The following is a 72089-nucleotide window of genomic DNA, read 5'->3' as shown; positions in this document are numbered from 1 at the left end:
ACATCAGACTCTATTCTTACAGAAATGTAATTTAAATAATGAATAAGTTATATTTTGGAAAACTGTAAAACGTACATAAAAACTGACATCAACGAAGTAATTTAGTAGACACTACTGCATATGAAAATAAAAACCAAAAGAGTATACATGATAATTTTACTCAGAAAACTTTGGAAATCTAAAGAAAAGATTCAACATTTTAAAGTCTAAAACACAGGATGAGTTAACAATGGAAAACAATAGACTCTCTTAAAAAAGAAAATTCCCTTAAAAAGTCAAACTCTCGAGGGCTTGTGTGAAGCTAAAGAAAAACACTTTCATGCCTTACAAGGGACATAGTTCTCAGAAAAAAAATTGTAAACAAAAATCAGACTCATGGAAACTTCTAGCCAAATTCACTCTCCTCTAGAGGTCTGAAAAACTTCAAACCAACATCAAGGTAAAGAGTTATTCATATTGGTAAGATTCCTGGCACTAAACTCCTTAGGCTTGAGGCAAATCTATCCTAGAACGTGGTACCAAGATTTCAAAGAATTCTCAGAGAAGCATATAATGTTCCAAAATAATGATCAACACTAAACATTAAACATTAAACAAACAAACAAACAAAACACACCCTCAAACATACAGGAAACAACAACACACCATCTAGAAGAACAAGAATTAAACAAGCCTAGAACATGTTTAGAAAAAGACTTAATGCTAGGATTCTACTGAATAGTCTTGTTTTATATGTCTCAAGCAAATTAAAACCCAACTTGAAATTTTTTAAGAAATAGCACACTACAAATAATCACCCGGCACATTTTAAAAGGGACCGAGCAGAATTTCTAAATTGTGAAAACATAATTATTTGATGAATGGAATTCCAGCTATGATGAGGTAGCTTGTGATAGAACAATGCTCCAAGTACAAATGAGTAGAAACACACACATCTGTATGAAGGCACCAGAGACCCGCTGAAGTCATCAGGATGAGACAATATGAGAATACAGAGCAGGAAACTGTAAAGGAAATTGGGAATGTGGTTAGCTGCTTCTCTACGTGAGCCATTTGCTTATGAGGATGGAACAAGAAGCAAAGCTTTGCGGGGAAAGAGTAGGATGACTAATGGGAGAAGGGAACTAGCAGAATGTTGACCATTTTATTATATTGAATAGATGAAGCATGACACTTACAGTTAGTGCCAATGAAATCCCAACAAACAGGGAGGGAGATGTCTAACCTAGTACACAGTCACACTTTCTGTGAAGAGCCCTGAAGAGCCATGAGGGATAGCATAAGAAGCTGAAGCTTGAGAGCTGGCCAACAGGATACAGGTTATAGGAATCTGGAGACAGAAACATGGAGAAGGAACTCCCACTGGAGAGAGTAGAGGAAGGGCAATGCAGAAGACAAAGAGAGAAGGGACAAATAATGTCAAGCTTATTGGTTAAAGCCTAAAGGAAACTTTTTATTTTGTGTTTAATTAAAGTCATATACAACAAATAAGAATGTGTGTGTATGTGTGTGTGTGTACATTAAGACTTATAAACTGATGATAACCCCCATAAAAATCATAGACAACAAAAGCAATCAGTAGCAGGCATGAGGAAATTCTTCAAGAATATTTGGTCAGCTTAATCTATTTGACTATCAAAACAATATAGACTAAGGAAATTGCTCTCAATTATCTCCTAGAGGATGATGGTAAGCCCCTATTGCTAAAGATACCATATAATCATATATCTAGAATACAAGACTCAGATTATTTGAACTGGATGTACTCCAAAAACCTTCGTCCTGTAGTCTACCATCCATGGCACCAGAATTCTATGCATGCTGACAAGACAGGATAACAGTTAGTAGTCCTAGCCAGCTGCTATACCTATGAACCACAACAATGAGCAGTATTGCAAGATACCCACAAAAATGCAATAAATGGTGTTCACACATTGGTTGCATCCAATAGCCATCAAATTGATCTTAAGGTCCACTCAACAGGAGGAAAACATGCCTGGTACAGGAAACATAGCCAGCTTCCTGGGGCTAGTGAAGTCATTGATCTTAAAAGAGAATATACTTTGTTAGGCCTGTATAATTCTAAACATATATATATTTTTTTTATATATATATATGTTTGGTTTTTTGAGACAGGGTTTCTCTGTGTAGCCCTGGCTGTCCTGGAATTCACTCTGTAGACCAGGCTAACCTCGAACTTTCGAACTCAGAAATCCACCTGCCTCTGCCTCCCAAGTGCTAGGATTAAAGGCGTGCGCCACCACTGCCCGGCTCTTAACTATAGGTTTAATCTTATCTTTATACCCACACATAAGTGTAGATACCACCCCTCATCAAAGAAACTTCTCTTTACAGCAAATGATGATACCACAGAAAATAGCAAATGAATGCAAATGAGAGATTAATAGATTATGGGGCTCTTGCACCAGAGAATACATCTTTACCACAGCTCCTGATTCTATGGGTCATAAAATAACAGGGAAGAAGGGATGGAAAGATTACTAAAGTCAGAATAATAGAATATCTGCTATGAAACAGTCTCTCTTAAAAATGACTACACAAATAAGACCCAACAGTGGTAATATCAATAGACATGCTAAGGCAAAAAGGGAGAGGAGGCTCATCAGGGCCCTACTCTTAGACAAAAAAAAAGATTAGAAGCAATTAATGATTTCTGAGAGAGGAAGAATTAGCTTCTCTCAGTGATAAGTCTTTTAATTGGTTACCTAACACAAATTGGTCATCCTAAAATTATATAGACACAGGCAAAAATGAATTTAGTGGGCTGTATCTGTATATCTCTGCAGTCATATACATGTATATTAAAAATAGTAATCAAAGAAATACCGACTATCAAATTAGAGAGAGATTGGCACATGGAAGTGAAAGATCTAAAAACCTTAGAAAATTTTCAACTCGCCAGTAAGCATACTGGACTCCAGAGAAGGAACCACTGATCATGGGCCATTGATCAGTGATGGCCCTGACTTAGGGAGGATAAGTCTGGACCTGAATCAACTCCTGGGACACTTGGCCAGAGGAGATAACAAGGCCAGAACTGAGTTGGTTTCCAGAACTCTTCAAGGTCTCATCAAATATAGAGAAACTAACATAGCAGCCAATCAAAATTGTACTATTGTCACTGCTTTGCCCTCCCACCCATCATATTAGAGATTACCTTCTAAAGAACTCCCCTATACCTGTATAAAAGGGAGCCTATGACTCCTTCAACTTGTCACCATTTTGATGAGTTCTTTACCCTTGCATGCTGGTAATTTCTGCTGAATTAAAAGCTTTTTGCCTTTGCATACTATTTGAGTCTGGGATTTTCCTTCAGAGATTCTTGGAACGCCAAGTGAAGATGTTGGGAGGACAGAATTTGGGAGAGGATGAAGGAAGGGAGGGAGAAAGTGAAATAATTTTATTTTAATCTGTCTATTCAAATTCAGTTGAGCTTTCTCTAGAAGCGACTCTTAGCTAAAGTTTGAGGTTGAAAGGAATGTATTTGGGAGGTGATTTCAGAAATCCATAGCAGAGAGGTAGAAAGGAAGAAAAGAAAGATGGAAGTTAGGAGCCAACACAGAACAATATTTTTGTTGGAAAATCCAACTGGCAAGTTCTTATATATAGTATAAAATCTACGTTTTTATTGTCCCATCGAAGCTGTGAGGGAAGTGGATTATTTATGTACTACTTACTGCTGGTCATTGACCAGGGGGCATTAATTCCTTTTCTCTCTGGAGTTCTACACATACCAGTGACTAGAAAAAAATCAAAAAGAGAAGATATTCAAATGCTAGCATTGGGGGACTGGATGAGTGGATAGCATGATGGTCAGACTGGTACTGGGTAAGCTTGGCAAAAATAGTTCCTGCTATAGATAATATCTTGCAACCTGCTTAGGCAGCCATACTCCAGGCAGTGTTCACTCTGTCCTGTGAATAGTTCTTTGAGGTGATAAGTGTTTCCAGTTTAAAAAAAAAATAATGGAAGGGCTGTGTACAAAAAATGGATAGATCCCAGTCCCCACAGCTGTAATTGTCCCTGATACAGTATTGATTTTTTTTCTTCCCTCGCTGTAGGTTACCTTCCTCCTTGGCAACCCACATAGCTCAAGAGATCACACTTTATTCCTGGTGAGTCTGTGTCCTGAGCATTTGTTAGCCTGGGTTTACCTCAAGTTCTTGGTGTGGCTATGAGCCAGTAGTCAATGATCCAGAAAACGCCAAGCCAATCTAAATGCTGCAGATATTCCTCCCAGTCGATGACATGAGCTGTTAATCATATCTTAGCATCAAATTCAGTTACTGTTGATAAGGTAGTAATTTCAAAATTTCATTGCTAATATATAGGACTAAAGTATCCCAAGTGACCATTTGGCAGATGTAGTGTCAGATCTAATAATTTTTTTTTTTTTTACTGTGGATCCAATGTCACCCCAGAATATTTTTTTAACTTTAGTTTTGTTATTGTTAAAAGGCTAAAATTGATATTTGAAGAACACATAGGGGATACTAACTGGAGAATTTATTATAGTTTGATTTGAATACCATAAATTCAACGAGATACCCCTGTTCAAAAAAAATATGTCATTTTAGTTACTGGAGTTTCAAAATTGCATTTTCTAAATTGAAACAATGAATTTGCATAGCACTGGCCTCACCATGAAAGAATACATACATCAAAAGAGCCAGATCATTAATGCTATAGTATTTTACAGTATCCCCCATCCCAGGGAGGGCATCCAATAGGTGGCATTTCCCAACTGGAAGCTAACATTATAAGAAGAAGATACTGCTTGCTTACTTACTCTCTTGCATAGATATGTGAGTATCCTTAAAACATATGAATATTTTATATTTAAACAAAAATAAGAGAAAAAAGAATTAAAAAGAAAAATCCTACAAACAAACACATTGTTAATTGCCTTCCACTCCCTTATTGCAATGTCAAGAAGAGTATCCTTATTCACCCCCATTGAGCATAATTTCTCACAAAGAAAGGCTTTTTTCATCTGGAGCCCTTCAGCATCTAAATTTACTCTCTGTGGATCACTGCTATTTTGATTATGAACCATATGATGCTCAAGAAGAAACCAACACATCACAGAAAATGTTGCATCCTGCCTTAGACAAAAATTTCACATTCCTTCATTCAAATGCCTCATATGCCTTTAGAAATAAAAATAAACAAAAAATGTATTTCCTTAGATGGAATATTACTCAGTTATTAAAAACAAAGACTTCATGAGCTTTGTAGGCAAATGTATAGAACTAGAAAACATCATCCTGAGTGAGGTAACCCAGACCCAAAAGAACATTCATGGTATGTACTCACAGATAAGTGGATATTAGCTCAAAAGCTCAGAATACCAACAATACAACTCAGAGCATATGAAGCTTAACAAAAAGGAAGGCCAAAGTGTACATGCTTCAAACCCACTTAGAAGGAGGAACAAAATAATCACAGGAGGCAGAAGGAGGGACCTGTGTGGGAAGGGGAAAGGGGGGAAAGACCAGGTATGGGAAGAGACAGGAGAGAAGTCTAGAGGGCCAGAAGAACCGATAGAAATAAGTAGCAGTATGTGTTTGTGTGTGTGGGTGGGTGGGGGTGGGGGTGGAGGGGTTGGGGAACGACTAGAAAGTCCCAGACAACAGGAATAAGAGAGGTTTCCAGAACCTAATGGGGATGAAATTAGCCGAGATACACAACAGTGGGGATATAGAACCTGAAGAGACAACCTCCAGTTGGTAGATATGGCCCGCAGTGAGGGATGGGGCCACCTACCCATCTCAAAAAATTTAACCCAGAATTTCCCTGTCTAAAGGAAATTCAGGGACAAATCTGGAGCAGAGGCTGAAGGAAAGGCCATCCAGAGACACACACACACCTCGGGATCCATCCCTTCTACAGACATCAAACCCCTACACTATTGCTGATGCCAAGATGTGCTTGCAGACAGAAGCCTGGTATACCCATATAGTCCACTGAGAGGCTCTGCCAGCACCTCACAAAGATAGATGCAGATACTCACAGCCAACCATTGGCCTGAGCCAGGGAACTCCAATTGAAGAGCTAGGGGAAGGGCTGAAGGAGCTGAAAGAGAGTGCAACGCCATAGAGAGAACAATAGTATCAACTAAACCGACCCCTCAGAGCTCCCAGGACTAAACCACCAACTAAAGAGTATACATGGGTCAGTCCATGGCTCCTGCTACATATGTAGCAGAGGACTACCTTATCTGGAATCAGTGGGAAGGGAGGTGCTTGGTCCTGTGGAGGCTTGATGCCCCAGAGAAGGAGGATGCTGGAGGGGTGAGATGGGAGTTGGTGCGTGAGTGGGAGAGCACCTTCTTAGAGGCAAGGGGAGAGAGATAGGATGGGGATTCATGGAGGGGAAATCGGGAAGAGGGATAACATTTGAAATGTAAACAAATAAAATGATTAATAAAATTTTAAATAAACAAAAAGAGAATTTGGGTTCCTGTAGCTTAATAGGCACTCACTGAAGGTGATTTACAAGCAGGACAGGTGCCATTATAAACTTCTCACCATACTGAAGCTGTCTTTGAGAAAGAAACACTTCACAGGTTTCCTGATTTAACTAATAAAATGATGTGTGAAGAGAACCATCAAGGTGAATCAGGACCAATTCTACCTTGGTATTTACTCTGGCCATCAATTGGATGCCCACTGTACTAGGGTATGTGTTGTAACTGGGAAAAGCAAAATTAAAACTAAGAAGAAGTAAAACAGTTCACCACCACCTCTTTTTAGCTGTACTATCCCACTTAGCAAGGAAATGTGATGAATCAATAGAAGGCAGTTTTAAAAGTTGTTTAAGTAGAAAAGGACCCAAAACACTTTGGAAAATAGGAAACGTAATTGTATCCGGAGGAAAATGAAAAGATTCAAGAAAATTTTATATTAGAATTACGCTTCATCTCATCTCATCCTCAAAAATAATGGACCCTGAGATCAGGCCACTACAGATTTGAGCCCCACCCTGTTTAATTTTTAATATATTCCAACTCTAAGCATTATACTATGTGTAGTCTCGCATAAGGGAGAGAACACTTAGCTGAGACTACCTTAAATCATTGTAGAGAGTCTCTAATGTCAACACTGCACAAGGATGTTGTTTGCCTTTTTTCCCATGCTGCTGTTTATCCTGATGATGCAGAAGGACAGTTGGGTAAGCCAGTGACAACTTCATATGAATCCTGGAAAGCAGGGAGACGAAACTCAACCAGATGCTGTATTCTTTAATGTCACATTTATAACAAAAAGTGAAAGCCAGGTCTACTTTAAAAGGTCCATGGAAAAGCAGTATATGCTGTTCATTTTATTAAACCCGGACCTTTGAGTTCATGTCGTTTTATTACACTGTGTGTTACAATATAAGAACCACCCTTGCAGACTTATTTATGGTTGAAGCAAAAATGACACTCTGATAGAACAGGACTTGGGAGATTATTGAATTGTGAATTGAGCTAGCCACCACTTCTATTTGAAAGTGACCAACAAAATGTTATTTTTTTTAGACCTAAGATATTAGATATTTTCTCAAAAATAAATGAAAATCTACTAACACAGCTTGAGAGATTCCTAGCAGCTGAAATGCTTGTAATAGCCTCTATTAGAATATTAACTGAGATTTTTTTTAAATTAGAAGACTTACACACATAGAAAAATCATGTTTTCCCAAATGACCAATGCATGATACTACAAAAATTATGCTTTTACCTAAGACCCCTTCTGACTGAAAGACAAACAATTTATTCATGAGAAATTAATTGATAGAGCTTCCAGATTGTACATTATAAATAATTTTTAAGAACTATGTTTCAAAGTTTGGTGTAGGATTAATGACTATCCACAATAATTTGCAAAGGCTATTAAGATAAATCTTACTCTTTCCACTCTATATCTGTGTGGAATAAATTTTCTTCATTTGGCCCAAGGAAAACAACATACTGCAACCAACAGGAAGAATCTGGATATAATAATACACTTTTTTAAAAAATCATTAACTGGTTATTAAATTTTTTAATAAATTTATAACAATGAAATACTTATTAAATTTTTTTAGAAACTGGTTACTTTTACATAAAATAAATGAACACATAATGGATTTATTATTGCTATTGTTATAATATGAATTATAGATTGTTTTAAATGACTCCAGTTTAATTTCAATACTCGAAATTTTATAGTTTTATAATACAAGGCTCTTTGGAATGTTCAATAATTTTTAAGAATACAAGGACATCCTCAGACCAAAATTTTAAGATCTGCTGCTGTGTCAGACATAAAACCACACTATTATGCTAGATTAACTGAAACACTGTGTTATTGATGCAAGAACATTTAAGCACGCCAATGAAGAGAATAGAGTCCAGAAATAGACTCATATATATGATAATTAAATACTATGATAAAGTTTGCATGTTAAATTAGAAATTATATCAAGCAAGGTCTTGACAGGAAGCAGATGGCACTGCCAAATGAGGTAATTGAAGACATTCTAATAAAGGGACTTTTTCAAGGATATTAGCAGGAATAAGGAGGGCCACTCAGGATAGAGAAGCAAGCATTTGTCAGAAACAGAGATCCTTGTATAACTTACAACAGAAGAGGAAGAAAAGCAGAGAAAGAAACAGTCTTTTATCAGTGCAAGGAAACCAAGCCAGATAGACTACAGCTTCCAGAAGAGGAACAGCCATTGCCAGTCCATAGGCCAACAGGGAGCTAGATGAACAACTGAACATTCCTCTCCTCTTACGCTTCTCTGACTCACTGCTATTTTCTCCTGTTAGTCCAAACCAACTGACATCCAGATCATCTCAGGACACAGGAGTCAGTACTGGTGCAAAGACTGGGATGCTGTTAAGTTTTCTGAGAATAGTGCCTCTACAATGAGTGTAGCATCCTCAGAAAAATAGAGGCTAAAGTTGTGAGATCTCAGTGGATACTAAGCAAGAAGGGACCATCACGCAAGAGGTCTTCACCAAGAATTTGAACCTGCTGGTCACTCACTTTATTCTTCCCATTTCCCAAATAAATAACAAAAAAAGCTGCATGTGGGATATTTCCATTTTAATTCACTGGTCCTGCTTCTTAGCATCTGCCTTGAGTTTTTGTCTACACTTTTTGTGGCCTGAGTTTCCTTCCTTCTCCACTGAGGATGCATCCATGATATCAGATAACACACATATCAGTATGGGAAATTTTCACGAAGAAGTACTTTAGTGTCCTAAATCTCTGATCAGGATAAGGCTTTTATCTAGGATATTCTTGGGATCTTCACAATTATGGACTATGTTTGGTGCTCTTTCTCATATCTATGTGGTGCAACTTTAACTACCAATGGGAGAATATTAGGAGGCTGAACTTTTGGGATGCTATTAAGTTTCCTGAGAATAATGCCTCTACAATGAGTGTAGCATCCTCAGAAAAATAAAGGCTAAAGTTACGAGATCTCAGGGGACACTCAGCAAGAAGGGACCATCAAGGAAGAGGTCTTCACCAAGAATTTGAACCTGCTGGTCACTCACTTTATTCTTCCCATTTCCCAAATAAATAACAGTTTGTCTGAACTACCCATTCCACTCCTGTGACATATGATTAAAGAAAAGAAAAATATGTTACCAAAATCAAACCTCTATTTGACATGAAGCTAATTTTCTTGACAAGGGGACCTTCAACATACATCAGGGACATTAATTTCACATGTAGTGACTCAAGCCCTCTCTCTGATTACTCAAGCTAAAGTGGTTTTGCTTAATATTTCATAAGACTTTGATAGGTCCAGTATTGAATTCATGAAAGCACTATGAGCAACTGGCCAATGCTGAGACCTCTGCACTCTGAAATACCGAATTTCCAGGATTTACTGTAGCAAATATCCCCTTATCATCTTGGGTAGTAACATCAACATTTGTTTGTCTCCTCCACTCAAGAAAACTACTGAATGTGCGAACTTGTTGATGCACCAGATTTGATACAGGAGTAAAACAATAATGAAGCATCAAGCTCACAATACACTATGTTACTTCTCTGTGCCCTTCCACACTGCCCTCCTCAGCATACCTGAACCTCCTCAGTGGTTGCCTTTTCTCAGTTCAGCAGTTCCCTTTCTAATTTCATGTCAAATGTACCTTATTATCCTATTAACCTCTCTCTTTTCCTACTCCTCCCCTTAAGAGCTATTCTTCCTTTCTTATTATCCCCATTCTATTTTCATGAACTCTATGCACATGCATGCATGTGTGCACACACACACACACACACACACACACTCTTTATGTGACAGAAAATATGCAGTATTTATTGTTCAGAGTCTAGCCTATCTTGCTTGACACAACAATCCTATCTATCCTGTTACACTTGTCATTATTTTGTTATTCTTCCTGTCCTAATAATATACATATACATCATATATATATGACTTCTTTATTGGTCCATCTGTTCATTAACATGGAGGCTGATTTTATCTCCTAGCTATTATAAAGAGTACAGTAATAAACATACACAAACACACAAGTGCAAGTATTTGTGTGATAGGACTAAGTCCTCTGGGATATGACCAGTGACAGTATAGCTGGCTCATACAATAGTTTTTAAGTTTGTAGAAGTCTCCACACTGATTTCCATAGCCCTGTACTAATTTATATTCTGTCAGCAATGGATACAAATTCCCTTATCTTACAGGTATTTGTTGCGTCTTTTCTTGATGGAAGCCATCAGTCTGGGATAAGATGTAACAAGAAACTAGTTCTGACTGACATTTCCCTCATGGCTAAGGATGCTGAACATTTAAAAAATATATTTACTGGCTATGTGAGGAGTTTTTTGCTGTTGCTATTGCTGCTGTTGTATGCATCATCGCAACTGCTTTCTTCACTAAAGTCATGCTAGTCTTTTAATTTTAATGTGTTAAGGAGACTTCCTTTTTCCCTCAGTTTTAGGGTGTTGATTCTGTCTTTGCTAATAGTTAGCAAAAAATTAAGTAATATCACTTTTCTGTTCAATTTAAAGAGATACCTTAATATTCCACATCCTTGTCTCTGTTTCCCAGGATAGCATATGCTTTGAGGGAAGCTGCTTATATCCAGCATGGTGTGTTTAATAGAACACTAGACACACACTCAAGTTAGGCGGACATTTTTATTTATTCACTTTGATCTTGATTGACATAATTAAAAATCACTTATTAAATATGGTTGTCCTTTTTTGAATATACTAATTGATTGTAAAATCTAGGTTATCCTAAATAATGTGTACTCTCAGATACATAAAAAATGTTCAAGGACTTAACTTTCCTTCTTGTGATGTCCCTCAACTGACATGCTCAGCGCTATAGTTTGATCTGCATCTACACAGCTTCTCTCCCGATCTGTGCCAAATAAATGAAGATGACCTTCTTGTGGCTGAAGAAAATAAATTATTAATCCCTGGGGCCACAGAGAGTAAGTAGAGTGGCTTTGTTCACACTAAAGAAATAAATTTAACACAAAAGATGTTTCAGGGACAAAGATTTGTCACTTTTAACAGTGGTTGAGGGTTAGACTGATACTGTAAAGTTTCACAGAGTCGCTCCATGAAAAACTCATTATTAACCTCTGAATTGCAAACAGAAGCTATGAAGTAGCCTGGAAGTTTGTCCTTCTTCTTTAAGCCATAAATTGCAACCCTTCTCTATAGAAGATTATGCTTCTGTTTTATTTCTATTCTAAGATGTTTTAAGTATAAGTAGTAAATTGTCCTGCTTCTGCTTGGAGATGACTTGTCAGAGGACTATTTCAAAGTCATCTGTCTGAGGCTCACATAGTCTCTTCCACAGAGGGTTTAGAGCATGCGTGCACAAGTAACTTCTCACATGTGGTTTGCTATTCTTTCAGACCCTGCCTGGTGCCAAAGAACTGATGTTTAAATATTTATTTAACACAGCTGTACTTCATGTGGTGCTTATATCAACAATGGAATAACCAAGTCTGAAAGACTGCAGCGAGTGTGAATTTGAGAAAGGATTGGCTTTGTTATTGTGCACCATTGAAGATTTCTCCTTTATTCTGTAGCTTGAGGAACAGATGTCAACCCTGAAATTTAAGGAGCATTAAACAGGAACAAAATGACAGGAGCAAAGCACAGGTTAGTAACACATCTGACTTTAGAGGGTAATACATTGCTCATGTGGGAGGCTTTGGTTAATGCACTTTTTAAATTTAAAGCTGAAATATACAGAGATTTTCTTATATATCATGTTCAGTTGTATATATGGGGAATGATCCAGGACTTAAATATAATAACTTCTAAGAACATAGCACCTCAGGGGAACAGCAGCAGTTGACTGAGCTCTGAATGTTACTATGATCATCGAGAAAGCTATGCTTTGTTTTGTTTAGTTATCATTATATTAGTATTGATTATTTGGGAATTTCACATCATGAACCCCTAAGGACACTCCCTTCCCAGTCCTCCCAGGTTTTCCCCTCTACTCTTGGGACCTTCACCCTTCCCTACCCTTACCTCCACTCCCCAAAAACAAAAGAAGGAAAGGGGAAAAATAGTACAGTTTGTTTTGCCCATATACTCACTAGATCATAATGAAAATTCTTGTGGCCAGCTCCTTAAAGAAAACTGAGTCCTTCTCCATCTACACCCCTGCCAGAAGCCATCAGTTGTAGGGAGCTACAGCATCATTATCAGTTTTAAGAGTCTTCTGTGATGGCTTTCTGTTTAGGCTGTTACTTTTGGGGATAGGGTTTAAGGTGTAGGTAGAGGGTGTCCCAGAAGCCTTCTATGTTCCTTAGACCAACCCCCCACCCTCTTCTTTCTTTCTTTTTTTTTTTCCTGAGAAAGGGTTTTTCTGTGTAGCCCTGCAACTCATTATGTAGATCAGGCTGGTGTTGAACTCAGAGATCTGTCTGCCTTTGCCTTCCTAGTGCTGGGATCTAAGGTGTGCCCCTCTACCAAAAGCCATATTTGACAGCATTGGTTTCCCATATTCATTGTATATTATATGGTAAGTCCAGGCTCCCAGAGCTCTATGTCTCAGTGCCTGGGCCACCCAGATGCTTCTTTTATGTATCAACATTTGGGAAATGGCTATTCTGAAGACTGTAGGAACTTTTAAAAGTCCAAAACCGCACTCTTGCCACATCAGAACCTGTAGACAAATCTTGCGATATTTATAATGTTCACATTGCACTGGCCACATTGCACTGCTTCAAAGGCAAACAATTCTTGCCATACATTTTGTAGTCCAATTTTTGCTTTTCTCACAGGAACTTTAATCAAAGATGTCATAGACAGTGCCCATAGAGCAAAACTGTTTTTCTGGATGGTATTCCTGATCCATCCTTGATATTTTGAATGAGAATAGCCCAAGTAGGCTCGTATGTTTGGACACTTGGTTCCCGTTTGGTAGAATTGTTTGGGAAGAAATAAAAGATATGGCTTTTTTTTTTTTTTTTGAGGGAAAGACCACTGGAGTTGGACTTTGAGGTTTCAAAAGACTTGCATGCCATTCCCAGGATGCTCTCAGCTTCCTGCATGTGGTTTGAGATCTGAGCTCTCAGCTGTTCCTTCTTCCATATCTCCACACTGTCATCAAAGATTCTAGCCCTCTGGACACCTAAGCTCAGTTAAACACTTTGTAAGTTGCCCTGGTGATGGTGTTTTATCATAGCAATGAAGGCTGGATGCCCCAGGGGGTTGGAATTTTGAGGGTGGGGAGGTGGGAGTGGGGGGGTAGATAGAGGTTACATCCACAGAGAAGAAGGAGGAGGGGTGAGGGGATTGGGGGTTCCTGGGTGGGTGGGGGATGGGGTAAGGGGACAACATAGGAAATGTAAATAAAACATCCAATAAAAATTTAAAAAAAAAAAAGAAAAGTTACTAATACTGGTTCTCTGCTATCAGACTTCTGGCCCAAGTAAACCATTTGCAACAGAGGGAAAATGTAGATGTGAACCCAAGATGGAATTACAGCCCTCCTTCACAACAAGACTTGGGGCAAGTTAGCAGAACTTTCAGAGCTTAGTTTGCCTTGGTGGTATGAAGAAGGGAATATACCTGGCTTGCAGCATTTATGTGAGAATAAATGCATTCATTATAGAATCATAAAGTGAGATGAGGCAATAGTGAAAACTGAAGATCACCTTCTGTTCTTTAAACATACATTACAAATAATGTCAGTTATAGGTATTACCAGAACGCCGTGTCGTCAGGAGATACCCAGGGGCAGGGGAAAATACTTCGTAGAAATTGAATTTGGAAGGTTTAATTGAAACTGGCCACTTCAAAGGCATGCTGAGTTACACACAAAGGTGATATTTATCAGCCAAAAATCACTTTGAACCCAAATATTCTCACATTTCCTGTCTCTGTCACTGTTAGTGTAGCATCCAAGTTTCCCTCCTTGATTGTCTTGTTTGTTTAGTCTTGTGATGTACCTCAAAGAACTGGCACTACTCATAATATCTATAAACGAAGAAGTAGGGATTTATCACCTTCTGGTTCCTAGAGGCAAATAAATAAATAAATAAATAATAACCAAATGAGAGAAGGACCTTGCATGTTAGTGTGTTTCTATGTGTGCATAGTTATATGTGACTGATCATGTTGAAGTTACAACATTCATTAGTGTATTATAAATATATTTTACTGTTGTCAAACCCCTCTTTAAACTTTAAAATATTATTCTCCTTAAATATGCATTTAATAAAGTGCCATTTTATTAGAAGCTCATATTACTGAATAATCTCGTCTAACTGGAACAAATCCAAGAACCAGATATTAGACACGTATGCACACACGCTCATGCACACATATGCAAATACATACACACACACACTCACACGTTCTAAGGGGTTTCATGATTCACACACATTTAACTTCATGCAGTAAGCTATACGAAATATAACACTCTTCATTCAGAACCCAATTACTTTCACCTCATGTTCCTCAGCCATCAGCAGATTAACAGGGGTAGAGATAATATGAGATAAATTATGAACAGAAATTGCTGCTAACAGTATACGTTAGTGATGAGGCAGAAGGATACTAAGAATTCAGACACAAATACTACATAGACTGCTCGAGAGGTTGTCCCAAAGAGTAGCAAGTACTTCAAAATTTCCTGTAACGCTGACGTGGTTAGTTTGTCATGGTATCGAGAAATTTCTGTATCACTTGGGCATCATCTGTAAGGGCAGTGTCACATTTAATACTCTTTTTGTGTGCACAGGTATGTGCAGGCTTACATACTTGCATGTGCAGGCTCATGTGGAGATCAGAGGTCAACATCAGGGTTCTCCTCTATTTCTCTCCACTGTATTTTTTGAGATAAACTCACTTACTGAACTTCGAGCTTGTTGACCAGGCAAGATTAGTTCACTAGCAAGTCCCAGGGGGCCCAGAGACAGGATTACAACCCATACAATCATGCTGGGCTTTTTACATGGGTGCTGGAAACCGGTATTCAGATTTTCTCGCTTGCACAGCAGCACTTTGCCAAACAAGCCATCTTCTCAGCCCCTTATTCACTAAAGCAGGAGCTTGGTAATATGCAAATCATAAATATTTAAATTAAAAAAATAAAAAATTCAGTACCTGGATGGTGAACATTTCTTACAGTAATAAATAACCTCACATATACTAGATAATGGTTTTTGAAAAACAAGATACAGTATCTGCATTTCATCAACAATATAAGCAATGTGTGTCTTCATTCTATGGCTTCCTTGAAACCCTGGACTTCATGAAGACTGAGTGCTGACCTCTGACTCTGAATCCTAAACTCTCTGTGATATGTCCCCATAGCTCCTAAACATCTGGTGGGGACACTTCTGTAAAAACGGAACAGTATATTCATATACATTGTTTGAATACACACACACACACACACACAATATAAATCTGCTCATATAATTTGTGTGAATATTATAAACCAGAAGCTTAAATGTTATATCTGCATAGAAAGTTTCCGAGAAACTCCCGTATTTGTTAATTTCTTGTCAATGAAAACTTCTGTCTGTACAAAAGTGAACAAGTCTGAAAACTGGCCAGAGGAATTCTTTGCTCAGGGTGTAGGGTAAGACTGGAATCACACAGAGTCTGAAGCTATTCTTTAGATTCATGGATTTTCATGTGACCTAATTCTGGGTGTCCCCAAACCTGAAGGTATTATGCTGTTATAAAACTCTTAAGGGATATTTAAAAAGCCTGGTTTAGCTAAAGATCAATAAATTTAATCAGCGTTTCCTCTGCAATTAGGCAGTGGTAGGAGACTGTTATCCATTACATTTTTAAAAGAAATCATTATAATTTCACATAGTCTATTTGCTTCCTGAAAACCTCATTAAAATAGTTTTTTTTCTACTGGTTATAAACTTGCATGTGTGTGCATATGTATAAAGAAGAATTAATCATGAGAGTCCCTACACTGAGAATTAATAACTTTGAATGTAGCAGTATAATTTAAATTAGTTCAGATCATATCATGCATAAAAAAATTGTGTCCTGAGTGCTTTTTTATTCTGCCCCATCACTGGAAATACTACCCATCATATTTTTCCCTGTGTATCAATCAGGGCTTGGCTAATATCACTTTAAATGCCATACTTCATTCTTTCTAAAGTCCACTTACTGATATGTCTATTGTTTTTAAATGGACTACAGATTTCATAGCTCCTATGAGAAGGACCGTTTTAAATGAGGTAGTAGTGATGGTTTATTGGTGCCGAGGAGTCATTAGCTGTTCAATCAATCAACATGTACATATTTAGCATCTTTGTAATGCCTCACGATGAACCATGAGCTGCAAAGAATAACAGCTCAGGAGAGGAGAGTTGGATGCTAGGATGAGGGAGCACTACTGTGGTAATGAGAAGAGCCTGATGGATCCCTGCATCCTAGCTTCCTGTCCCAGTCATGCTGTTCTGCATAGCAGTGAACATTTGGCATAGACCCAAAACATTGTAAGATAATTTCTGAAGTAATTCACCGTTTCATATTTAGATCCCTGACTCAGGAAATGCTTTCTAGTTGTTATTATAACAGTCACTTGCTGAGTGACTTTGTGCAAACACTGAGATCCACAGAGTGTGGGTTTCATTAATTTACAAACTAATAAGTTATCTTAGGGCACACAAACACATTCCAGATAGGGGCTATGCTATCAATGATGCTGAAGTTAACAATGTAACAATAATAATAGTTATATGATGCTAGAATGATATGCTAGACGTGACATGATATGCTAGAGTGATATGCTAGAATGGACATATATGAACACATTTAATCGCCAACAGCTTTATAGATAAATACTTGATGGATATACACTATTTTTCTCACAATTAAAAAAAACAACCCTACCTACAGAAAGATGAATGAACTTTCCTAATGCCATACAGCTTTTAAGAGGCTGGAAAAGCTAGGCCTCCTGTGATAGGGTCAAAAGTCCCTCATCAGGACCAGTTTTCCACATTCCTCAGGGAGATGATTCATAAATAAAGATTAAGACTAATTCATTGAGATTCAGCTAAGAAAGAGACCATCCTATGTCAGATCAGCTGGCTGGGCTGAAGTATGACTTTTTCTGGGGAGACATTAGCAAAAGTCTCTTCACTCCAGATAGGACACCAACAACAGACCAAAGAAAAATGATTTTATCAAACACTAACTTTGTCCATCAATGAATTAAGTACAGATGGGGGCATTATTTATAGGATCATGGGTAACTCAAAAACAGCTGCATTGCAGAAGAGCACTCCACAGCATGGAAAGTGATATGCCACAGAGTTTGGGATATCTCTAGTAGTCATATTGCATAGATCTGACAAGCCTGAACTCTACATTTTTGAGAATTAACTACATTTGGTCATTTTATGGTCATATGTATATGCGTGCATATATATGCTTGTGTGTGTGTGTGTGTGTGTGTGTATAACTACAGGAAAGTCAAATGTGTTATATGTCAATAGAGTAGACAATGCCTGTGATGCCTTTCTGCTGACCAACTCACCTGATGGACCCCTGCATTCAAATCTTTCTTTAAAGTCTTCTAATAAAGGCTCATTACACCAGAATTCGTAGTGTCACAGATTAAGTGGTTCTCAAACAGTGAACTGTGACCCCTCTGGGAGATAAAATGACCCTTTCATAGGAGTCACTTAAGACTATTTTGTATGTCAGATATCTATGCTACAACTCATAACAGTAGCAAAATTACAGGTATGAAGTAGCAACAAAAATAATTTTGTGGTTTGGAGTCACCATGACATGAGGAACTGTATTAAAGGTTTATGGCATTAGAAAGATTGATAACCACTCTTCTAGAAACTCTCTAGCATGTCTATGTGCTTCTGCAATATATCCAGCTGCAAAAAAATGGCAAAAAGCCCTACAGAGTTTTCTCACTCTGTAAAAAGTCAAATTTAAGGTAAGCTTAATATACTAACAGAAGTCTTTTAATTTATTTTTAATGTTGTGAGAATGTATCTGTGTCTGTGTATAGGCATGCACATGGAGTTCACGGAGAACAGAGGCATCAGCTTCCCTGGAGCTCGAGACACAGGTAGTTTAAACCACTTGACATAGGTGCTGAGAATTAAACCTTTGGTTTTCCACAAGAAGATGGGCCCTTAACTCCTGAGTCATCTCTCCAGCCCCAAGTAGGTCCTTCGAAAAGGGGAGGCTAGCATGACGCCTTTGTGAGATAGACTCAGCTGATTATCGCTGGCTTGGTGATGAATGGGTCTATAAGCCAGAAGACTGTAGGCAGCCTTGAGAAACAGGAAGCTCTATGAAACACAAGTTTGGTCTTTGAGCCTCCAGAAAGAACCATAACTATGCTGATGCTTGGGTTTCAGCCCATTGAGATAATTTTCAGACTTCTGGTGCTCCCGAAGTAGAACATTGACTCGCATCTATCTAAGTCATTAAGTTTGTGATAATTTACATCAGCAACTGAAAACCAAACAGCCTTAAAACTGTTGAATAAAAACAGGAAGGAAGCTATAAAATATTTTTGGAGGAAACTATGAACATCGAGAAGCATTCTGCACCCAGATTACTTTCTATGTGTGCTTAAATTCTCAATCCCCATTCAAAGATATTAAAATTATACATTATAAAATATATTGCTATTCTTTAGATCAAAAAAGAAAAAGAGAGAGAGAGGGAGAGAGAGAGAGAGAGAGAGAGAGAGAGAGAGAGAGAGAGAGAGAGAGAGAGAGAAAATGGGGAATCTTGGGCACAGCTTAGACAAAGGTACCTGAACTCTTGTTAGAAATAAATTTTTAAAAAAGTAAAGAACATATGATTTTAATTGAGATTTTTAAAACTTAAATGTTGTATAGGGGTTTACCTGGTTCTCTGTTTTACATGCTTTTGGGCTAATCCACTCAATATGCATTCACGCATGTACACTCACAGTGGCTACCATTCTGTTTCAGCAAGTCCAGAGTCCCCCACAAATAATCAAGCATAGCTCCTTTATGGAGGGCACATGAAAACAATGATTGAGAAGCTTAAAATGAAAATAAAACCCATTGATGGAAGCAGTAAGTCAGACAGAACACTTAACTTTCTAGCAAGAATGAAAGTACATATACAAAATCCAAAGATGCAACCCTGGTTCTTGGGATGGAGCAATGAGGACACTTATTAATAGCCATCATAGAAAAAAAGTGAGACAGAGCCTATTTTCACATTTTCCTTCAGAAGACATTACCTGAATTGCTTAAAATACATGTCATCACATTTGAAACATAGATGTCACATGACAACTGCAACAAGAATGTCAAAGTGTTTCACTGGATTTAGCACTCCAAATCTCTAGCAGTTTTATCCTCATTGTAAAAACAAGCAAACCAACAAACAAAAACACTGCAGGGAGAAACGAATATCAGGAATGTCTAGAATCCTGTGGGAAATTCATTTGCTCTCCTGTTTGGCAAGATAATATTTAGCAAGCTTTATTCATACCCTGTGATGCTGAAGTCTGAATGTTTGGCCAGATCAATTTTCACTTCCTTGGCTTCCCCCTCTTCAGCCAGGCCAATTTACTATGCTGGTCCAGCCTCCAGGCTCAGCTTACATTTTTAATGAGGCAGTTGCCTCCCTCCTCCCTGCCTCTGAGGTATCTTCGATATGCTTGATTGGCTTCAAGATCTTGTGTGGATGGAGTGGAATTAGGCTGCTGGCTCAGCTATGCTTAATGTATTTTAGTTCGCTTTTGTTTGAAGGATTCATCTTTCTTAAATTCTTGGTGTTCTTCAGCACCTCAGAACAGAATGACATCAGCCTGCACTTGTCAGTATAACACCCGCTAGACATATCCTTCTTTTGGGAGAAAAACGCAGAGCAATCGCACTCATTAGCTCCTTACATTAAAGGCTTGACAAAAGCCAGGTTGGAGTGTGAAAACTCATTTACACCTGCTGGAAGGGGATCATTAGCCAGCTGAATGATGAGAAGAAGTACAAGTCCCTGCAAAGGTTGAGAGAAGCTCAGACTTCCAAGTTATGAAGCTTTTAATGCCAACAGTGTTGAGCACTTAAGGATTCTGATCCACAGATTTGTTCTGTGACAAGACAGAAGTGACACCGTCCTGAGTTACTTCGGGGATTTGTCTTTGCACTAAGAAGGGTAAGGTCAAGAGCATGCTGCTGATTACAAACGGCCCAGGATAAGATCACTGATCCTATACTAATCTTACTATGCCTTGCTCACAGTTTCCGCTACTATACAGTGATTTTTAAACATTTCTCCTCTAATTTTTTTCCAGAGGAGTAGAAGACTGTGTGGTACAATGTTTGCTTTATAGATTATTTATTTATATATTATGGTGTATATGGATGAAAGGGGTATGTATGTGGATATATATATATATACATATATATATATATATATGTATGTATATATGCCATGGCACACATGCACACATGTGGAAGTCAGATGACAGCTCTGTGGAGTCCAGTATTCTTTTCATGTGTATGGGTTCCAGGGATGGAACTCAGCTCCTCAGGCTAGCACAGCAAGCCTTTTATCTGCTGAGCCATCTCACTGGCCACAGTCGGATTTTAATGAAACTAAAGATACATGGGTAAGTACGAAGAAAACAGTTAACTGTGGTCTCTGTAGAAAAGAAGCCTATTTAGTCCAACACTGTGGGAAGATAGCAGAAGAACCAGGATTACACCCTAATCTGTAGGAACCCGACTCACTTAAGTTTGTGGAGAAATAGAACAAGAAATACAAGGCCACCAGGGGAAGAGAAGATGAATATTTGAAAAAGGAGAGCTGTGAACAACAAAGAAAACCCCAACTCACAGATGGTTTTTGCCAGGAGTCTCTCTCTCCATGTTTATGGATGTGCCCTCCTTGAGTTCCTGGAGTCTCTATTGGGGTGACAAACTTCTACAACTCTAGGTCAATGCTTCAAAGGCAAACTTCCCCAGAGATAATCTGGTTCTTCTCCACACTCTACACCATTCTCACAAGTCTTTCTTTTCACCACAAGCACATTCTTGTTATCTTGTATTTTTCAGAATTAACCTTCTTTCTCTAAAGACATCATTTTACATCAACAGACAAGCAAGCAACCTCTATTGTCACGTGATGATCAGCACTACATTTTGCCTTTCTTTGCATTTTGTATTTTTCAGTACATTCTGAACTATTAGAAGTCTCTCCCAGTTTGTCATATATAACCACAACAAGTGTGTTCATTTTACTCTGGCATTTTAGAGATAACATTTTATTTATCTCTTACTCAGCCTTGGGAGTGACCATGATTCTAATTTTCAAGCTGATAGATTTTGGGAGGCTTGGACCATGAAAGGTTAATTGGGGTGCTATTTTTTTTTTTTTTTACTAATAGAGACTACAGCACAGTGTGCACTAATCATGCCATGACACATGCTTATCTTACTCACACAACAACCAGCAAAGATGCCAACCTCAGTCTCTTCACAGATGCTAAAAGGAGAAAGAAGACCTTGGAGAGCAGTTCCCCAGGTGTGCGTCAGTGACAAATTCCTCTATCCCCAAGACTCCTTTAGGATTCCTGGGGGCTAAAATCACATTGGCAACATGCTGATATGGCTTTCCTTGAAATTGTAAAGATGTGATGATATGGCTGTTCTAAAAGCTAATCTGCAAGTCTACTTTTGTGATATAGCAGATCTTGAGCTCGTTCTGTATATAACAGACATTGACAGATTTATCTCATACTCAAAGAAGTCGTTTATGTCTCTTAATGAATCTTGTGATTATAAAGGGTTCTTTATTATTATTATTATTATTATCATCATCATCATCTCATGTAATAATTCAAACAACAGCCTTCCCTCTCTCCACTTCTCCTAGTCCCCCCCAACCTCTTTTCTCCCCCACTGTTCTTCTGTTTCCCTTCAGAAAGAGCAGGTCTCCCAGGGATATTTACTGAACAACATAGCATCAAGGATGCAATAAAACTAGGCACAAACCCTTATATCAAGGCCAGATACAGCAACCCAGTAAATGGAAAAAGAGTCCCAAAAGCAGGAAAAGATTCAGAAATGCCTCTACTACCACCAAACCTAAGAATAATAGGAATAAAAGAATAAGAATCTCAGCTCAAAGGCCTAGAAAACATTTTCAACAAAATGTTTCCCTAACCTAAAGAAGAAAATTTCCCTAACCTAAAGAAGTGCATGCCTATAAATGTACAGGAAACTTTCAGAGAACCAAATAGATTGAAGCAGAAAAGAAAATGCCCTCACCAAATAATAATCAAAACAATAGACATACATAATATAGAAAGAGTATTAAAAAGCTGCAAAGGAAAAAGGCCAAATAACATATAAAGGCAGGTCTATCAGAATTATACTGGACTGTTGGGCTGTAGAGCACACATATGAGCATGGGTCCTGTGGGTTGAATTGTTGGTCCCTTGTCTGCCCCTGCCCCCAAGGGGCTGGGACCGCAACTCAGAGAGGCAGAGGCACGGGAATTTGACTGTGTTCACTTCAGGCTGGTGCTGGGCAGACATTGGGCTGTGAGAAGCCACAGGACTCCACTCCAGGGGTGAGAGAACACAGTCTAGGGTCCCGTGAGGGGGGAGTGGAGCTCTTGGGTTGGGGGTCCCCAGGACAAGGCGCCTGGGAACCAACCTGTTCTCTAGCCCTTGGGCTCTCAGGCCCTGCTGTGAGGCTGCAGAAGGACCAAGACACTGGGGGCATGGGGCTGGATCGACCCACAGCAAAGGGGTAAGGGGAACAAGCTCTGGCGGCGTCCCATGGGGATGAGACTCTTGGTCACAGTGACTTGCTTGGCTGAGTCAAGGCTGCTTGGATTGCTTGCTTGAGTTGGTGGCCTCTGTGGCTGGAAGCATAGAGAGGTCATCAGCGGGAGATTAGAAGGTGCCTCAGTAGTTGAGGACCTTCTCCACAGTTCCTCACGGAGATCCCCAAAGAAAAGAGGTAGTCCATGGTCTTAAGACATGGTCTTAAGATATTTACTGTCATGGAAGAAAATGGATTAAGCTATACCCCTATTCTCAGGGTGGGCCTGAGGTTAAATACTTTTTTCAAGGATGAGGACCTGGGAAGGAATGCTTAATTGGCCTTTAGGTATCTCGTGAATATGGAGATTGTCTTGAGGCTCTGTGACCTGTAGTCATGCCCTCTACCTGTGCTATGTGTCCAATGGCCACAAACCTTTCTGTGGGAGGCTGTAGCTATGTGATAGGAACCATGGGCCCGGGAGCAAGGCCAAAGTCCCACCATCCCTGAGGGTCTTCAGGGTTCAAGGCCTGTTCGACCAGGTACTCAGCTGTCTCTCACAACCCCACACTGGACTTGTCAATGGAGACCCTAAAAGCCAGAAGGGCCTGATCAGATGTCCTATAGATGCTATGAGACCACAGATGCCAGTCCAGACTACTATAAAGGGTTCTTATTACCAAAAGGTTTGGGAATTTTAGTGTAGATCAAACAAAACTGTGTCATGTTTCATTAAACACATGCTACTATAGTACCAAACATTTGGATTATATAACATAGGTGGCTTCTACACAAGAGAAGTCTATTTCTCAGAACTTTGCATGCTGGGGATTCCAAAGTCATTGCCACAGCTTTCCTTGTGGTTTACAGATAATACCCAGCTATATTCTCACATAGTAGAAGTGAGTGCATCATTGGGGGGTATATGTACATGATGACAACTCTACTCACATGAATTGATGTCACTTCCCCCCACAAAGACCTCAATTCTTAATGCTATAACCTTGAAAATTAAGATTGCAGTATATGAATGGGAGATGGTCACAGTCAAAGCATAGCAGCTGAAGAGTAATCAAAAGCAGCCCTTATAGAGAGGCCTCAGTGTAGGCTTAGATGTTTCAAAACCTACTTTTAAAAAGTTCTTAAATGCTTCTACCTCTCTTCTAGTCCACTGACCAAAGTTAGGGGGAATATACAGTTAATAGATCAAGGTGGATGTGGACCTGTTCAGAAACAGTTCTTTGGAGCAATAGCAATCTTCATTGTCAGAATATCAGCAGTCTAGTCCAAAACATCAAACACAAATCAGGAGCAGTAGACCAGAACAATCTGCAAACACTAAACTATGAATCAGTAGCAGTGGCTGGAGCCAGAAGAAATTGCAAGGCTCTGTCAAATTGGCAAGTGTCTGGAAATGGCAAGAAGCAGCCAGAATACCACGAGAAGCTCTCTGATGCATTTCTCTCAACAAAGTCATCATAAGTGAAGATAAGTGCAGACTAGACCAGCGAAATGTTGCAAGGTGAACCAATGCAATAGCATCCTCTCACTGTCTGTGGGTTGTATTTATATTCTCTTAAAACATCATGTGCTCTCTCAAGTGTTTGTTCCAGTTAAACATCATATGTCCCCTCACAAGACAGCTTCCAGAAAAACACCACATGTCTGTTTTCAGCAAAAGATCCTCTCACATGTCTGCTTTAGCAAAACATTCTCTCATTAGACAGTTTCAAAAAACAGCACATGACACAACTGCGTCTCCAAAGAAACTTTGAGAAGCTTTTTTTTTAACTTTCCACTTCACCTCAGAAGCCTGAAATACGCTTGGAGTCACAGGGTTCTCAAATTTTATTCCTAAAAGAGACACAGATATAATATGTACCAGCTTTGCAGGCTTACATCTGTAAGTTGTGTGTTTTATATCCTGATTTATATGCTATAAACTATCATGTTTTAATGATGTACACTTATTTTACTGATAAAAGCAAAAGGCAAAAACATGAGAAATTAAAACGTTAAACTATCACTGATTTCAAGGACATATGGATTCATAACCATTAAAATACCAGCTTTAACTTTCAGGATGAATGGAATGAAGCATACAAAGTTTATAGTCTCTTCTGTACTCAGTAACTAGTTGGTCTTCTCCTTTTCTTTCATCACAGGGGTAAGGGAAATGGTCCTAAAGATAAACTGTATATAACTGCTTTAGTTACGTGAATTATGTGCACACATATACAAATATGGCTGAGTTTGTTTCTGGTTTGAGTTTGGCAACTGTGATCTGTCTAACCTCCTCTTCCTGTTTTATCATGGCATCCATCACAGGCAGATACAATGGATTTCTAGTTATTTTCAACTAAAAAAGTTTACCAGTGTGCATTTTAAAACTCCAGTTTTCATCCTCATGATTAACCCACTGCATACAAACTGGCAGTCCAACTTCTTCAGAGACTTCTGAAATCTCAAAGGTATTTTGATCTAGCCAAGACTGTGATCACATTCTTGTCATAATTTCTCTTGATTGGTCTAAGGCATACGTGCTGTGATTCCCACTCACTTTTACTTTACTTTACCATCTGCTATCAAAGTTACCTGCAACAAATCTTTCAAGTTAGAAGAATTTGACCTCTGGATTGTCTTCTTGGATGGAACCTCTACAAGAAATCTGAAGCCCCATTACTTAACGTTTCCCTGTCCCATAAAACCATATAGTTATGCACAGTGGTGTTCAGGTTTACTATTTCCTATCTGTCCCTTTCACTTACCCAGAAATCCCTGCATACATATGCATTTTACCCCCAGTCTGTCCCACTACTTGGAATGACCTAATATCAAAATAGATAAGAGTAATTTTTAGCTCATTTGTGTTTGACATTTGTTTTTGAGACAGAGTTTCTCTGTGTAGCCCTGTTCTCAAACTTGTTCTGTAAACCAGGCTAGCCTGGAACTCACAGAGATCCACCTGCCTCTGCCTCCTGAATGCTGAGATTAAAGGCATGAGTCACCACAGCCAGGCTTAGTTAGTTTTTAAAAATTCCTGTGGTGCATCCATGGCCACAGTCTTTGTAGCACCTTTTCCACTCCTTCCTTCTAAGGTTGGCTTTTTAATGCATCTATGTAGCAAGTCTTAGATTCCTGTGGACCACTGAGAGAAGTGACGTCTCATTTAATGCTTCTTCTATGACACCAACCTAATGAAAGCTAGCCCTGCCCTCCTTGTTACTGAGTTAATGACACAATTTTCTTCCTGAACCAGCAATCACTCAGCTCAAACACAGACCCAGCAGAGATGCTGAGGGCAGTAGAAGGGCCACCCAGAAGTCTTCAGGAGACCAGTTTTTACCACAAGGTAGCAAGCATCTGCTGCAGACAGCATGTTTCACATATCACAACAATCTCAGGAAAAATTGTACAGGAGGGGGAGTCTGACAAGTCTGTGTTTCTTTTGGTTGAATAACCACTCCTGTCATGGTTAATTGGAGAACAAAGGAAAAAGGCTGCTTTCCAGATGAACAATGAAGAAAAATTACCTAGCAGGAAAAATATGTCTTTTATTTCTTCTCCCAGGGCTCTTGATTGTCAGCCCAGGCACCAACCTTACTTCTTCCGAGTTGATGGAAGGGAAACTGAGAATTGGAACTAGAAGACAATACAGTTTACTGACAAAATTTCTCTTAAAGGAGTTTTGGGTAAGTGTTACTTATGACAGCAAGGATGGATGTGTTCCAGAAAAATAAGAGAAAGAGGGGCTTGGAAATTTTTTGTAAGCTTTCAATATGCCTTCACTAGAGAAGTATGCTATTTACGTCCCATAAAGAGAACAAAACATCTGAACCAGGCTTAAATTGTTAAGAGGTCTCAACAAAGACTTGCTTCCCTGGAACTGAGCCTTATGGCTGCACGCATGTCACACACACAAATTTCATATGCTCATACATGTGTGCATTTCACACATACAAATATCATATATTAACACATGTACATGTGCAAATTTAAGTTGAATCTAAATGTTTTTAATTTCTTGTACAAAACAGAAGGAATAGAACTAAAAAAAACTGCAAATGTGACAAGTCATGGGATTTCTTTTTTTTTTTTTTAAAGACAAAACTTAGGAGCTCTAATACCCTTGCTGTTTGCTTAGACTATGGGTAAGCAATAAAATCAATATGACTTAAGTCCTTATATTAGCGCTCTCAATGACGTTGGGCATTCCCTTGGCTCTTTACCATTTAAAAAGGACTTTATCACAAGTGACCTCATTAGCGCCTCAAAACAATGCTGCAAAATTGTTCTTCACTATCTCAAATTTTATAGAGTAAGAGTTGAACTCATAAAGAAACATAAGTGACCCACCAACAGTTAGGTAGCCAGTCACAGGCAAAGTGCACACTAGGATTACTAATTCACCATATGTTTTATCCTCATTAAATTGCCCAACATGCTTCCAGTCTAGGCAACTTTACTTTGTGATTATTAACACATTTAAGGTAGAGGACTTATTACATTAATCCCCCTTCAAGAATAAGCAACATAGTAGTAAACAGCAAATAAATGTTTGTTAAGATAATCAATGTATTTGGCATTTATTGAGAAGTATCTTAATATTTTTTATATGCATTTTTTGTGTCCTCCAAGACTTCCATGAGTATGATTTTCATTTTATAGGAGAAAAATATAAGGTTCAGGGACAGTAGGATGCTTTCTCTATCGTTTAATAAGAATACATAGTTGATATTGCAGACAGAGTTTAATCCACATTTCTCTCATCCCTACACCTCCTTGTCCAATCTTTAAACCCACATTGTCCAGTACAATAGCTGCTAGCAACATGTAGCTGCTGGTTACTTAAACTGAGACTAGTCTAAATTGCTAAGTTCTAGTTAGTTAAAGATATGGACCAGACTTCACACAATATGAATGACTTATGTGAACTCTATTTTAATAATTTTATTTCATTACAGATGAAGCTTTAGCTTTAGATTAGAATTTTAAGTAATATATCATTAAAAATCAATTGTGTTTTTACTTCTTAATTTAAAAACTTAAAATCACTTGTGTGTTTAACATCCGTATGATACATTGTATTTCTGAAAATGTTCAACCTTATCCGATATCCTAGAACACAGACTATTCTTCAGTGTTTAAGTCACTTGAAATATACATCACAAAAGTTATTAATTACTTCCTTACATTTGCTCCAGATATGTCTCTGAAGGACTTTAGATGTAAATATATTCTATTTGTTTTGGAGGTTTTTTTTACTCAATTTAGGGATCAGTCCTCATTCTCATTTTCTTTGGAACTGCCTCTATGTAGTTTTTCCAAGTTTAACTGATTATTACAAACATGGTTTTTTTATATCTACTGTTACATTAACCACACAACAGGCTAGAGTTTGTTACAATGAAAAAGCACTCCAAAATTTGTCAGAAGTTTATGGTTCATAGGCATATATCCTCTGCTGAATAGTGCTTGGCCAAATGTTGGCTCCCTCTGCCAAGCTAGCATTTCCATATTAACACAGTTTTCCCCAATTACCATTAAAAAGGAATCATGCCATATTAAATATTTCCACTTAAAAGTGATATTTGTCTATCCCAGACTCCTGGTTACAGAGATTCCATAGCTGGACTTAGATCTCAAGCAATGAGGAAGAATAATGCTAAGGATCTAGGGTAGATGATGATGGACTGTCGCTGAATGCTTATAATGGGAGGTAGCCTTATGTGAAATAGTTTTAATTCTCAGCACTGCCTCTTAAAGTTGAGTGTGAATGCTCTATAAACAGAGGTAAGGGAACAAAATAAGTTGCTCAAATTCACAGTGAACCAACTGCATCAAGGCTTGGTGAATAACCAGATGTCTCTATTTTCAAAACTTGCAAATTTCTAGAATTCTCCATCATTATTTGTCTGACAATATTAGTTGTTCCTTCTGTAAGACACTCATTGACATTTGGAGCAAATTCATCTCATGTAGGATTAAGGTCTCACTATTAATTGCCTGTGTTGTTTGCACTCCATTTATACTCTGCCGTGCTAAAGCAAATGATCCTCTTTTTATGTTGTGCTTTGAAGAATGCATACTGCAGATTTGAGGCTTATAAAATAGTATTTCATCAAATGAGAGGGTTGACACACTTTCCAAGGAAAACCAAAGATACTATTCAAATGGATGAAGACTTATATTCTGAATGCTTTATATGACTCAGTGTTCTTGTCACACAAGAGAACATTTTATATGACAATTATAAAAGGAGAAGTCTTTAGAGTAATCATGTTTTCATTAAGAAAATAAAAACATTGAAGGAGAAACTGCATGCAAAAAGAGTCAATGACTCTAACCATTGATTCTCCATCAAATTTGTCGAGCTCACGAGTCCCAAACTCCCCTGCACAACCAAATTTAGCTTTGCTTCTTAGCTCAGACATCTGAGCTACTTCCTTTGTGCTGCAATGGTGGTTAGGATTCCATTGCCCCAGAGATCTTATGGCCTAAAATGATGGCAATGATAAAAGTCTGACCCTTTCCAGAAACTCCTACTGTAGGAAGTCTTTCCTTGGGATACACACAAGAAGAGCAAGGCTATCAAACAGCTCTTAGTGGAGCCCAAAAGTAGCATGAGCAAGCGAGCTCTTTGGGCAGGCATAGTGGCACACGCCTGAATTCACAGTACTGTGGATGTGAGATAAGGAACATCTGGATTTCAAGGCTAGCTTCCACCAAATAGTGAGTGAGACAGAGGCCAGCATAGGCTCCATGTCATCTTACCTAAAAATCAAAACAAACAAACAAACAAAAGCTTTACAATCCCCCAAGTATAAACTCAATGGTTATAGTCAAGGAAAATTGAATTTTGTAGTTGTTGTTGTTCACTGCAACAAGTGTATAGCACACCAAAGGACAAGGAAATTTGTCTCAGAGTATCAGGGGTAAGAGGAAAATGGTGCAGTATTTGTACTTCTATTTGGTTATTGGAGGAAGTATTTAAGACTATTATTTTGGTCTGCATAGAGTGTTGCCAAAATGTAGGGGAGAAGTCTATGACTGGGGATGCTGAAAGTTTTTACCTTAAAAGCAGAGAAATAAGGTTAGGCTACCCATAAGTAAAGCAACAGTCATTCTTACTGTCTGGAAGAGAGGGAGATGCTTGGTTGAGTTGAGATTCAGACCCTGTCCTTGCCTTTCCTATGACTTGTGTAGGATACACTGGGTGTGTGTGTGTGTGTGTGGGTGTCACCATGGTCTCAAAGTGAACTTATATTGAGTTCTATGAAATTACAGATGTCTATAGAACAAAAGAACACCATGATCCAGATGTCTATGAGAGCTAGCCCAGAACTCACCAGCATTTGATCACAATGCTCCATTTCCATCCCTCCTTCCTGCTAACAATATACTTACAGCATGAGTTTAACAAAATGAACTTAACAAAATGCAATTCCATCTCTTAATTAGGTTGTGAGGGTACTGTCTTAGATAGTAACTCTGATGGAAGATTAGCTGAGATAAGTGTAGGTTTCTTCACTTTCAACTGTGTTATTTCAGAAAGGTTTGAAAATTACTAAGCCTTAATTCCCTTATATGTAAAACAATACATTTTCCATAATAAGAATTGTGTGATATTATGCTGAGAGAGGATCAAGACTGGAGATCTCCATCCAGTCACTCCTCTCAAAGCTCAGAACCCAGCAGAAGAGAGGAGAGATTTGGGGAATCAGAGGGGATGGAGGACACCAGAACATGATGCAATGAATCAACTAATCAGGGCTCCTATGCACTCATAAAGACAGAAGTGGCGAGCAAGGGGCCTGCATGGGTGTGTACAAGGTCCTCTGCATATGTTACAGTTGTTTACTTGGTGTTTTGTGAAATTCCTAATGGTGAGAGCAGATGCTTCTCTGACTCTTTTGCCTGCTTCTGGGACTCTTCTCCTCCTACTGGGTTACCTGGTCCAGCATCAATATGAGGGCTATTGATTTGTCTTATTGTATACTGTTTTGGCATGTTTGATTGTTGTCTCTGGGGGTTCTGCTCTTTTCTAAGGGAAATGGAGAGGGGAGTAGATGTGGGGGAGAGGAGCGACAGGGAGGAGCTTGGAGGAGTTGGGGAGGAGAGACTGTGGTCAGGATGTATTGTATGAGAGAAGAATCTATTTTTAACTAAACATAACATAAGAATTTCATACAGTATTGTATAAACACAAAGTATATCTGTCACATGGGAAATTTCCAGTGAATGACAGGTATCACTTATTGTTTTAATCACTTTTTTCTTTTCTGTGGGAAAAGTACGTTGCAAAATCAACTTAAGGTAAGAATGGTATTAGGGGTGAAAGAGTTCTGTTATAACTGTAAACCATGAATAGCACCAGGTTATACCTCCTCTCCCTTGAAAGCTCCCAACTATGGCCCCTTATTAATTTCTCAACTTCATATGGATATTCCAAATTAAACAAACACTATGTCTGAAGAGTCAAATTTAACCTGTACAAACGAGAGAAAACATGTGACATCTGTCTTTCTGAGTCTAATTTACCTCACTCAGAATAATGTTTCCAACCACTCTCTATTTTCTTGTGAGTTTTATATTTTATTTTTCTTAATAGCTGAGTAACATTCCTGTAGTGAGAATTTTGGTTTCTTTAAAAATCCAGTTATGATATATGAATATGTTTTTGTTTTAATTCCAGGTGTGAGATAAGAGGTTGCTACACAGCAGGTCATTATAATTTGCCTTGTGCCCTGGTTGGGCTGGGATCTTTGCCAGCTGCAGATATGTTAACTCTGGGGGCTTTGAAGAGGGGATAAATGGGAGAAAACCAAGAGGGCCTGTGTGGCTGTGGTTCCCCTGGCTGCTGCTGCTGGTGGTTCGTCCTGCTGCTGAGTTGCTGGACTGTTGGATATCCTGATGATGAAGATTGAACTTGCCTCAAGGTACCCAATGCCCCTAATCACCAGGAAATAGCCTATAGCAGTCTATGTCCCTTTTCCCAAATAACCTTCTTTCTCTCCTACCTAGCATTGGAAGGTTGAAAGGGATTAGAGTGGGATAAGGGTTGGAAAGATGGTAGTGGTATAAGAACCCAATAAAATAGTAAATACTACTACTAATATTAATAATATTAATAATAATAAGGCAACATTCCATTGTGTGCATATTCATTTTCATTATTCATTCATCCATTGATGGACATCTGAATTGTTTCCATTTCCTGGTTATTGTGAATACAGCAGCAATGAACATGTAGAAGTGAGTATCTTTGTAGCAGAATATGAAATCCTTTGGGTATATGCCCAAGAGTGAGATAACTGAGTCATGTGTTAGACCTATTTCTAGCTTTTTGAAGACCCTCTACACTGATTTTTATAGTGGCTGTACCTTCTTGCACTCCCACCAGGAGCAAGGAAGTGCCCTTCCCCTTTCCTATACCCCAAGCTAGCAATTGTCAATTGCACTTAGGACCTGAACCATTCTGATTGGGGTAAGATGACATCTCAAAATGGTTTTAATGTGCATTTTCCTGATAGCTAAGGATAGTTCCTATTTTTTAAAAATAATTCTCAACCATTTATATTTCATCTTTTGAAACTCTTTAGTTAAACCTGTCAGAAATAAATACCATCATCAACACACCAAAAAGTATATTTTGTGGTAATTCCAAATCTAGCAAAGCTGACAAATAAGGTTAACTAACCCACTAAGGAAATAGCTGACATTTACAGCACTAAATAGTTCATGTTCATAAAAATGAAAAATAAATGTCAATAAACATGCTATAACTGACAAAGAAAGCTTGTCTTTTTATGTACATGAATATTTAGCACCTTAGAAAAATAAAATACTTTAAAGAGTAGATACTACACAACTCCATATTTATGAATGACTTATCTTTTAATGGACTCTTGATGCTCAGGACCACTGTATTGACTAGTAGGCCATTTTCATAGACTAATCTAGGTGCTATATTTTTCTTGCTATAAAATAAATATTCACATTCTTCAGCCATTATTTTATCAGGTTGTTGATTTCTCCCTATATTACCATATCAAAAATGAGTTATTGGAAAGAGGACATACTGGTTGCTTTCTCTCAATAGTTTCCATAGTAACATATTGGCAAGAAAAATAAAATTATCAGACTACATGACACCTACTTTAGAGTTCATGTTGTCATGTACAAAATATAATAATAAAATTAAAAACATCATAATCATAAAAGAAATGTACTGTCCAAGAGTAGCTGACCTTGAATTTGGGTTGTAGTTATCAAGTGGCATGAGCCAACAAAAGCATAGTCGTCTGGGCCATCTGGTTTTCCCTGACTTGTTCTGGGAGCTGACAAATATGTTATGAGCCATTAAAAACTCTTTAGTTGGCCATACATAAATTATGACCCTAATTAGTTCAGTTCAGTTTTGATATGGATGGTTTGTGAGGCACCAGACAAAAAAGAACCAACACCTGCCTGACTTCTCAATGAGTTCATGTTAACATACTGGCAGTAGGGCAAATATCTCAATTACATATTCCAGTAGCATTTGAAGTATCTGGTATGAATTCTGTGTGCTGACTGAAAGGGCCAAAGATTTAGGAGTGACATTAGAGTCTGTGGAAGCCTAAAGGATTATTATATTCCTCCTGGAGTCTTGCTTAAAGACAGAAAGAATATTTTTTAAAAGTATGTCTTTTTAAATGATTGTCATGTGATACAATCATTATGGACATAATTAAAATGAGCTGTAGTCATGAGTTGAAAAATTAAAATATAAACAAAACTGACCGTTCATATTTAGGCAAGCTCATGGAGTATACAGACCACATATTTTTAGAGTCTAAAAAGTTGTTATGAAAACATATAATTATGGGAATTTGGAGTTTGGGATCATAAATTAGAGAGAAAAGAACTTGCTTTGCATACTGGTACATGTTTATAATCTCAGCAGTCAAGAGGTTGAAACTGAAGGATTGGAAGTGTAGGGGCAGCTTGGGCCACACAACAAGACCTTCTCTCATATAATAACAACAGCAAAAGAAAAAAGTATACCTGTGTTTGTTGGAGGTTGCCCTTGTGCACAGTATATTCAGATGCTGATTTCTGTGCCCAAATATCTGATTACAGTATGGACTTTAGCATTGTCATGATTGTTGAACTATCTCCTGTATCAATGTTGTTTAAGGAATAGTTCCTAATTATCTCTGATTGGTTAATAAAGAGCTGACCAGCTTATGGATGCACAGAGGCTATAGAAAGGCTCGACTTGCTATCCCAGTCAGAGATTTCGGGGAGAGGGAAGGAGAGGAAGGACCATGAGGGAAAATAGTTAAAGAGACCATTTGGAGGGACCAAGAGGTGACCATGAGGCAGAGGGTCCAGAAGTCATGATGTGCAGGCTACCAAGAAGTTTGTGATGAGGACACACATAGAGAAGAACAACCCAGGATGGGACTCAGATTGAAGGTAAAAGACCACATGGCTGAGAAGCAGATAGTTTAGAGGATTAGAATAGATTAACATCTACCCAGTCTAGTCTTACAGCTTGTTAATTAATTTAATAGGTCTTTGTATCAATTATTTGAGAGGGGGAATGGGAACAAATAAGAGTTACATGCTTAAATTACAGTCTACATGTGTGGGTTTCAAGAACTTAAAATTGGAAAAGCAAATATCCTTATATAAATCTCTCAACCTTCTTGAGACTACACAGACAGGAAAGCATGATAGGAAAAACATTAAGTTTTAAAAATAGGATGAGAATGGAACACAGTAAAGTAATGATCACTAAACAAAACTACATGGCAGAGAAGAGGTTGCTTTGGGAACCCCATAGCATCACATTCTCTTTAATACTAGACCACAAAGCCTGCTCAGTTGTTGTCTGGGTAACTTTTGATCACTTCTTTCTTTGCACAATCACCTTAGTCCAAAAGGGACCTGTCCTTATGGTTCACTCTGAAGATGCCTCTCATTTTTTTCTCACTCATCACTAGGTCCATGGCAAAGACTTCTTCAATAACAATAACAGAATAACGGAAAAAAACACACTAATTCATTTAACAAACTATATAGGACATCTGAATCTTCAGAAATGTAGTCAAAGAAACCACAAGGATGCACAAGTTTGACCCAGGAGTGTCATCACTGAACAGAAGAGGTGTGACGTAATCATACACACTCCCACAAGTTCATAGAATATACAAGACATGTGGTTTCCATATCATAAAATTTGTGTCATAAATTGAGTAAGGAACAAATAGAAAAAAAAAAACAGTTTGTTCAGATTCTTCTCTCTGACCTCTTGTTTTTTGATAAAAAAAGAAAAATGCATCCATTTGCACTCCATACAAGAAGGCATCTAGTGAGTAAGGGCATGCTTAGTTTCAGGAGAAGGATTGGAAATCCATTCCTAGGTTGTATAGCCTGCTTACAGGGAGTAAGGCAGTCAGTAACCTTATTTGTGTAGTTTTCTCAAAAGCTAAAGTACCATATTTTGGAGTACTGTATCTTGAGTCAAATCATCCACATACCTTGGTCAAATACTAACTGGCACCAGAGAAAGATTTTGGGAGAAACTTTCTGGCACATTCGAGGCTCTAGGGTTCCTCATGGGAAAACTAAATGAAAGCTACTCTCCAATGCATACAGCATTCTTGCTTGCCTGCTTTGACCTTGACCTTTGTTAAACTCTTTCTATACTTCTCTTTGATGAGAATCTTTAAGAATTATTTCTCAGGAACCCCACCTTAGAAAATAAGTTTGTATATGTGTTTGTTTATTTATTTATTTATTTATTTATATTTCTGTGTGTGTTCTAAAGAATGAAAGTGTTAGAATAGAGGCATCCTTCAATTTGGCCTTGAGTTACAAGATGACACTTTTTTCAATCAACATCTTCTTCTCCATCTCACATGAAGGTAAACAATGCCCAGACCACAGTGCAGTAAATGTCACTCATTTCTTGATACACATGTGGTCTGTTTCCCACCAATACTAACATGAATAGAAACTATTATTTTGTACCTGATTTGCCTTTTAGGAGCAGGCTTCCAAGTCTAGTCTCAAGTAAATGTTTGTTTTTTTTGTTCAGAAGATCTAGTCCACTCTTTTAAAGACTCCCTTGTGCTCCAGGAGACCTTGAGATTCTTTTTCAAAGCTAAGCACTTGAAAAGCATCATCAAATTACACCTTTGGTACAATTAGAAACCCTAGACCTTTTGATGAAGTTATGTTCATGTTCTATAGACTGAAATAAGATGCTTCTGGTGCTTCGATCTTCACTCACTCAATCTCTGTTCCGTTTCACAAGAGAGAAGGCAGCTTAATGTTCTTTTACTTTGGAATCCTTAGCACAGGCTTCAGGCTGCAGTTTAGGATCTTAATCTGGCTACACAAATGTATGCAGTCAGGAAACTCACTCAATGTGATATTAACCTTCTGAGACTATAGACTATCTTAGGATAGATAATATGGAACATGGGCACATAGAGGTGCTTCCTTTCACACACTAAATAATTTGAAAGTTAAAGAAGTCCCCAGCTGCTGTGTAGACATTGTATATAACATCCTCATATGTATCCTCATATGGTTCCACAGATCATCTTTCCCTGAATATCTGGTTTCTCCTCTCTTCTGTCTTAGTCAAGACAAAGGGAAGTAGGAACAACAAAACACAGTACTAACCTGACACGTAGTCATAACAGACCACAAGCTTTGTAAAAAAAAAATCCTCCTAATAATGGAAAAACACATCATATAACTTTTGACACTGAAAATTAAGAACATGAGAACCAGGACTCACAACATCTGTACCTCCTGTGCAAAGGGCTAAATACTCCCAATGCTCTTCTTCTCACCTCCATGGGGCAGTGGGCACACACAAGATGAACCATACATGTGTGTAGGCAACAAACACACACGTACACTCATACACTCAGAAACACACTCATGCACATACAAAATAAAATGAATCTTTAAAATATTCTAAAGATATGCCAGATTTACCATTTCTGTGCATTAATTTTGCTTTTTAATCTCACAGATTAAGTTAAAATTTGTTTGTTGCTATTTCTCAACAGAATCGAACCTACTACAATGTAAACATCAAAAGGATTTAGGTAAAATATTCCTGTTCTCCTAATAGGTGTCTAATAAGGGAAGAAGTATCTAAACAATACCTAAGATATTAATGAGTATCCCTTAAGTGTATTTCTTATTCTATGCAACAGATATTAACAAGCATTTCTTAGCTATCAAACACTATACTGAGGTTTAGAAATATGCTTCCAACCTAGAAGGAAGATTGACAAGTAGTTACATATGGTTTTTATAGAGGCACGTACAAGGTTCTAGGTACCTTGTACCAAGTTGGTCCTGACAGTGTGTGTATATGGTAGGTTAAAACATTGCAGTGGCATTATTATAAATGGAAAGACAGAGAGCATTCTGTTGCTACAGTTTCATGAAGAAAAGAGAAACACCCAAACCAAGCCTCAAAGAATAGCAGTAATACACCTAGTGTACCTTGTAAGCTTGAGCAGTGTGGACAAGGGGCTGTCACAGAGATAGATTTGCAGTTATAAAATATCAAGACAAGTTTAAGACCTATGGATTGCTCTTTTCAGGTAAGGCATGAAGCATAGGTATCAGTGACAAGAGATCAAAAAATATAGGGAAGAAGGAATTAAATCATGAAACCTAATCTCTATGATTGAGAAAATTTAATTTTTCTTATAGACAACAGGGAACAAATGGATGAATTTTAGAATATACATACTATGCCTAGGTTGTTTATGTATGTTCTCACATATGTACAGATGCAATAGATAACATGAGATGGTGTCCTGATTAGCATTTTAGTGAATGTGACTCAAGCCAGGGTCATCCAAGAAGAGGGAATTTCAATATAAAAAATGTCTCCATCAGATTGGTCTGCAGGCAAGACCATAAGGCATCTTCTGGGTTAGTGAGTGATGTGGGAAGGCCCAGCCTAATGTGGGTGCTGCCACCCCTAGTAGACAGATGATCTTGAGTTTAAGACTCTAGAAGCAAGAAGATAATATTCTATGTAAGACATGATATATTTGACTATATTAAAACATCACATATCTATTCAAATCAAAACCCTGTTTAAAAAAAAAGAAAATTACAAGGGAGAGTCTGTGAAGATTATTAAAAACAAACAGAAGAAGTACCAGGATTTCAAATGATAAAGAACTACAAAACCAGTAAAAGGATAACCCAGGGGTGAAGTGAACAAAGACACTGACGAGCCATTCACAAACGGATGGAAGGATAGAATACAGGGATGTCATACAGGAGGCTTTAACTGAACTGTTTTTGGCTGAAAACTCTGGAAGACTACAGTAAAATAACTAGGCTTGAAAAAACAAAACTATGTTGAGAAACACAGACATCTGTCATTATTCTTATCTGCTAAGACATCTAAAAGCAGGTGATGATATACCCACGATTCAAAGCGTTTTACTAATGCAAACCTTACATAGCTCTTGCTAAAGTTTATGAAATATTATATATGTATGTATAATACAAATATACATGAATATATTATAATATATAATTATGTATCATATATAATAATATATAAATATTATATATATTTAAATATTTTTCCTAAACCTTATAAGGCAGGTACTAACTTAACTGTAACCACTGTTGTATCCTTAAGTGACTTGAAGAGTGCTGTGATTAAAACTCAGTCACACTCATGTACCCTGATGTGAATCCTCTCTTTTCTCAAACATGAACAGTTCAAAAGCCCTAGAGCAACCACATCTACATTAAATTGGCTGATTTTAAAAATGTATTTATGTGGTTCTTAGTAGCAGTCATATTCTTCAAACATAAAGCCTTCATCTCAGACATCATTTTCTGCAATCCGTATCCTTAGCACTCATGCATCCAAAAACATCAATATTAATTCCTGCTTTAAAGTCATCCCGGCAAGAAGCCTTCATTTCATACTCATTTACTAGAACTTTCTTGCTTTGAAGTTAACATAATTACCAAATATTCTGTTCATTTTTTGATACATTCTAGTAGTCCTAGAAATCAAGGGTTATAGGTAATATGATTCTTCCTCAAAATACAGGGAAGGAAGAAACTGAAAACAAAAAGCCAAAGTAGCAATGTTTACATCATCCTGCATCACTAAGAGGTGATGGTTTTGCCATGGATATATTCTTTATTCCATCTTTACTTACAGATAAGGCTGTTGAGGCTCAAACAGGGGAGAGTGAAATTTTACCATTCCAGTTTGCCTTTACACTGAGAAAATAAACAGATTACAAAATTAACCATTTTCTTAGAGCAGAGCAAATAAATCAAAACCTTTGTTTCTGATGAAAAATTCCATAAACTTTGCCTAATAAAAAGATTATCTTTTAAAGGGGGATACATAACAATATCTTGACACTCAAAATTTGCAAGGAAATTAAAATGTGATTATATTGATCAAGTTTTAATTCATTCTCAAAAGCTCATCACTTGCGAATACTGCTAACCATATCTATACAAAAGCCAGCCTTTTCAATATCCAGATCTTCCTTAATGTTTTTACAAATTTAACATTTTTAGAAAGTTTTTTATGACATGAATGACTATGGATTCCCCTCTGGCCACACCATTCAGTCCACAAAGAATGCTCTGTGGCCACACCATTCAGTCCACAAGGAATGCTCCTAATAGTTGTGGAGGAAAGACAAAACCTCACTTTGTAAGAGAGTTAACTTGTAAAATATGCATACATTCCTCTTTATTATTTTTATATTTAAAAATTTTTTAATTAAAAAAAATCATTTTGTTTAGGCGATTGAAGAAGATACATGTTAGTACAAGCACCAAAATCCCAAAAAGGTTGCTAGATCCTCTGGAACTAGAATAACAGGCTGTTATGAGCCACCTAATCTGGGTGCTAAGAACAGCACTCAGGTTCTCTACAAGACCAATGTGCTCGTAACCACTGAGTCACCATCTCTCCTTCCTTGCTTATCTCTGTTTATCTCAACATTGACATGAATGTGTTGGATCACGAATATACTTTGGATTCTACATTCTAAGTCTCTTCTTTTCCCTTCTTGTGTAAATGACTTTACACTGAAAAGGATCTGAAGGTTCTGGTGTAAAAAATAGAAAGAATGTGTTGAATAGATCATTAAAAACCCAATTAACACCCAACTGTCTTTCTCCTGGTCTTTTCTCCTAAAATCTGAGACTATGGTGAAAATTTCCAACTTTCCCTGTACACAAATGGAAAAAACAGACTTCACTCTCTCTTTTTTTTCTTGTTTGCTACGGGCACAGTACTATTGCTAGGGTATTTTAAAACAACAACAACAAAATCTTCAGTGTAAACAAAAGATAGTGGTGTAAATGGCAAAGGCAGGTCTGGAGAGATAGCTCAGTGTTAAGAGCATTTGCTGTACTTCCCGAGGGCGCTCTTCAGGTTCCCAGCATCCACTTCACAACCACCTGCAACACTGGCTGCTGCAGGAGATCAGATACACTGTTCCAGGCTTCCCCAGCACTTACAGGCACTATCACAAAGATACACACGTGTACATATGATATTTAAAAATCTTTACACAATAAAAAAATAAATACCAGCTTTGAAAAGCTGAATGATAATACCATATTGCAATTGCAGTAGAACAAAGGGGGTTCTCTGGGAGAGAGACTGACTGTAAAGCTGATCAACCTGACAATGCAGAAAACCAAATGACAGAAATATCGGACCCAGAAATAGTACTGTCTAGAATTAAAAATGTATTAAATCTGTGAGAAAAATAAGTGTGAAAAGGAAATTAAAATATAGATATTTTAAAGATGTATGTATCTATCATAACCTCAAATTATTGGATACCTCAACATTAAGATATGAAAGGGACAAAATGATTCCTTGGCTACAGTTCATGTCTCTTCCTAGACAGGCAGGGGAGCTAGCATGGCAAGGGAAGTAGCTGTATGATGGGTAAAGGTTGATTCAAAAGAAGTTTCATTACAGGATGTCTTGTGACTATTTACTGAGGAACAAGACTTTGCCAAAACCATATGGGGCCAACATGCCCTATTACAGAGACAAATTTGCATTGCCTTTTATCTTATTTGCTATCCTGAGGAGAAATACTTACAGTTTAGGCTGTATCCATCATGTAACTGACATCATGACCCATCCCTCAAAACAATATTAAGACGGAACAGGAACAGAAATTCGATTCCAGAAATCTTATGTCTATCGTCCCTATACCTCCACTTAGTTGATGAGCAATTCTTCCTCAGGTGACATTGCTCCATGAGGAAAAACTTCCAAACATCAGCCCACATGACTCAAGCTGAGGAGAGTGGTGGAAGTTCCATCTGATCAGGAGTGTACACGAGTAATTTGCAACAGAAGTGCTCTCCTGCTTCCTTATATCCCTTCTCTGGACTTTCTCTGACCTTGACAAAATCCAAGAAACACTGAGTATAAGTCTATCTCTTGAACCCTTCCAAGTCCTCACTACCCACAAAATACTACTCAAAAAGTACTACTTCATTTAAATCTGTTGTTTAAAACCAGAAATTCACATATAATAATTAAATTAATTGTATACTTCTGGAGTACAATGTGATGTTCTGCTACATGTTAAAATTGTAGGATGATTCAAACTTTTAAGGATATTGGTAAAGCAGGGTGTTATTTCTAGTTCACCTTCAGCTAACCTAGACAACCCTCATGATCTTTCCTGTAAATGATCTTCTGTGGGTCTTGTGAAGTTCTGAGACTCCATATGTATTAATTAAAGAGGTGAATATGTATGGAATAAGACTGGGCAAGTTCACATCTCCACCTCATCAGTTACTGTTCACCTTCCCCTGGACATCTCATCTCACCCTAAATGGCATAGGGGAATTGTAACTAATAATGATCTCTGTGTCACACAGATAGTTATGGTGAGAACAATGCATGGGAATATCGGGGAATGGTGGCCTTTGTAGTCTGAAAGTAGTGGGGTGGAAATATGATTTTGAAAGTAAACCAATGACTTGTACTTTTAGATATGAGGGTGGGATTCTGGCAATGCTGCTATTCTAGACGAGCTCAAAAGTGATCTAATATGATAGATGATATTCTCTGGTATGTTAGACAAAATTCATGTATAGCTGCACTGAAAAAGACTTCAGATTTTAATTTTCACAAATGACTTTATGATTATACTCTTTTATATCATATCTGACACACGTCTGTAGTTTACATTGCTGTGATCCATTGGCTAAAGCTGTAACCATCTACAACCCAAACACCTAAGACCCAAACTAGATGATTAACTGAGAAATATCCAGCCTTGAGCCTGTATATAATACCCCAGGAATTTGCAAGCAGCCTACAGCAGCTCCCAAAATCCCTTTGATAATCTTTCCAGGGGGAAAACAAAAGCATCTTAGGATAAAGTTGAACTTCATTAGATCCTCCATATGTAAACAGTGAGGTTTCTAAATAAGCTCATAAGAGACTTCTAGAAATCAGAAATAAATAAATGTACTCCATGTGAGAAAATAATGCTCTGAGTTAATCAGAGGTTTTGAAGTCTTTGAAGCTTTCAAGGAAAGTGAAAGAGAACTGAGACCAGCAGGCAAAGCTGCACTGTAGGAGATAGCAAACAGATGCTGGCAACCTATTGGTTGTAAAGGGTTATAACAGTAAATCCTCAGTGACTCAACAGAGAGACCCAGGAAGAACTGACTAAAAAGTGAAGGTTAATTGGTGTCTATGGAAGAAAGCCAAAGAGTTTCAATAGAATGGTGGGCAATTGTTGGAGAAAAAAATAAAACAACAGAAATGTGTGTCTCAATCAAGAAGACTAGTGATGCAAACCTGGAAATATCACAAGACAATGTAAATATATTCAAAAGAAAAAGGCCTAGGTTTGTAAATACACTAGGTATTGACCTCACCTCAGCTGTTCTCAGAGGCTTCAGAAGGGCTAACCCACGAAGTGTGAAGCAGCAAGCTTTTCCAAATTCACATTTGAACTTCAAGAATAATTCAGATTTCTCTTTTGTTTAGGAAAATCTCAAAGACTCTCCCACTGACAAAGTTAACAAAATTGACCATGATGATGATTAGGATGTGTAATTCCTTTCAAACTTTGAATTTGAAAACCGGGATTGTTTCAGGTGATATTAGCATTGACTTGACTCCTAAACCTACTGCTAAGAAAATTGTTTCAAAGTTAAATTTCTTGTTCAATCATTCTTTTAATGTATGTAGAAGCGTTTGCTATTTAAAGTGACTTGAGGCTGGAGAAATGGCTCAGCAGTTAGGAGTTCCTGCCACACTTCTAATGGACCTAGACACAGTTCCCAGGACCCAGGCCAGGTGTTCACAAATGTCTATCACAGCATCCTCCACGTACCTCACACCATCTGGCGTTTACATATGTATAAAGCATATAATCACACACTTATACACATAAATCAAAGCAAGTCTTTAAAATTACTATTATTTTCTAGTCACATCGGACACAGCAACCAGCTGCTAATGTATATATCAAAATGTACTTGTCTACATGTATATGTAAAATGTACACAAGCAAGTTGACTATTCCTAAAACATCTGATTTTCTATTTCAGCCATATGTAAATTCAAGCTTATCCATTTTGATCTCTTGTGTCTACCTTTCTCTCAAGCTATTAGAGATAATAGCTTTCATTTCCGGTGTAATGTTTTTAAGGAAAGCCCAAACTCACAGTAAACGAGTCAAATCTTTCTGCTACTCTTTTGCTTCATTTTGCATTATAGCCTCTCAGATTCTGTGAAGCCAATATAAGATACATCCACTCATAAGAATGGTGCCAAAGTCACATACCAACTGTGAACAATAAAAACACACCAATTGGGGTGTGCACATGATAGCATGTGAACCTGTGCTCATAAATAAAGTTTTATCCAAACACCATCCACTTTCATTCATCCATACCTTTTTGTGACTGTTCCTGTTCTAACAGCAACAACAAGCTGAGATAGTGAGTATATTATCTTACTAGCCAAAGAACTTTCCAGCAAGAAGGATGTGTACAATAGAAAATGGTACACCGTGAGGTAACATTGTTATTACATTACTATCATTACTATTGCAACACCTAACAGTCATTTACCATGTTAAAAATCAGGGCCAGCTTTGTCACATATAGTACTGGACAAAAAAAAAAAAAAAAAAGAAAGAAAGAAAGAAAGAAAGAAAGAAAGAAAGAAAGAAAGAAAGAAAGAAAAAAACTACAACAACAACAAAAAAATCCCATAAAATCCACGTTTTATACAAAATCATTAACTTTTAAATATTCATTTGGAAAAACAAATGAGTTAATATTATAGGCTCAACTAAATTGATCTTCTGCCTAGATCTGCCAGTTTGCAACTTCTAAAATGGCTTTAACAGCTATGAGGCCTTTCATCATTAAATGAGTCTCTCAGTGTCTATGTGTCTCATTTGCAACTTCTTGAATACCAACTCTTTAACACCACCACACAATACAATCTGCTGATAATGCAAGCTTCTAGAATTGAAGAAACCAACACTCCTACCCAGCTACAATGGCTATAACAATATAACAATTGTATATATATTGTATATTATAACAATTGTATATTATAACAATAACAATTTGTATATTGTTATTCAAAATAACAATTCAAAATTGAATTATATTCAAATAACAATATACAAATTGTTGTATATTGACTATACAACAATGAGTAGCATGTCACAAACCCCCTAAGGCTGTGGTAGTGGTATGTATACCTCTATCTCAGTAGTAACCAATGGCTTTTGAATCTAACTTACAACCTGTTCATCAAGAGGAAATTCATGCCAGGTGGTGGAAACGTTGCCAACTACCTAGGGCTAAAAGCTCACAAATCTTAGAAGAACAACCTACAACTACTGCTTTACTAAACCAGCATAATATCTAATTATATAATTATATTTTAAATATTTGTTCTTATAGTAACAAATAAGTATAGTCCTCACCTCTCCTTAACGAAATTTCTCTGATGTTGCTGGAATCCATAGCCCAGGACTAGTCAGTTACCTACTATTCTATTCAGAAAGGGAATATTTCATAGGCCAGTACTAAAGGTGCTTCAACCATTCACATGTCAATTCTACTTAGAGGCATTGGGAACTAACATAATTCAGACAAAGTATATTCCCACAAATAATTACTGGTTTTCAACTTTACTTAAACAAATCACGAGATCACCTAATTGGTGACAGGAGTCACATTTATTACACACAAATTAGTCAGAATGTAATTAGGACATTGCTATTTATGACACAGCCTTTTCAAGGAGACTCATTTTTGATTCTCTTTCTGTCTATATGTGTGTCTTGTTCCTTCCCTTAAGGAGTAGTATGTCTATTGTTGTCTTTGCTATAGACTAAGCAAGTTGTATTGAAGTATTTAGGAGTGTGTGTGTGTGTGTGTGTGTGTGTGTGTGTGTGTGATTCTCTGTCAACAATTAATAAAAACAGAGGCCATGAATTTGAAATAGAGAAAGGACAGGCTATATAGGAGGACTTGGAGCAATGAAAGGGAAGGAAAAATTATATAATTATATTATAATCTTAAAAAAGGGAAATGAGTTTTTTAAAAGTCGTTATTTCACATGGGGGGTTGGTGCCACATGCCTTTAATTCCAGCATCTGGAGGCAGTTGTAGGAATATCTTAGTTCAAGTCCAGCCTGGTCAACAGACTGAGTTCTAGCACAGCCAGAGCCACACAGAAAAACCCTGTCTAAAACAAAATCTTTCTTTTAAAAAGTCATTAATCCTTACTTTCTTGGATCTAAATGAGATCTGTACACACACTGACTAAGAGAATGGAGCAGACTTTATGCTCTTAGGGCTGATAACATAGCTCACTAGAAGAACACTTGCCTACAATGCCCAAGGCCCTAGGCAGGATCCAGTAGCACAACAAAAATTGGATTCTGACTTTCTGAACCCAACCTTTGTGGGAGATTTTGTCATTTCTTCCTGAAACTCAGCAGCCATGCTCTGAGAAGTTACAAGGAATAAGCATGTGGGAAGGGATGGTGGATATTCTAATCCAGATATAAATCTTGGATAGTTCAATTAGCAAGAGGGAACTGATGGACTGAGTAGAAGAACCCTTAATAAAAATTATATCAAATTTCTTACTAGAGACTATAAAGGCCAAAGAGAGTGGCGTCAAAAAGTCTGTATTTGGCAAAATTATTCACAAGGAATAAAGGAAGAATTCAGACATCCTTGGTTAATCAAAAATGGAGGAATTTCTTACTAGTAGAATCAACCCTACATAACACACTAATAAGAGTCTTTGGAACTGAACTGAAAACATCAAAAAAAAAATCAAAGAGTTCAAAGACATACAAAGAGTAACAAACTTCAGTAAAGGTAATTGTACACATAGATCTATAAGTAGCTTTTTATAATTTAGTTTGTAACTCCTGTTTTAACTTTCTACATTATTTAAATGACAAATTTATGTTCTACAGGGTAATATTATTACAATTTGGTATGGAACTCTTGTTTTAACTTCCTACATTATTTAAAAGACAAATTTATTTTATGACCATCATGTGGCAGATATTTTAAGCTGTTAAAGCCATATAGGTCTCAATGAAAAAAATCAATACTTTCACATTTAAAGTATTGAATATAAACTCCCAAGTTCACCACTAAGAAATCATTTTAAATATCTATACAAAAAGAAATGAGAGTGAATCAAAATGGTACAGTACAAAGAGTGCATTAATATTAAAGAAGTGGATAATAGAGAAAGCACAGAACAGAATTACATATAAAAGCACATTTCAAAATGATAGACAGGCTTCCTTATCAGTGATTACATTAAATGTAATCCAACAAATTTAACCATTAAAAGGCAAAGACTGGACAAATGAGTTTTCGAAAGCCATGACCAATTGCCTAGAAGAGATTTATTTTTAGTTTGATCACACAAACTTGTAGAAGGTAGAGGGATGGAAAGTGACATACCATGCAAAGAGTGACCAGAATCTAATGGAATAAAGAGACACTTTAAACCAAACTATTCTTAGAAACAGAGCAAGAGCCAGTTGTAGTGTTTGCTGAAGGAGATGGATGCAGGAGAATCATTAATTTGAAACCAGCCTGGGCTATACATTTTAGCTGGCCATGGTGGCACGCACCTTTAATCCTAGCAATCAGGAGGCAGAGGCAGGTGGATGGATATCTGTGAGTTTGAGGCCAGCCTGGTCTACAAATCAAGTTCCAGGACAGACAGGGCTACACAGAGAAAACCTATCTTTAAAAAAGAAAAGAAAAATCTAGAAATTAAATATTAATTAAAAAGTCAATATACTGAAACAGAGAAGACTCTTTCTTAACCAAGATGGGGGTGGGGTGGGGAGCAGCACATCACACATAGGCTGTGGCATATGTCTGCAGCCACAGACATACAAACATAAAAATGAAAGTAAATTAAATACAAATCTTTCCATGTCTGATCTACTGCTTAGATGCTTATACACTATTATACTATCACTGGAAATATAAATTATTATAGCCATTATGCCAAACAACATGGAATGATTTTAAAAATTAAAAACTACCTTTATGATTCAGCAATATCACTTCTAAATATGTGTCCCAGGGAAATCAAGTCAGTGTCAAGGAGATATCTACACATCCATGGTCATTTCAGAATTACTCACAATAGCCATGAGAAAATATTTTAAATGTTCTTTAAAAATGAATGGAAAAAAGAAATTTCAATATACATACACATAACTAAGTACTGTATAGTGTTTACAAAAGAGAAAGCCCTATAATATGTGAAGATACAGATGAATTTGGAGGACATTGTTCTAACAAAATAAGCCAGCTATGAAAGCTGAATGATCAAATACAGTGTGGAATCTAACATCATGGAATTCACAGAAACAAAGAGTACAGTGGTGATCCTAAGGATGAGAGGTAGGAGGAATCGAAAGACGCTGGGTAAACTGTAGCAGACTCGGTAATCTGATGAGCGAGTACTAGTGGACAGCCTTGATGATGAGTGATGGTTTTATTATCACTATCACACCGTAATCACATACAACAAATATGCTGTAGACATTGGGAATATTTAATCTCTGTCAACTAAATGTTCTATAGTTTAAAGACCTATTATAACTCTTTGTGTCAAATAGAATGGTTTCCTGTTTCTTGGTAACTTTTCTAGCCTTGTTCCATTTCCTAGCTTCCTTTAGTTTATTCAATTTCTTTGGCCATCAATGTATATAAGGTATAAATGAGAGGCACTCTCTCCTGCTTCAGGAAACATGCTAAGAATTTTTCATTTCTTTCTATTAATTTTTAACCCTTCATTTCTTCATGCCTTAGGAAAAGTTAATTTCCAAACAAGACTTTATCAATCAAACGTCAACCCACACATGCATCTTACGGGTGGCACTTACATATCTGACAGGGCTCATCTTGTGTTTTTGTCGCTCTTTAAGCTTCATGAAGTAGGACGAAATTTTGTCAGTGCGTTCTCAGAGTCTGTCATATTTTCAGTGATGTGTCAAGTTCTTAATAAGTTACCACCTACAGGCAAACAAAGTAAAGTTGGTAAGATGACTGTACCAAAGACTTATCTATTTCGTTATTTTACTTCTTTGCATATTTTGGTTTTAAAATTCACCAAGTATTATTTATGTTAAGTTCACAAGGTGTATTTTGTTTATATTGTAAAAATTGTCTCTACGCTAAACCAGAGAATTATTTTAGAAATCAAAAGACCTATTCCTATTTTCCTTGGTTACTTCTTTTACATAGAAGAGTCTAGAAGACACTGGGAACATTGCTTGAAATATCACCAGACAATTCTGCCCTATTGCTTAATTATTTTTAATCATGTCAAATTTGTTAATCATGTCAAATCAGTGACAAAATCTGGGGTCTTCTCATCTTTGTTCTTGATAGTTGACCTCTAGTGCTGTGTAAAATTAACCAAACATCTTTTTATATCAATGCCCAGGTGGCAAATGTTTTTTTCGAAGTGATAGTTACACTTGAAGCTTTTTTTTTTTAACAAAGTAAAGAAATTCAATAAAAACACTTGAACCCTGACTGCCATTGAGATGGATATGTAAAAGTAGCAACCTCTGCAAATAGCCTGAAAAGTATTCTTACTGCTGTAAGGGAGTGCAAGAAAATGAAGTGAAGAAATGTATGATGAGCTTATTTATAGAAATGTCAAAAATAACTTTCAGTACATGCTAAAATCCCTTCGCTTTGCAACTGCTTAGTCTAAGTTTATATGTTGGTTTGACATATAAAAGAAGCCTTCTCTCTTTTGGATACAAAGTGGAATAGAGTTAGATATCCTTTCTAAGAACAGATAGTACACAGTGTTAGTTCACAGCAATGGCTGCGGAATGAATCTGAAGATCTGATGCTCTTCAATCATTTCTAACACTCCTGCAATCTTTGCAATCTGAAGGGAAAATGTCCCTATAAAATAATATTGCTAGATTCAATTCATTTCAGCTCAAAATGTCACGGTCACTAAACAATAAAAACAGTTTTGATTTTTAACAGTAGTAGAGACATTTAAAATGTGCTACATTTTGGAGGTCCAAGAGATAGAACTGCTACACTACTTTAACCTACTTATAAACCTTTACCAAGTAGTTGATTTTACTTTGTGACTCTCCGAGTTCTAGAGTTTTGTAGGTATAGCACAGTAGTTGGCCCAGAGACAAGAGAAATGTCAAACAGGGTTGGACTTCCTCCCTTTCTCAACAATGTCTCTGCTTTGATGCTGGATTGTGTTACATAGAAATGAGGCTACATATCTGCTACATGTAAGCATAAGTGTATGTATATGTATTATATACATGTATAACAAATGAATATATCATATCTGTGGTATGTGAAATTTATATTTTGATTGACAAATTGCGTTTTCTTACATTTTTTTGTTCAGTGGGAGAGGGCAAATATGGAGTTCAGAGGACAATTTGCAAGAGTTGCTTCTTTCCTTCTTTCATGTGAGACCTGGGGGTCAATTTCAAGTAGGTACCTGGTTTGGCGACATGTCTCTTTACCCATTAAGTCATCTCACTGACTCTCAAATCATTTTTTAAAAAATGAAAATTACTTACCCGTGAGACTTAAATACAAATTCTTCACCCACTCAGCTCTCCTGTCTTCTTTTGATACCGAGGCTTCTTTTCATGACCATCCTGCAGCTGTCCTCTTATCTACATTGTGGGTCCCTGCCACCATTCACCTGATGTGCACAGTGACTTGATCTTCTGTGTGTTTTACTTTATTTTTCTTGAGTTAAATACCATATCTTTGGGCTCAACCACAGTTTATATTTACCAGTTCCACTTTTAAAGTTACTGAAGCCTTGGGTGACAGAAACCCTCTCAACCATTGGTTACACAGAGTGATCCTAAGACCAGTCATCAGCATTATCGGGGAGCTTGGGAGAAATATAGAACCCACGCTTTTACACCAGTCCTCATAATAAGAATCTGTGTAGGATCCCAAATGGCTCTTGGACCATACCCACACTAAAATTAAAGAGCATTAGTCTAAAGTGCTCTACCTTTGTACAGTCAATGCTAAACTAAAACCTTAGTTTGTTACTTTTCATTTCTCCAGTAACTGTTCCAATCCATCTTACATAGCTTGCTACAGTCTTTTTATCATCCTTTCTACTGTCTTATCTCTTCCTCCCTACTCCCACCTGCTACCTCGCACCCTAATTTTCTTTATATAGAGACCAGTCCTTGGATTTCAAGTCTGTCGAAATTCATGCTTCTGAAGACGAAAAAATGCAGAATACAAATGCAAGCATTTTTGGTAACTATCAATAATTTAATTTGAATTTTATTTTGACAATAGATTGATAGACAGTTTCAAGACATTAGGTAAGAAGGCATTGTGAGCATCACTGTGACAAAGCACACCAAATAATCTGTTACTTTATCTAGTATTGCCTTGTAAGAAAGGCAGAAAGAATTGAAAGACTGTATTCCATGTGTTTTTATCACCAGAATCAACTGTCTGTTTATCTGAATGAGTTGGAGCTGAAAACATCAGAAGAATGACTGTGGTTAGTATTCTATTTTCTTGATTGGAGCAAAAGCAACAGGTGATAAAAGAAAGGAAATCCACTCCAATTCAAGGACAAAAAAGAAAGAAAGAAAAATCAAAGCAAAGATGTCAGTGGGAGGAGATAAGTTCAGAGACACAGTAATGGGGAAGAGAGAAAAAAAGGAAGCTTGGAAGAGCAGCTAAGTCAGGGCTATGATAGTGGTTTGTGTTGTTTGTATTCAGTGTGCAAGTGGATATTAGACAGAGGAATGGCTTGATTGAACGTTCAGCTAGAATGTTGTTTCTATTGCTGGGAACGGAGAAATTGTTCAGAAAACTAGAACAGAAGCAAGTAGACCTGTTAGACGTGCACTGAAAGAAACCAGGATAGAGATGCAACCAAAGGCAATGAAGGCAGGAAGCAATCAGAATATGTTACGATGGCGAAGCCAAGGGGATGATTAAAAACTGGGATGTAGGGAAAGAGAAGCCAAGAGTGGTAGAACCCTGATAAACAGTTTGAAATGAGAGTATTTTTTCCTCTTCCCTCTGGGGAACATGCCCGGGATTTGCTGCATCCTTCTGCCAGAGACCACTTTGGCCCAGGACTCTCTTCTCTCAGAGCCCTTTACACTGACATATCCCACAATGTCCCAGATACCCTGTTTCTAAACTGTGAAAATGCTCTTTTTCCAAGAGTTGCTTGTTTTCCTATCAGGACAACAACCTGACAGAAGCATCCTCAGTTGATAGAGTAACAAAAACATGTTGATGGATTGGAGTAGACAGTGAGAAAGATGCCAAGCAAATCCCTTGTCTGAGCTTTGCCTTAACTTAATTTCTTATTCCCAAGGACATACATTCATTCTTCTATCATGCAGAACTATGAATGATTCAATGCAATATGCATTCCATTTATTCAAAACTCACACCCAAAGATTTGACCATTAAAATGTTACACACTAGCAAAGCAACCAGTGATCAGTGTTGACAGACTTAAAAGTTAAAACAACCAAACCTCCCAAACATAAGACATCAAGGAGACACTTTGGAAATAACTTTGGTTCTCCAAAAGTGTCACACAGAGCTATAAATAACATCTACAATAGATGGGATGACACTAAACACACATCTGCTAATTAAGGAAGTAGAGAGGGACAAGGATAACAGCAAGCACTATCAGCAGTATGAAAGTTAAGTGGGGGAAATCCTCAGAAGTTTTGATGTTTGCCAAGCATGGAGCAATCAAGACAGAAGAAAATGACAAACATGAGTGGGGTGTGGCTGAACACACCAGGCATCCAGCATTCAGGACATGGAGGCAGAAGGATGATCACTAGGAGTTGGAGGTCAGTTGAGGATACATGCCCTAATACTGCTTTTAAAACCCAAGGGGTAGTGATGTGTCTCAGATGCTTGCCTAGCATCCAAAAGAGCCTGAATTTTATCCTCAACACAGAAACTGAAAGGAATGTAAAAATCATTGCTGATTTCTGGAAGTTCTGTAAACTTTAAAAATAAAACCATATGCCAGGAAAGTGAAGAAGTGTATGAACAAGCAGTATAATCCATATGCATGAGGCCTATTACTCTTAAAACTAGAGCTTTGTTGTATTTCAAATCTATCACTTAACCTCTTGAACCCTTCATTACTTCTCATTTACCACTTACAACTGGTTTTAATAATGTTTATGCTACTTAATTTAGAATAGTTTAGGGAGTGTTATGTGATTGAATATATTTAAAATACTCAAAATGTCAACATATGCACAAACATGTCATACTTGTTTTACAAAAATCATTCATGCTTATTAGTATTTATTTTCAGTATATGATTATACAGAAAACATCTCTGGTAGGTACACACTGTCTACAATTGGGAGAGTCATTTAGTGATCAAAACCTTGAATCTAATGTCTTTGGTGGAATAAATTTGCCATCTTAGATTCTTGTAGCACATATCTAATAATGACAGGAAACAAAACTGTCTATGCTTGATGAGAAAAAAATAGAGGTATCAAAGAGACAGCAGGTCCTTTCCAAGAGATTGGGTAGGCTAGAGATTCTAACTTATCATTAAGCCAACAGAAATGATGGCTACAGTTTTGCTATAGATCCTGCTACCCCATGATGACCTCCACAAGAGTTCTGGTACTACTGTTGTTATTGCTGGGAGAGAGTAGAATTTACTGCCAATCAAACTGCTGCTGTCTGTCGTACCAAGACATTATCCTTATAACCGCTGACCTTTTAAAATGCCACCCCATGTCTCAGTACAGCAATATAACTTCCATGAGGAAATACTTTCTCCTGGTTGCTTGCTTCTGAAACAGAAGGAATGCAATTCATGATTGTTCTGATGATCCTAACAAAACACCAGAGCTGCATGGCTTATATAACAGAGATTTATAGTCTGGTGTTTCTGAAAATACAATGTCCAAGAGTAAGATTCTGATTAAATATAGTTTCTGATGAGGTCTCTGTGCCTGCTGGGAACCATCTGCTTTGGGCCTCTATCATTTTGAAGCCTTCTTGCATAGTACAAGAATCAAAAACATAAGACGGTGAGAGATCCTGCCCACTTTTTTTTTTTATAAGGAGCACTAGACCTATCAGAACACAGATTCACCTTCATGCCCTTACTTTGCTCTAAGTAGCCCCTATAGACTCTCCTTCCAAATATAGACACATTGAAAACTAGAGCATCAGGCTGGAGAGATGGTTCAGAGGTTAAGAGCACTGACTGCTCTTCCAGAGGTCCTGTGTTCAATTCCCAGCAACTACATGGTGGCTCACAACCAATGCTCTCTTTTGATGTGTCTGAAGACAGCAACAGAGTACTCACATGCATAAAATTAATAAACAAATCTTTTTCTAAAGAAAGAAAACTACAGCCCTCAGATTTCTAAAGCCCAGGCACATGACTCAGAATTTGATACAAAGGAATCTGAGATAACTGGGAAGTTTGAATGTGGCAGGAAATTCCCCAAAGACAGTAAAATCATGCACTGCACAGTAATATTTTCATCAACAATAGGATGTATGCAGAATGATGATCCCATAAGATTATTCATATAGCATAACAACAGAGCTATTATGGTTTTTTTTCTAAGTATACCATATGGCATTAGTGCAGTAGCTGATGCCTCTCATAATATATTTCTCTGGGTGTATCCCAATCTTTAAGTAACAAAGGTATTGTTGGACAGAGAAAGAATTGAACAAGGGCTTTCTGCATTTGTTAAAAGGAATTTAATAGAGGAACAGAATCACATTACTACCTTAATAAAATAAAATTATTTATTGACAAATTTAGCCACATAGCTTACACAGTTTCTGCTCAAATGGTGTATAAATGAGATGTAGGGGAAAAAAGCAAGAAATATGGATATGTTTAGTTCTTATTAACAATAGAGTAGTGTTGAAGAGGTCAGAAAGAGCAAGAGCCAGAAGGAGGAGGGATGAAAAGGAAGGAGATTATATCTGGCTTAGTGGGAAATACAGTTTTTCTCCTCATAATACAAGTTCTTAGTAAGCTATAGAAATAATTTTATAAATGACAGCAATAAGTATGCTTTGATGGTTCTTCTTCTAATCAATATAAATTTTTATTTAAGTAATTTCTGTTTAGAAAAATACATGAGGTTTGGCTGAAGATGTAGATCAGTTGGTAGACTTTTTGCCTCACATGAACTGATCCCTAAGCTCCATCTGCATCACCCGTGGGTCCCACCCATAATTCCAACACTGGAGAGATAAGAAAGAAAGATCAGAAGTTCAAGACCATCATCAGCTACATAAGACATTCAAGGCCAGGCCAAAACTCACGTGATCCTGTCTTAATAAATAAATATAAATAAAATTGTTAAGCAGATGGAACCAAGCATCCAAAGATACCATTTTAATTGGTTCTTTCTTAAAGAAAATGAGACTCAAACTTCATAGTTTCAGTTTATTCAATTCCAAAGTTCCCCAGAGATCAATTAATCATGGGAGTAGAGAAAATTCTAAGCAGCTACTGCAAAATAAAGGTAGATGGTATCCGTATATTTGAAAACTGGAAAGTTTCTGATTAAATAATTTATGCCAGAGTCAAATGAGAAGAGGTTTAATTTGCAAAATTCTGTAATGGATGATACATGCAGAAATAGCAGACAGACTGACACATTGTTCCTGGTACCTTTCTTGGGCAACTAAACCGCTGAGAAGCACTCCCTTCAGTCTGTGTCTCCAGTGAATTAAAAACCAACAAATGTCTCCAGAGTTCAACCACAGGCCATTCTAACTCCATAAGGCAAAACCATCCTTCAACATGAGGCTCTAAGTCAATATGTCCATTCTTGTTTGTTTCAAGCACTCTGGGAAGTTGGCAATTGCCAGTCTGTCTCCTGCCTTCCAAGCGTCCCACCTTACCTGGCTTGCCTTCCTTTCTTTGCCTGGTGCATTTTAAGCAATATAAAATCAAAGCAAATTAATTACATTTTATTTTCTGTTCATATTCCCAGAGGCAAAACTCAACCATCCTACTTTAGCTAAGGTCATTTTTGACCTTTGTACTTCAGATCCCAGCAGGAAAGAAAACACTAGTGGAGCTTTTCTGTTCGGAGCATAAGAGAGCTCATGGAATGGCTCCTGGGTTATCATTATCAATTATATTTGGTAACCTCTATTAACTTTTGCTTCCTCTCTAAACTCCCTGGCCTTCCTTCTTCCTGTGCTTGGTAGAAAACCTGCACAGCTTGTCACATTGCTGTGTCTCTCTACAAGACCTTTCCTTAGAGAGTACACGCAGAAGTACTTACCTACCAAAAGGAGAAACAGTGAGAGATGCCCTTTCAGATGAACTGAAAAGTGTGGTACCTGAGATGACAGTACTCTCTGGGATCTGAACACTGCTACCAGTCATGCAAATTAACTCAGCCCCACATCAACATATAGGAGAATTTCCCTCTCCCTCTCCCTCTATCTTTCCTTCTAACTTTCTCTCTCACTCCAACTCTCCTTGCCTCCTTTTCTTTCCCTGAAGTCAAAGAAACTATGATAATTTCTAAATCATAGATTTTTGTCACTTTTGACCAGAATAAGCCCTATACTTTGGTTTGCGGTTTAGCATCTTTGGTTTTGTGATTCTTTTTGTACATTTGTTTGCCATCATCTGGATCCTTACTCCTCAACCAATGTGGATACAAGTAACGTTACTATCACCTAATAGTTTGTTAAAATGCAGAATCCACAGTCATACTATACCCTAAAATTCTGAATCCTCTTTCTACCAACACCCTTTGCTGACTTCTAATGGAGAAAGCTCACTCCTGAGAAGTGCAACATTTAGGAACAAGACCTTGGCTAACTCACATGGGTAACCATACAACAGCCTATCTACAAACTATATACAAACTATAATAAAATACTATACCTTCTAGCATTTTGTCTTTAGGGTAGATAATCAATTTTGGCATCTAAATAACTATGTTCTGCTCTTTCTATGATTAAAGTTAAGTAATATTAAAGTTTGCACTTTGCTTTATAAATATAGCCTGAGAGATAAGCATTAGAGTGGTTAGAAGATGTATTGTTCCTGGGCATGTCAGCCAAATAGCATCAACCTATGTTGTATGTGACAATGATGTCTGTCTAGCAGTACTCCAGATCCAAAGAACTTCCCCTGGTAACAGGACAGGGTGCCAATAACATTTAAACTCAAGGATATCCATTCAACATCAAACACCTGACCCAAAACTAAAATAAGGAATGCCCAAAGTATAACTATTTATTCAATATTTAGCCAGTGACTTGAATTGTGTACTGTTGGCAATGCAAACTCACCATCTCAGTGATCACCTCAGTGCAGTATGGGGAAAGGACAAATAGAAATGGCCTCCACATCTACTTTATAGCACGAAGAGGAATTCCTTTGCCTACCCATCCATTCATATTTCAGATTCTGGTCTCAGCCTGGGTATGTGAAAATTGAGAGTGCTCTTTCTTCCTTTCAAGAAATTAAAATATGATTGTGTAGCATATACCAATAAAACATGTCTAGCATTAAATGGGAAACAGAAGTAGAGAAACCTCAGAGTCTGCCTGTTTGCCTCAGCCATGCATTGAAGGGAAGTATTCACAAGACAGAGAAATCGCCAAATGAGGAAAGATTATCCAAGCACAGTGGCTGAGATGGAGACACTGCAGGATGCGTGTTTAAGGAGACTCTGTCAAACATAGGACAGAGGAGCTGTTGCTGAAACTGTCTATGAGTTGGGGATGGGACAGAAGATTAGAACAGCTCACTCACAGAGATATTTTTCACCTTATGAAGAAGGTGACATTCATGCTAAATATAATACAGAGCACTTGGGAAAATAACGAAGCATGGAGAGTAATGATAAATATAAATGTTCAGTAAATGACTTTTCCAGAACTACGGAAGATGAATGAGAGAAGTGAAAACAGGGGACAAGTGAACTGGAAAAAGAAACGGCTAATACAATTCCTGACAAATTCTTCTTCTTCACATGACTGTTAGGAGGACTGAATGCCAGATGTAGATGTCAGAGAAAATTCTAGTACATCAGATGAACATAACAGAGAATAGGAATAAGAGGGCCATGGTACGACTACACTTCAGTCATCTTCAGTCTATGGAGTGTCCTCATCACCTCCAGAAAGTCTGGATGCACTATCTGTGTTTTGAAGAAGCTGCTCAATCATTTATAGTGAAAATCTCTCTCTCTCTCTCTCTCTCTCTCTCTCTCTTTCTCTCTCTCTCTCTCTCTCTCTCTCTGTATTTATGTATGTTACTGCATGTTCTTGTGTGTGTGTGTGTGTGTACATGTGAATGTTTGTATGTGTACATGCATGTAAAATCCAGAATTTGGCATCAGGTTTCCCCGTCCATCATTCCCTATCTTCATGTTTTTTGAGGTAAGGTTTCTCACTGACTTGACTAAACTGACAGGCCTAATGATCTCCTCTGAACTTACTTTCTCCACTCCCTGGTACTGAGATTATAGGTGCATATGGCCATGCTTCTTTATGTGGGTTCTTTGGTATCAAACTCAAGTCCTCACGCTTCTATGTTATAGTGTCTTACCAACTGAGCCGTCTCCCCAAACCAAGCACTCACTTATTTCTTAGAGATTTGACATTCTTTGCAACTAATTTAGAAACAAATGATGTATTTTATTCATAGGGCTGAGTCACCAAAGCCTAGTCATTCTCTGTGCAGGACACAACCAGAAAAGATGGCAAAAAAGAAAAAGTTTACTTGCATAAAGTGTCTGCTTCCTCTGGGAGCTGTCTATAGGTATTGTGCACGAGTTTCTCAACAGTTGTAGTTTAAAAACTTAAGTCTGCTGAGAGATAATGTCATTTTCCTCAAACCAGATGGATTTTATTCCTGAGAGGAATATGTATTTTATTTTCTTCAAAGGCCCGGAGGAATAAGGAAGATTGGCAGGAAACAAGCAATTAGTGCTGCCGTTCCCACTCAGGTGCACGGTACACCTGAGCAAAATCACAGGCAGGATGCAGAGGAGAGGCAGAAGGACATCACAAACCAGACTGCATCCGACTTCACTGGGTTGCTTTAGGAATGCAAGGACAACTCTGATTTTTCCACGCTCATATGGTTTCACATTCATGCTCCTGCAGGTTCAAAGCCGTGGTTTCTGAATGGCAACATTAGAAATTCAAATAGAATTAAATGTGAAGTTATACAAGCCACTCTTTCTCCCCTTTGTCTCTCTCTGTGTCCCTTTCTGTCTCTATTCATGTGGATCGAGCCTGTGTCTATCTCTGCCTATCTATCTATCCATCTATCTATCCATCCGTCCATCCATCCATCTATCTATCATCTGTCTCTGCCTCTCTATGTTTCTATCATCTATTTATCATCTATCTATCTATATATCTATCTATCTGTCTGTCTGTCTATCCATCTATCTATCATCTATCTCTGCCTCTGTATCTCTCTGTATCCATCTATTTATCATCTATCTATCTGTCTGTCTGTCTGCCTGCCTGCCTATCCATCTTTATCTGTATCTCTCCCTGAGTATAAAACATATTGAAATCTATGGAGCTTCAGTTACTTTTTCTTGTCACTATGACCAAAGGTTCTAACATTTATTTGCACTTCATTCACAAGGCCCAGACCATCATGGCTAAGAGTGTGGCAGAGCAAAGAAGTTCATATCACTGTGGGGCACAAAGACAAGAGAGAAAACTGGTAGCATTCTGCTTCGTTTCTCCCTTTCCTTTTTTTACTCTATTTAAGCCCCAGCTCATGGATCATGATTAAGAAATAAATATACAAGAGATTTGCCATGAGCTTTCAGCTTAAGAGAGAGAAAAGTGAACAAGGCATGATGGAGAGTATTTCAGGGGGGCTCCTTCTGAGGGGGTACCGTTCCCCCTCTTTTATTTTTAAAGCCAATTTTTCAGAGTTCTTGTAAAATCAGGGCTGAAGCGCCAACAGTTGCTCCTTCTACACTCAGAGAGTCATGAAGACCTTATTTAAGGATATATAAATCTATATTTATAATCTTTTGTCAAAGGACTTTTATAGCACCACTGACAATTAATCAGACTATATGATATATCGATTGGAAATAGCTTTTTCTACTTTTTGTGAGATTACCTCTCTTCTGTCAATTAACTGTTGAGGAAGTTAGGGTTTACCTCTCTCTTGAGAATATTGATCAGAGATTTAAGTTCTTTTGTGGAGAGCTTAAAATAGGATCTTAGCCAATTTGCAACTCCTAGAAACTTTTGAAATTAATTTAAGATAAGTAAACTCCCTTTTTAAAAAAATCCTTTATCTGTGTGGGTTTTTTATTGGGTATTATACGTATTTACCTTTCAATGTTATCTCCTTTCTCATTCTCCCCCAAGATCCTTTATCCCATACCCACTCCTCCTAATTTTTGTGATGGTGTGCTCCAAACATCCTCCCAGTCCCATCTCCCTGCTCTCGAATTCCCACACAGTAGGGAATCCAAACTTTCGGGGACCTTGGCCCTCCACTTTCACTGAAGTCTAACAAGGACACCCTCAATTACCTATACAGGTGTGTGAGTCCCTCCCTTTGTGTTCTCTGGTTTAGACTTTGGGAGTTCTGGTTGAAACTTTTGATACTCCTTCTAGAAAGGACCAACGAATTCATACTTTGGTCTTCCTTCTTCTATGTGAGTTTTGACCTCGGGCACCACCAAGACCAACAAAACTTTGCCACAGATATGGGGAAGGACCCTCATACCCGTAAAGGGAATGCCCCAGACCCAGTTCCCTTATGGAGCCGAGGACTGATATGCCTGTCCAATACCACAGAAGGCACAGCTAACCGGCTACCATAAATATTAATGAAAAAAAAAACAGATACACTCACAAAGCCAGGCCCAACCATAAATACGATGAATAATAATTTACATCCAGGGAAGAGAAATCTCCCTGAGAATCCCCTTCTTTTTTCTTTCCAGGCAAAAATGAATCACCCGTGATGCCTGCCATTAGAAGTTCTAATCCAGATGGGCCAGAAGTCAGGATCCTCGCCCTTACCCTCACCCCCTACCTTTTCCCAGCTGCACAAGGTTCCCTGAAGCTTGGCAACTGCAAGATCCTGCTTGGAAACTGCAGATAGACTCAAAGCAGTGTACCATATCATCTGAAGAATAGCAAGGAGACCATAACTCAAGCAGTGTACCATATCTTCTGAAGAATAGCAGGTTGCAGTCCTCCTCACCCCCACGAATAACTAGGGCCTGCCAGTCGGGTCAAGTGGCACCCAGACGTGGGGCTCGAGGCACGGACCCCCCTGGACGGACCCTCATTGAGAGGATGTGCGCAGGACATCAAGATTAAGCGAGACAGAGATCAAAACCCGCGACCTGTCATCCACGGAACCAGGTTGATGCTGCCATCAAGAAGACGGTTGAAGTTCATTACCATCAGCCGAAAATTGAAGAGGATCCAGAAGTGACTCTGCAGGAGACTGACACAGCTGCTAGCTCCCCTGCCTCCCCCCTACGGTCGACCGCTAGACTTCCACGCCCTCCAGAAGGGTTCCTGGTATGCCTGGCTTTGCCCCCGTTTCTCTCGATAGAGAGCTTGGTCTCTTGATCACCACAACAAAAATTGGCTTTTTCCTAAACCAAGGCCGCCCTTGATATGGCCGCTAACATTGGGGAGCCTTCCTTTATGACAATATTACACCCCAAACTGACAAATGGTTGGTAAATTGAACATTTACAAGGGACTAGGATGGCTGTGAGTTAGCCCAATGACGGGATTATTGTAGGTCCACTTCCCAGGGGCCCACCCAATGCAGCCGAAAAGGAGTGCGTGGTGCTGGGAGTGGGTGCAGCCTACATGGCCTAAGACAGGGCCCTCACCCTCCTTTCACCCACATTGGAGTCCCTTGACGTTGCCCATCGTCGACAGCCTAAAACCTTCGACCATCGATGTGACTCGTCTCACATCAGTGTTTTGGGGTTGTGAACTTGTCTAAGACCCCCCATAATTAGACATCCAAATTCAAAATTCACATAGATGGGATTGATCATAAGATGCCTTCTCTAACTAAACAGAGAAGGGGGAGATGCCAGAAGCCAGGACCCTCGCCCTTACCCTCACCCCCTACCTTTCCCCACCTGCACAATGTCCTCTGAAGCTTGGCAACTGCAAGATCCTGCTTAGCAACTGCAGATAGACTCAAAGCAGTGTACCATATCATCTTAAGAATAGCAGGGAGACCATAACTCAAGCAGTGTACCATATCTTCTGAAGAACAGCAGGTAGATCATAATTCAAGGCAGTGTACCGTATAGACCATGACATGTTTCAAGGCACAGGCCAAGAAGATTTTGTACTTTTCCACCATCTGGCCCCTCTTACCCCCTCCCCTTGTGAAACATGCTATAAAAAAGCATTTCATGTTCAAAAATAAATAAATTATTTATAAAAAAAAATATATGATAAGACAATGCAGTGTAAATACTAAAATGTATCTTATTAACTGAATGTTTAAATGCAAAAACATAGGCACAAACAATAAAGTTGTCTGAGGTCACAAAAAAAAAAAAAAGAAATAAATATACACTCAGGGTGTATATTTTCCTCTCAGTTAATTCATCTGGAAATGTCCCCACAGAGACACCCAGAAGTCACACCAATGTCCTTTTTAATAAAGTCCAGTCAGGTTGTGAATGGAGATTAACCTTACCATAAACCCTCCACTGATCTTTTAAAAACACAAAAAGAATTGACCAATCTTTAACAATATTACCCACAAAAAAGGGTGCACCCAGAGATCTATCTCAAAAGAAAAGGTAGGGAGTGGCTCAGAAAGGCCTGCAACTGCTACTTTGACCTCTAGCTTCTATCATGTCTAGGTGCATGTGTTGTTTGTGTGTGTGCACACACACACAAACACACACACACAGTGATGCATCTGAGTTACTTTGTGTAAACTTTAATAAACTTTGTGCATATCACAGTGCATAGTTAAAACCAGAATTCAACTAATGTTTGTTGAATCCAGTGATTTACCTTTAAAATGATGATACTATCCAAATTATTAATTGATGCAAGTTGGTATTTTTGCATCCATTATCTGCAGTCTACTCAGTCATGCCGGTTAATAATACATTCACCAACGTTGACTTATTCATTTGTTTATTTGAGCATCTCAAATGGAACTAGATGATAAACTTTCTGGTAAAAAAAAAATCATTATTTTTCTGTTTTAAACTATCTATACTCTTACAAGTGATTTTCATCGTCAGTCATTCCTACCCAAATTGACTAATTTGCTGAAGCATGGCTTAACTGAGTACCTACTATGTACTAGGTCCTTTCTGCTTGCTCCTCTAGACTGCTCTTCATTATTGTCCAAGCAGCACTCTCCCTGGGCACTGACTAATGTGAATATAAAAGATTCTCTGCTCTCTACTAACTGGCAGTTGGGTGGGTAAAAGTCCCAACAGGAGCTGGAAGAGAAAGAAAAATGAAGCTGATCTCTTTCCTCTATCCCTGAATGCTGCGAGGCCCCAACGTAGATTCATCACTCAGTTAAATCAGTTATACCAAAAAGCTCCTGAAGATGTATCACTTACTCTCTAGCATGAGCCCCTTCCTCCAGGTTTGCAATTTTCTCTCTGATTCTTCCCCCTCTCATTATCTTCTCCTACATTCCAGTAGCCAGTCACACCTTACTCCAGTCCCTCTGCTCACTCTTTCAGTACCTAGAGAAGAAACCTCATCCCCCAGACCCTCAGGCTCTGCATCATCAGACTTCCCCCCGTTGCTCTTTTATTTACAATACTCCCTTTATTTGACCTTCTTGAATTATTCACTGTGCATATGTATTCTTCATGCCATGTCCCTCACTGTGTATCCATAGAAAAGCAGCAAATGATTCAAGACATATGATAATCATTTAGCTATTTATCTTTCTATGGTGCCTGGAAATCACATGCATTCTATTGTTTACAGTCCAGTTCATCGTCTTCAAAACAGTGCACCCATCTTCAACTTGATCTTGGATTCTGACCTCAGTCTTCTTTATATTTAAGGATCCTGACAATTCTGTTGAGCCTACAAACCTAATCTAGGATTCTCTCCTTATTTTCAGAGTAGCTATTTCATGATCTAGATGCTGTCATCTCTGTATAGCATACATTTATAGATTTCAGAGTTTACGTGTGATAAATTTGGGAAGAGAGCTACCACCATTTTATCTATCAAAAGTCAACTTAAAGAATGAAAATATTGTTGTGCTAAAATTAAGACTTTGCACTTATTAACACCATATCTAAACAGACACACAAACAACCACAAAATAGAAGTGAAGCCGAAGAGGAGGCGTGTGTGGTCAGCATCAGCATCTGAAACCAAGAAAAGGTCCAAAGAGCACTACAGGGTCCTAGGGAAAAAAGAGCATCCTGGGAGTATGCACATAAATTTTGCTACATCTAACCCATAGTGATATCCACATAAGGTAATTTAGTATCAAGATTATGATTCTATGGCTCATATACATCAAGTAATTTTTCTGAGAACACACTGTTATAAGGAGACAGAAGTTGGAAGTTTTCCAAATCTTTCTGGCTTCATGGTCTATGCTCTTTTCAGTGCACCAGACCAGAAGATGCAAATTTCTTGAGGGTGGGATGGCATATGGTACAACTCTAATTATTTTAAGCCTTTTGTTTTAATAAGTCTTCATCAAATTATACCAGTCTCCTGGGAAGGTAACGATTGTGGTATGGTATGAGTTATGTGAGCTACTCTGTTTCAGAATCCCTGCAGTCTGCAGAGAGTGTTTTGCATACATCACAGTCATCACCACATCCTGACAAACTGCCATCAATGAAACTGAACAAAAGGTTTTATTAGAATGGTCCTACCTTGATACTTTTAAAATCTCTGTATACTGGTAGACATCTCAATTAAAAGAGAAAAACTGATGGGTAACTAGGAGTTGAAATAGACACATTGTGTTGTAGTCAGAAACATGTCTAGAAATGGAACTGTAAGGCTCAATCTGGATGTGAAAGACTCAGGACCTGGCAGAAGTGAAGTTCTCTGGAGAGAAACTTGCCATGGCCAGATATCATTGCAGGAATGAGATCTATCAAGTCACCCCTTCTCCCATATCAACTGTGTATTTTATCTTAAATATCCTTTTGAATTGGCAGGAAATGATATCCATTGATTTTAGGGCATCTGAGTTATGCAGTTGTTCATGAATCTGAAATAACCAATCCAAGATGGCTTACTACTTAGTGCTCTTGAAAAGACTCAGGTTTGGTTTCCAGCACCCACTTCAATTGGCTCTGGCAGGCCCTCAGTTTCTGGGGATCCAGCAGCCTCTTCTTGCCTCTACAGGTATCTATATGAACGTGAACTCTTCAAGCCTAACACAAAAGCACATGTAATTAGTTAGTTGGTTAGTTACTTGGTTAGTTAGTTGGTTGGTTAGTTAGTTAGTTAGTTATTCAGACCACAATTGTAGGTAATATGCAGATGGTTAGCAGTTCACTCAGTCTAAGAGCTACACTCTCTCTGTTCAGATGAGCTGTTCAGATCTCAGTTTCCTGCTTTGTCATGAGATTCCACTTCCTCAAGTGTCTCCCTGGATGCTGTCTCTGGGATCCTTCCCACATCTTACATACACCTAAGCCTGTGAAAATATGTTTCAAAGCTGAAACATGCAAAATATGTCAAACCCATTTTATTGGAATTGATCATGATTTGCTCTTAGATTGTTCTTTCACATAAAAAGAAAAACATTAAGCTCATTATAAAACTATTGGATAAATGTCATTGCTTTCAAAGTTGGAACTTTCTACCAGATTTGTTTTTCTCAAAGCTGGCCTCTGTCCTCAGGGTGGCAATGAGAGATTTAGTTATAAACTAGTATCAAGGCAGAAGGAGACCTTTCTATGTTGTCCTTTGAGTCCTTGTTGGCTTCCTCTAAGTTTTTTAAAAATTTTGACTTTATTATTATCATTATTGATGTGTTTATAAAAAGATAAAGAGATAAAGAGTATGTTCAGTGGGTGTGTGGAGAGGTATGGGGGAAGGGATTGTCTCAGCAGCATCTCTTCCCCTGAGGGACCAGTCATACACCAGTATAGCATAGAATAGAGGTTATTCAGGGCATGAGGAGGGGAGCCAGGAGGGTAGTAGAGGCAGAGAGAGAGAGAGAGAGAGAGAGAGAGAGAGAGAGAGACAGAGGGGGGGGAGAGGGAGAGAAGAGTAGAGGCTGGCTATGACCACATGGAGAGAGGGGGAAGGGAAGAGGAGCGGCGAGGGGACAGAGGGAAGTTAGAGGCAAGAGATCAAAAGATCAAGAGAGAGAGGAGGGGGCAAGCAGCTCCTTTTATAGTGGGCCAGGCCTACCTGGCTGTTGCCAGGTAACTGTGGGGAGAAGCACACCTAGCTGTTGTCAGGTAACTGTGGAAGTGGAATTTAGACAGAATACTAACAATTTATTATTATTATTTATTATTATTATTATTATTAATGCATATGGCTGTCTTATCTGCATGTGTGTCTGTATATCATACGCATGTCTGATAACTGCAGAGAACAGAAATCCCCCTGTAATTGTAGTTACAAATGATTGTGAGCCTCCATGTGGGTGCTGGGAATCATGTCCAGATTTTCTGGAAAAACACCCAGTGCTCTTAATTGAAAAGTCACCATTTTAGCCTCATTTAGAGTTACTGTATTCCCTAACGAGTGAGTGCTGGTGCCCTCTCATCTCTAGTTGTTCCCATCTGGACATTTAGGTATCTACTGGCCTCAGTTGCTAAAATCCATAGCCCAAGGCAAAGTCTTCAGAGTTGAGGTCTCAAAATAAGACCCCCTTGTATGACAAACCCTTACCTGCTGTCTTGGGAAGTTTTGTAATGCTTTGAGGATCGATATATTCTGGCTGCTGGAAAGAATAGAGCTCTGTGAAGCTAAATCCATCACTATGCATCTAGATGTCTTCTACAGGCAAAGAAAACTATTTATAAAATGATCTTTCAAATACTGTCCCATTAAAGCAATATTTGAAATACTACCCAGTCAAATACTTACCAGAGTTTCCATCTCTTCCTCAGTAAAGGAAAAAGTTGCACACAGCTATCTTGAGAGCCCTCATTCTATAGTCATTTTTATGCATATTGTACAGTATGTGACTTATGAAGAAATACAGCGCTTCAAATGCCCATGTCAAGAACAGAGCTATTAGAAAATACACATGAAGCACAGATAAAAATAATTAGTGTGAGAAGCCATGAAAGGTAGTGAAGAGTGTGGTAGAAGATCTGACAGAGAAGACAGAAGCCAAATAGAAAGAGATAACCCTGCAGACATAGAAAGCTGGTTCCTAAAGAGCCTCTGCCAGACTAGGGTTTAGGTAAATAATGCCCACCACTGGGAAAGTATGAAAAGACAGAGACAGACTGGGCTTCAGCAGCACAAAGAATAGAATCAGTGGCAAATCACAGTCAGAAAGAAATTGAGGCCAAAAAAGTTGAGTATGAAGTTTTCAGAACTGGGGCACACGATCAGAGCAAGCCCAACAAGACTCTAAATCTCTATATATTAGGCTCAGGCTCCTTAAAGAGAAATTCAAGATCTGACAGACTATTATCAGACAATAAAGTCAGGCAGCCCAGCTGTGAGAAGAACAGGCTACCATTGCTGGAAACCTGACAGGCTCTGAGTATAATCTGAAATAGATTTGGCAATATCCATTACTAACTTCAATAAAAGAGTTTTATAAGGATCTCTGACCCTATGTAGAGAAAGAAACAGAGTAGAGGTTACAATTCAGTGATAAGGTACCTACCATGTGTGAGGCCCTGAGTTCAATGCTCAGTTAACAAAACAAAACAAAAACAGGGGTTAGAGTGAAGGGAGGAAAAAAGAAAGAGATAAGGAGAGAAACAATGTTTCAGGTCTAGACTCTCACCACTTCTAACTTTAGATATTTGAGAAAGAGAGAGGGGGAGAGGGGAGAGGGACAGGGACAGGGACAGGGACAGGGACAGGGACAGGGACAGATCACACAAACAGAGAAAGACCCAAGAAAAGTTTACCAAAGCTCCAGGAGACATTAAATATTCTTTATCATAATCTGTATTATATAAATTTAAATAGGCTTGTATGTTGTTGTTGTTATATTCTAAAATGTTTTCTTTATAAACTTTTTAAAGTTACAATGTATGTATGATTCATGAGGGATAATGTACATTTACAAATGAATTATTGTAATGTGATTACATCTAGGCAACTGTCACTCAGGCCAAGAATAAAACCTGGTCAGAAACCTGGAAACCCTCCCCCTGCATCATTGCAAGTGTGACATGTGATTTGACAAAACAGTTCCCCTTAAGATTTGGATGCACACTTTCAAATATTTAAAGAGCAAAGATCAATAAAGAAACAAATGGGAGGCCAATTATAAATTAACTGTTATGCCAACTCCAGGCTTTCAAGGGAAGGAGCTAGAAGCTAAAGAAGTGAAGGGGAGGAACGATCTTCACAAGAATGGTCGCTTAGCCATGTGTTCCTTCCCACTCAGGGTGTGCACATGGAGAGGTGCAATATGGCAGACTTTGAAGATAGACTTGGGTTAGTCAAAAATGCATATTTCAAATTTAGATCAATCATTAAAAATGAGCAAACAGAAAAGCTAGCATAACTGTGCTTGCAGTTCATAGCAGAGAAAAAATATCATAAATCTTTTGAACTCAAACATAGCAAGTAATGCCCAATATTGCATAGTCAACATGCTGCCACTCATTTAACTCTTCAGATAACATTAAAACTAGTCTTGAGAGACTAAACAGATTACAAATAAATATGTTAAGCAGTCAGGTTGCCTTGTAAAGGAGCATGCGGCATACCTGGCCCAAATTTCATGGAATGCAAATGTAATTAATCTTTATTTTAAAAAACCTAAACTTTAACATACAAGCCTATCAAAAGACCCCAATCACTCTACAATTGAAAGTTCTTTGACTATAAAAGTAGGATTCCCTGCAGAATGTAAGTATAACCAGATAGAAACTCTGCACTTTTAAGATTCTATCTAAGTTATTTTCAAAATGTGGTCCCTCGCTGCTCTGCCCTACCCTTACCCACTAGCCTCAGCCACAGCCACTGGGATCCTGTAAGAAAAGCAAAGTTTAAACCCAGTCCAGCACTTCTGAATTAACCTATCTTGAGGGTTCCCAAGACTCCTTGACAATTTAGAAGTAAACATATTCATCTCCTAATGTTCAGAGATTTTCTGTTATCATACTGATATTTAACCCAGTCTTATATAATTTATCTTTTACAGTTGTGGTCATTTGTCCTAAGTGCTTTGGGTACATATGAAAAAAGTATGCATTCTGAGAGTACTGAGTGATTCTCTATACTATCAATGCCAGGTGCAGGTGGATCTGAATGGTTGACATTATTGTCAAATTCATCCATAACTATTCTGATTTTCTGCCTAGTGTTTCCATCAATTATTGAGGCACACGTGTTGGAGTTCTCAACTGTAAGCTTGGATTTGCCTGTTTCTCCTTTTCTGTTATCATTTTGGCTTCATGAATTTTGAAGCCCTATCATGTGTATATAAATAGATTGAGGTGATTCATTCCTGCTAGATTCAATTTTTACCATTACATGATGCTTCTCTTTGCCCAGTAATTTCCTTTACCCTCCACCTAATTTGAATCACATCAGTACCAACCCAGCTTCCTTTGGTTAGTGTTTGTCTAACTTACCTCTTTTTATTCTTTGGTTGTCAACAGACATATGTCACTATAAATGAAGTTCCTCTGGAATAGAGTAATAATTGGACCAGGTTATTTTTAAGCCCACGTGCTCTCTCTCTCTCTCTCTCTCTCTCTCTCTCTCTCTCTCTCTCTCTCTCTCTCTTTATCTATTATCTTGAGCTCATTTGGTGAGGTTTTTCACTGTTAGATTTTTCTGGTTGTTGCTCTAAAATTTCAATCTTAAAAGAAAACCCTCCAGTCTCAATCATAGCTTCAAGGAACAGATGCCCTAGGCAGCATAGTGACATGTAATTCTGTGAGTGTGGACCATGAGTGGCAATTACTCACCACTGCCGAATTATAGACTTGGAATTTGTTTGACAATAAAAGTTCCTCAGCTTGAGCCACTTGAGTTGTGGTACAGTTTCTTGGGCAGTAATAGAAATTAAACACTGTTTAATTTTTATTTGTGTTGCACATTATACAAATAGATGTTCAGACTGGAGAGACTTCAAGGATTTATGTCAATGAGCTACTTTTATCAGATAGGTCAATCTTCAGGAGTGCAATGTCCAACTCCTGTAAATAATAATATTAACAAAAACATATCCAAAGATTTTTGTCTTCTTCAAGAAGAGGAAATGTATGTTTCCTGACATACTATAAGAAATACTCTAAGTCCCAGACCAAAATTTATTTGTGCCACAGATTATTACATCAGACTGTCTTAGAGATACTGCCATGAACCATGCTAATATATTTCTTGTGGATATGCACATGTATTGTGTGTGTACAGGTAAATGTAGAGGAGGTTCACATACTTATGTGTGTCTGTCCATGTGGAGGCCAATGTCACCATTGTTCCTCAGACACTCTCTACTTCATTTTTTGAGTCCTGGACTCTCACTAGTCTCAGATTCACCAAGTAGGATGGACTAGCTGGCCAGCAAGCTCCAGGTCTCTGTTTCTATCTCCTCTCTGTTGAGAATCCAAGCACATCCCACTTACCCAGTATTCCACATGGGCTCTGGTCATCAAACTTAGCTTCTTATGCTTGCACAACAACCCTTTACCAACTGTATTATCTCCTAGGCCCATAGTTTAGACATTTCTTTGGCAAGAGTACCTACAACATTGTGGTAGAATGTCAGCTTTGTAAGAGTTCTGTTTTAAACAATCTAAGTTGTAAATTCTCCTCTATTCTAACTAAGAAACTGATACCTAAAACCTCGGATTGTCAAGCAATACAACTTACTTGAGGACTATTGGAAAACATTCTATCAGGGATATTTTGTATATCTTAGGTCTAAGTTATACCTGGAAAGTAAACAAGCCATTAAAACAATAATATAAATCCAAGAGAGCTCAAACTGTTTCCAAACTAGGCTTTTAACTTCAAATTACCAACAGAATGCAAAGATTGCAAACATACTCTTATGTGACCTAATGATTAATCTAGCCAGCCCATATCACGCAGAGGACAAAGAAAACCATTTTTCCTCTACCACATATCCTGTCGTTTAGTAGAGGAAACTAATACTAAAAGAACCAAGCACATAAAACCAAAAGGAAAAAACAAAGCAATGTTTTGAGAAACCTCAGGAGATTCCAAAAATCTGTTTCTGCTTTGAAATGTTTGAAAGCACATGTTCCCAGCACAGGCTGTCCAGATGTAAGATGATGTTATAGTTCATTCTGGGACTAAGGAGATAATATCAGCTCATTCTATGTCTATGAAGTCTTGGTTATGCTTCTGTCATTCAAAGTCACACAAAGGAAATATAATTTGTGTGTATCCATGCACTACTTAGGCAGATGGTGGCACAGCAGGTGGGTAAACACTGACATTCTCCTCCCAGAATGCCTTCAAAGGAGAGGTCAGGTATAGGATAGTAAGGAAAATGAATGCAGATTAGGCAGAACAGCTGTTTAAATAGGGAGATAAAGGAATAGTCACGGCTTTTTAAAAATGGACTTTTTTCCTTCAGGTTATCAACAAGCTTATGTCTAATTTTCTGTTCCTGTGGCTTACCTCTTTAAGTGTTCTAGATAAAATTAAAAGCTTGATACACAACCCCAAGGAATGATGTCTTTTTTTGAAATTTGCTAATCTTGTAAGCATAGAGATTATCACTGTTATTTGAGAAGGCCTAAGGCTTTTTGAGAAGAAAGTCTTCATTTTATGCCCGAGCTTGAACTCAGGGCCTTATGCAATGCTAAGTACTTGCCCCATCACTGAGCTGCATACCCAACACAGAAGAAAGGTATTATTAGGAAAGCCTTCTCAAAGTATCACAGTATTCCTTCTGTCTTAGGATTTCTATTGCTGTGATAGAACACCATGATCAAAATCTACTCAGAGAGTTCTACATTTTCTTCTGATGGGAACCAGGAGAAGACTGGCATCCTCAGGCAGCTAGGAGGAG

The sequence above is a fragment of the Grammomys surdaster genome, unplaced genomic scaffold (genome assembly GCF_004785775.1).
Source record: "Grammomys surdaster isolate TR1022 unplaced genomic scaffold, NIH_TR_1.0 213, whole genome shotgun sequence".
Taxonomy (NCBI): Eukaryota; Metazoa; Chordata; class Mammalia; order Rodentia; family Muridae; genus Grammomys; species Grammomys surdaster.
Note: the sequence above shows the minus strand (reverse complement) of the source record.